Source organism: Helianthus annuus, chromosome 3, assembly GCF_002127325.2.
Source record: "Helianthus annuus cultivar XRQ/B chromosome 3, HanXRQr2.0-SUNRISE, whole genome shotgun sequence".
In the NCBI taxonomy this organism is placed as follows: domain Eukaryota; kingdom Viridiplantae; phylum Streptophyta; class Magnoliopsida; order Asterales; family Asteraceae; genus Helianthus; species Helianthus annuus.
The window spans coordinates 12,549,513-12,621,601 of NC_035435.2; the positions used below are offsets into that span (position 1 = coordinate 12,549,513).

General features: G+C 37.8%; 1 protein-coding gene and 1 long non-coding RNA gene across 2 annotated transcripts; both read left to right on the top strand.

The window, feature by feature from the left end:
* Nucleotides 1-12,621: 12,621 nt before the first annotated feature.
* Nucleotides 12,622-20,578, top strand: LOC110935618 (serine carboxypeptidase-like 7). The gene is made up of 14 exons (XM_022177992.2): nucleotides 12,622-12,780; nucleotides 12,893-13,038; nucleotides 13,523-13,599; nucleotides 15,298-15,420; nucleotides 15,550-15,652; nucleotides 17,855-17,892; nucleotides 17,999-18,100; nucleotides 18,384-18,476; nucleotides 18,555-18,629; nucleotides 19,114-19,185; nucleotides 19,380-19,528; nucleotides 19,843-19,956; nucleotides 20,101-20,155; nucleotides 20,245-20,578. The coding sequence occupies exons 1-14, from the start codon at nucleotides 12,644-12,646 to the stop codon at nucleotides 20,338-20,340; spliced, it is 1,380 nt and encodes a 459-aa protein (XP_022033684.1). The 5' UTR covers nucleotides 12,622-12,643; the 3' UTR covers nucleotides 20,341-20,578.
* A 7,139-nt stretch (nucleotides 20,579-27,717) lies between these two features.
* On the top strand, nucleotides 27,718-39,588 carry LOC118490128. Its single transcript, XR_004888241.1, has 3 exons — nucleotides 27,718-27,776; nucleotides 38,524-38,587; nucleotides 39,128-39,588. It is a non-coding gene; the product is annotated as an uncharacterized LOC118490128 (long non-coding RNA).
* The last annotated feature ends 32,501 nt before the right edge of the window (nucleotides 39,589-72,089 follow it).

Consider the following 72,089-nt stretch of genomic DNA (forward strand, 5'->3'; position numbering starts at 1 on the left):
AATCTATGCTTTAAAATCTTAAAGGCTTCTTCTTGTCTAGATCCCCATTCAAACTTAGCGGCTTTACAGGTTAACTTAGTTAATGGTACAGCTATTTTAGAAAAATCTTTGATAAATCGTCTATAGTATCCAGCTAAGCCTAGAAAACTTCTTATCTCCATAGCTGTTTGTGGAACTTTCCACTTCGTAATTGCGTCTATCTTAGCAGGATCTACATGGATACCTTCATGATTTACCACATGTCCTAAAAATTGTACTTCTTGCAGCCAAAATTCACATTTCGAGAATTTGGCATAAAGCCTTTCTTTTCTTAACAAAGTTAAGAGAACGTGTAAATGCTCACAATGTTCTTTTTGGCTTTTGGAGTAAATAAGTATATCGTCGATGAAAACGATCACAAATTTATCCAAGTATGGTTTACAGATTCGATTCATCATGTCCATGAATGCTGCTGGGGCATTCGTTAATCCAAAGGGCATGACTGTAAACTCATAATGACCATACCTAGTTCTGAAAGCAGTTTTAGGTATGTCTTCTTCTTGTACCTTCAACTGATGATATCCAGATCTTAAATCTATCTTTGAGAAATACCTAGCTCCTTGCAATTGATCAAAAAGATCGTCAATCCTAGGTAGTGGGTATCGATTCTTAATTGTAACCTTATTCAATTCTCTATAATCGATACACATTCTCATCTATCCATCTTTCTTTTTCACAAACAGTACTGGTGCACCCCAAGGGGATGAACTAGGTTGTATGAATCCTTTGCTTAATAATTCATCTAATTGCTTTTTCAATTCTAGCATTTCGGTAGGTGCTAATCTATATGGTGCTTTGGCTATTGGTGCAGTACCTGGAATTAAATGAATTCTAAACTCTACTTCTCTATCAGGTGGTAATCCAGGTAATTCTTCTGGAAAACGTCTGGGTATTCTGACACTACCGGGATGTCCTGAAGTTCCTTATCCTTAGTGTTAATAATTACTGAAATCATGTACATCATTTCCTGCTTTCTCGAATAACTAGCCAATTTCATTACTGAGATGAATTTTAATGGTTTTCGAGGTCTATCTCCAGTAATTAAAATTACTTCTCCTGTAGGTGTTTGAATTTCTACAGCATTTTTGTCACATAGGATTCGTGCATGGTTGGCTATCAACCAATCCATTCCTAATACTACATCGAATCCTGCTAAATTCATTGGTAACAAATTTGCAGAAAACTTATGGCCTAATAATTCTATTTTTCCTTCTTGCCAGATTTTATCTATTTTCACAGAATTTCCTTCTGCGGTTTCTACTGTGAAGATTTGCCTAAGAGTGGTTAACGGTAACTTAAGATCTTGGCAAAATAAAGTATTTATAAAACTTTGGTTCGCACCAGAGTCAAATAATACTTTTGCAAAGACGTTGTGAACTAAGAACGTACCAGCTATCACATCGGGGATGAGTTCGGCCTCTTGAGTGGTCAGCTGGAATGCTCGCGCATTTCTCTTGGTTGTTCCTTCAGCTGGTTTGGCTTGGTTAACTACAGGTTTAGCTAACTTAGGACATTCAAATTGAAAGTGTCCCCTTTCTCTGCAATTATAACAAACTTTTGTTTTCTTCCTGCAGTCTTCTTCCCGATGTCCTTTCATTTTGCAAAAATTGCAAACCATGTTGCATTGTCCATAATGCTTCTTTTTGCAAATTTTGCAGAAAGGAGATGATGAGGATTGCCCGGTTCCTCTTTTCTTGGCATTACCCACACGAAATCCCTGGGTAATCTTTTGAGCTAATTCCTTCTTGCGATCTTCTTCTCTTGTGCGTACCAATTCATCCGTCAGGGTATTAGCTAATTCTACCGCATCGTCAATAGTACGGGGTCTCGCGGCTTTAACGATGTTTCGGATTTCACTAATTAACCCCCAGATGTAACGAGAGATAAGTACCGGTTCTGGCGAAGCCAGTGATGGCACTACCCTTGCGTATTCAAAGAATGTCGAAGTATAGCCTCGACAATCTACTCCTGTCATGCGGTGACTAAGGAATTTGTTTGCCATCTGTTCCTTCTCGTATTCGGGACAGAATTTTCTTTCTACCAAACTCTTAAATTCTCCCCAACCTATGGCATAGGCTATCCTTCTTCCTTTTGCCTGGAGGACCGTGTTCCACCATTCTAATGCTCCTTCTTTGAACAGATTTGATGCATACATCACTTGATCCTCTTTGGCACATTTGCTTATTGCGATTACTGCTTCGGTTTTCTCTAACCAACGCATTGTTGCAGTTGCCCCTTCGTTACCTGCAAATTCTGCGGGTTTGCAGGCAAGAAATTCTTTGTAAGTGCAACCAGACGTTGCAGCTTTCATTCTTTTTGGGAGTGGGGCCTGCTGCGGATCATGATCGTCATGATTGCCGCCTCCATTTATGATGTTACTGCCGTTATCTTCTGGAATACGTTTACTAGGAATTAATTGTGGTTCGGCAGGTTTCTGAACAGCAGCTACAATTTCTGGAATAGCATGAGCTATCCCTTGGGCGATAAAATGCTCGATATCTTGTCGAGTTATATATTGATCTTCTTGTTCTTGCTCAGATTGATTTACTTCATTAATTGGTTCATTGTTAGCGTTTTCCATCTGCTAATTGGTAAAATTATTAGTGTCTAACTTATTAATGACAAAATTCACATAGATAAGCACATAGATTATCACAACATTCAAGTATAACCAAAATTGTCGATTTCTCGACTTTTACTTTGTTAGTATATTGTATATGCATCCATACACACCGTATTTTACAGAGTTTTATTGCCCATTTTACAGAATTTTAAGTTACTATCATACAATACGGCTTTCTGTGGTTTAACTGACGGTTCTAGTAACGATTCTCCCTCTCATCGTACTTCCAAGTTAGATGCTCCCCCATTTCCCTGATCCTATTACCTGTACCTATCAGTTCTTCACCGAACTGACGGAGTTCAGCTAGGTTTTCATTACTCATGGGAGGATTTGGGAGTGGTTCTGGGTCAAATTGTGGAAGGAAGCTATAAGGACTGTTGACTATGTTTTGGAATTGCCAGTCATTGGTCCACCATTCCTCCATTTGGCCTAATGGTCTGGTATGAACTAGTGGGTCTGGAATAGCTGGTCCTAGGTTTAGTGGGAATTGAACTGTAGCCGGGTAAGAAAAGAGATTATCGTTGATAGGCTCTAAAACATCACAATTTTCCAGTAGGCGATCTATTTCGTCTTGGAACGTGAATTCCTCAGATTGTTTAGAGCTTTCGCCAATTTCTATTCCCTTTTGTTTCAGATCTATTCCTATTTCTTTTTCGGGTGGTTTTGGACTTTCTCCAGTTTCTATTTCCTTTCCCTTGCTCATGATCACAGGATTTTCTATTTTAGGGAGTCTCCTAGTGGCAGGTTTCCTACGGCGTACTTTCCTCCACCCTACGTATCTTCTCTTCTTTTTAGGTTTGGCTTTTTCCAGCGGTGGAGCTTTGAATTCCACAGGTTCTTCTATGTCAGCAATGTAACCAGTAAAGTCGTGAGAGACTTCGATAGGCACTGGATATAAGTTGAGATTCTGGAATGCTTTCGACATCTCATTCATGCTGCATAGCATATATGCAAAATGCAATGTTAAAATTTTGGAACAAAGTTTAACAAACAAACACTGAAGTTTTATTGCATATTACTTTTTGTACAGAAATAACTGAAATAAACACACTGGGATTTTATTTATTTACGGGATTGTGATTTCTCTTACTAGACCCAACTTATCGGATATTTAGAGATTAGTATTTTCTACTACAGTAGCTAGCATATAGAGATTTGCCCATTTCTCGTCTATTTTATTTTCCCAAGGTGTACTATTATCCAATTCTTGGACTTCTGGGTTAAACCTAACTCTCTTGGTTCGGGGTTTCTTTTTCTCCTGGCTCTTTTTAAGTATTGAATCCCTTTTCTCTGGGGAAAGAGGATTCTCATAGTTTGATTTGCGGACAAAGATTCCTTCTTCTAGGTTTACTGGGTTTCTAGAAGAAGACGCAATATCTATTTTGTGGTAGATAGCAGACAACTTTTGCTTACCCATACTGTAACTAAGAATAGCCAGTTAATAAAACATATAATCACCGAATAACAATTAGTAAAATTAAGCATTTGGACAAAATACTTAATTTAGGCTTAATTAGTGGCTCGATCAGTGGCTCAATTTAATTATTAGCTCTGATACCACCTTCTGTCGCGGCCCCCGACCCACCCTGGACGGAGTCGGGGCCCGCGATGCAGATCCAGTGGTACCCGTGATATTTAATTTATGCGACAGCGGAAGTCTTTTTACAATAGGATCTTTTCACCGGAAAATGCTCGTTTAATATATTACACAAAGTTTAAGGGATAAATCCCATAATTTACAATAAGTTGATTTCACACAGAAATCTTTATTTTTCAACACACGTTTTATTGGTTTATTTACACTGAGCCACTTCTCTGAGCTTGATAGTGCTTTACTGCACTTTTCCTGGATCACACAGATCACCTGAAACATGTTTGAAAAAGGTTTTGTCAGCGGGGAAATACTGAGTGAATCATTCTGTTTTCTAAAACGACCCGTTAGTTATAATTTGCAGTATTAAGAGCGATTACAATGTTTCTATCAACCAATTATCAAGAATGGGTATTTGTCACTCGATTCATTTCTGTGACTGTGGTCATACCACTATTGGGTCCCGTTGCCCTAATAGTGACGGTGTACTCACACAGAGTAATAATTACTCACATAGAGTAATATTCACTCACATATAGTGATAAAAATAGTAATGTGCACAATACCCCATATACCAGCTGTAATTTGGTGATTACAAAGACTTAATCCCTGTAATTATAACCTTGAAAATAATTTGAGGTATTGTAATACTTACTCACAAACGGTGAGAAAATAATTTAAAAAGGAGAATGACTCACATTGCAGATTAACGAGCAATAGATATAAGCCTACTGATTAGCCTTGATTACACCTAGTTTTAACACAATGCACACACACAGGTTAGTAACTAATACAGCAATTACGTCAATTCACGAGATTAAACCTTCACAACAATTAATCAGTGCAATACTCGATAATTCAATCGGATTCACAACGAATAACAGAGCATAGTCCGAATTCGAACAGCACTCTAATATTCAAGTCGAAATCACGACGAATAATCAAAGTACAAGCTCAATTGAGCAGCACCTAGACTATCGTTGGATAGTTATAATCGATCGGACGTTGAATCGTAATAGCGATCGAGTTATTACCCTGATTGCGGCAGCGTTTCGATAATTGTGTGTGTGTGTGTTGGACTGTTTCTGTGATAACTCGCTCTACGTAACTCGGATTTACGTCGTTCCAAAGACAGAATTCAAGTCCCAACCCCCTCTATTTATACCCGAAATTTGACACCGTCGCGTAGCGCGAGGGGTACCCCCTATAGGCGTCGCGCTACGCGAGTGGTAACCTATGTTCATAGGGTAGCTACGTGTGTAACTAGGCGTGCTGTGTTGACAGTTTTATCAAATTCGATTTTGATTGAAAGTTATGAAGATAATCGTTGGCTAGGGTTTATCCCCCCCTGAGTTTTAGGGGCCCTGTTCCTGATTCTGATTGTTCTGGAAATTTTAGGGTTAGTGCAGAATTACTTGGGTTTCTTAATTAGGGTTTCCTTAATAGCTAATTAGCATCCTAATTATGGATTTTAGTGACAGTTGTTACAGTTACTAGAACAATAATAATAAAAAGGAATCACGCCCGGTTTCGGTAATTGTTAACCTAGGATTTCTACAAGTTTTAGTTTCAACTCAAATGCATTCGGTTAACGGATTTAGAGTACCGTGACTTAGGTGCTACTAGCTATCAATGTCACGAAGAACGGACAAAAAGACACTTTGTAATCAACACAAGTAAATCCTAACAACGACAATGTACAATTACATATCACCGTTTCGCAAAGTCTTAACTTTTAACATCGTTCGACAATTCACGAATTCGTAACAAATGTAATATTATTGTCAAAAGTTTCAAAAACCAAACACAAATTGTCACTAAGATGAAACAAGAACAATTCGAAACACTAGAATTAACAACTACCTACACCGGGGTGAAACCGAGATGATTAGCCGCTCATGGTTGGAGAAGTTGGATCACCGGATGTTTGGAGCTTGAAGAAAATCATCTTGAGCCTTGAGAATGGTGAATGATGATGTTTAGGATGTTGGTGGATGATGATAGTGAGATGGATGATGGATGGAGAATTAGGGTTTAATGGAGGAATTGGGGATGATAGATGGTGATTCTTGATGATGAGACGGGTGTTGAAGGTGAAGAATGTTGAATGGTAGCTGATAATTGGATGGTAGATGGCTCCAAGATCAAGATTCAAAACTCTAAGAAGTGTAACTCCCGAATAATCATGACCCCCATGTTTTTAGATCGTTCAACCACCCAAAGGAACTATTTCACGCGTCGGCAACACTGGGAGGCCGTCGCCAACGGCCTAAAGTCCCGTCGGCGATGCCTCATGTATTTCCTGAAATGGCCGACGGCCAAACTTGCTGTCTACGGACAATTTCAGCGACGGTGCATGTGTCTCCTCTTTCACGTGAATATATGGCCCAATCCAAAAAATCCACAAGTCTCCATAGATGTGCCTCTCGAAACCCCCACAAAGTCTCGTCTGCCTTTTAATGATGATCATGAAGATGTGTTAATAATGGATGTTTGACAATTTTCTTCTCAAAACCTCCTGTGCACGTGAACCCCTATATGGCGGCTGCCTTTTTGTGAGGAGGTGATTGTGTTGTTGACTTTTTATGCTTGTGCCTCTAAGTCTGCCGTGATTATTTGTAGGTGAGGTGATAGATTTTCCTTTTCTAAGACTCATGTGTAAGATGATGACGAGTGATGAGAATTCTTGTTCACCAAAAACCATTGCTGCCGTCAAAGATAATGATGATGTTATTTTTAATTAATGCTCCCATTGAAAGTTGTTCAACATGTGCATCCAAAGTGATGTTGACTAAAAATCCTTTCTTCAATTGTATTTGTCGGCTACCCATGTGCATGTATATGTTTAGGATTTTAAACCCTTTTCAATTCTTGATAACCACCTCCATGCAAAGTCCACTATTAATGATGATAATATTTTCTTTTTATAAGATCCATGTGATGCTTGATAGTAATTAACGTTGATGTCATGCCAACGTTGATGTTGTCCTTTGTTTTGTCTCAAGATTCACATGTAGAAGTCTCCAAATAAGTCACCGTGAGCCCTGCTTATACTCTCATCCGTAATTACATAGACTTCAATATTTTGCGCTTCTTGCACGTTTAAGCTATTTCTTGGACCCGACCATCTACCGAATGATATCTTTCGCATTGTTCGTCATCCCCGGTAGTTCTGTTTCATCACCACGCACTCTATCTTCACCGAATTAGGTGATTTACCTGTACAACCCACGAACACTCGTAGTTAACATATTCAAGGTATATAGTCATGTAAAGCAAGCTAAACCACGTAGAATCAACACTTAAACACCCATGTTTCACACTCTCCATCAGCATCAAAAAGCATCTGGATCTCGGCGAATTTCTGCAAAAAAGACAAGGTAAAGTTCAGGATCTCAAATGGGCAGGATAACCAATCAGGATTGAGGATCCTTGCGTCGGAGAAGTATTCTTCGAACTGGTGGCGGATGAGGGGTAGGCCTTCCAGATTATCAGCCTCGGTGGCCTTCCTTTTCTTTCCTCCCTTACCCTTGGAGGTAGTGGGCTTAGGCATTGGAACGCTGGGGCTAGCAGCAGTTTTCTTCTTCCTAGAACGGGCAGTGACGGTGTCAAGATCACTGATGCTGAAGCCGGTGGCCGACCTTGAAGATTTTCCAGCGCCTAACAATCCAAAACAACAGATAAGTATTCTTGTTTTATTTTCATTTAAACGTCTAATTATATACAAACTTGGATACTTACTTGACATTGTGACTGAGCCGGAGGATACTTCTTGAGAATCCTTTGTGTTTGCTTGAAATGATCTTACTGCAGGATCAAGATTCCAGAAAATAGCGATCCTCTCTTTTGTTGCAGGTGATGGAATGATATGAGAGACAGAGATAGCTGCATATATAAAAAAAAATAAAGGATCAGTTATCCTCACAGGAACAGGGTTATCCTATGATCCTTCTATAAGGATCCTCTATCCTACCATGGGTGGCCCACTTTCTTGGGAGATCCTTCCCATCCAGGATAGAATCTCTCCTAACGAAGAAAAAATGCTTCTTCTAGCTGGTGTCATTCTTGGTGGTCTTGAGGATTGGGTGTGCATCACCGGGTTTATGTTTGAATAAGAAGCGGTGTGAACCATGGCTCACAAGGTTATACAATTTAGCCAGTTCCGACATCCCTAACTCTATACCTTCCTACTCAATGATTCTCTCTAAGGTATATAAAACCCTCCACATCATTGGCATGGCCTGAATGTAGCACATGCCGGTGAGAGAAAAGAAGGATTCAGTGAAGGCATGGAAAGGATAGGAGTATCCTATCAGGAATGGAGTGGCCGGAAAAGCAACCCAGGTTTCAGAAACAAAATCACTTTGATGGTAGGGTCAAAGGGCTTGAAGACAGTGTTCGCCGGAAAACAATGGCGAATCCGGTCGGTCTCCGGATTGGTAAAACTGTAGAGTTCCTTCGGAGTACTTTTGATAATCCCTTGGCTTTTCAAAGGACTATCTTTCTGGTGATCCTTGGCGGGGGACGATCGTAATTTCATTTTAATCTAAAGATTTTGAAGAAGAACAGAGTAAGAAGATGAAGGGAAAAAGGAGAAGAAAGATACCTGATTGATCTTTGAATGAGGATTTAAAGGAAGTAACGCACGAATTTAAATGCCTATCGATTCTTATCTCTAACCTATTTATAATGATGATTCTGCAGGATTGTCACTTCAATGACGTAAGACCAGCAACGGCTAGTTCGATCCAAATAACTATATATCCGTTAGTCAGTTGGAGATAAGATAAAAAATACAACTCCTTAAATTACATTTTACTCCTTATATTTTGGGGGCAATTGTTAGGGGAGGATTTTCCAATCCTAAGGATCCCGGATCCTTAAGTACTGCCAGGATCACGGATCCTCAATTCTGTTTGAATTAAGGATCCTCAGTAGACATTGCAGGATCAGGATTCAGGATCCTTGTTGTTATCCTTATACTAACGGTTGCCTTCATTATGTTTAAGTTTTTTTGCAGGAGTATACGCCTTGGAATTGGTTTTGCCGATATTTTTAGGGAATATGCCCTCAATATTCCGCACGTGCATGGCTTTGTGAACGTTATGGAGATCGTGGGAAGCTTGCACATTTAGCAGATAGTTAGTTGTTTTATTTATTTCTAATTTTAAAAGGGGATAATAAGCTTGAGTTAGAACACTTGGCCACTTTTAGCAAACACACACTCTCGAAACAGCTCTCAATAGCTCTCAACAGCTCATTTGGCGATTTCATACACATTACACTTTAGTGATCCTTGTAACAAGCTTGTTATCATCCCTAGTTGTAACAATCTTTTGTTTAATCTTAGTTGGTGATAGGTAGTTTCCATCACCCGAGGTTTTTTATGCCGGAGATCAACTCTTGATCAAGGGTTTTTTGCTCGTATAAATCCTTGTGTCAATTGTTCATTTCATTTGCAAGTTATTCATACATTTGGTCAAGCATCATTCCTCACAACAAAGATTTGGTTGCATTATCCTAGCCTAATTTTTGACCAAAACATGTACCTTAACTTATTTCATGAGGCATGGATAATGGTTCACCTTGGGTTTTAGCTATCATCATCAACAGATCTTATATAAGTTTATAACCCAGCAGCTAAAAAGCTCTCGAAAGGATAGTATTCGATGTTCGATCGAGAAGATTCTGAATCATGAAAGTCATCTCCACCCGATCCCCTCGTTGCCGCCTATTTCTCCGGTACTGGACCTCCGTCCAGAGGAGATCGCCACCACACTCTCTCTCACTCATTATTTTCCCAGAATTACAACTTAATTAAACATACCTTTCATGGACATGAACATTTAGGTTAATAATAAAGAGCATGACTCGAAACACGATAATATCACTATACAAAAGTAATTAGTTTTAAAATTGTTAGCATAACCATTTAATGAAACATAACGTTTATAAGTTAAGAGTAACAAGTTAACATATTTAATAAAAGAATCATATTTCTATTAGTTAAGATTAAATTGGTCGATGACTCAATTCCTTTAAAATTAAGATTACAAAATAAAATTTCTTTTCTCTAGGCACGTGTTGAACATCAATTACCAATCAAACATGATGACCTGCGCCCGCATGTTATCGTTCCTTACAAAAAAAAGGAATCATACCTAACCCTGTTGGTAGTTGAGTATTTAACTTTTAACCTAAAGTGTCCACTACCAATAAGGCTAAAAAATCAAAATAGTTGTTAAATTTTACATTTTACATATATTATATGTCAAGTTTTATAAGTATTATATAATATAATATAATATCACTTATCCTTTTTTAATAACTCTAAACAACTCAAGTATCACTATTGTTTGGAAACTTGGTTATTAATTAGTGACCCTTTTTTTCACAATTACCTTTGATCGACTTTGTGTTAAATAAAAAAAAAATCATTAAAGAGTAACCTAATTTTACATCAATTTCAGTTTTACTAAAAATAACATACTTACAACAAACTTAGAATAGTTTTAACATATAGAAAAAAAAATTGGCACTATAAAGTAGTGTTGTCTAAATCATTCTTCGCTCTCTCATTAAATACTCGAAAATGCTGGTTCGATTTCTTCTTGATTATAAATTAGGCGAGCGGCTTGGTTATAAATGAGCCCATCGGCTCGGTTGGTTTGTAAACGAGCTAAGCACGAGAAAATGCCTGCTTGGCTTGATTCGGCTCGAAGATTTCTTAATTTATTATTTATACACACACAAACACACAACACATATATATACAATCGTATTTATACAACTATATTGAATTTACCTATTGTATGCAAGTCTAGTCAAAAAATTAACACTAAATTTAATAGTAAAACCCTTAATCGTTAAGAGACAGTCTCTCATTAATTGTCAATCGTCTATCGTCTCCCGCTATCACACTAAGCAACAGTGCAAATATTGTTCTCTACAGCCTGATCAACTCACTGGCCTCAACCTAAGCCTCATCCTCGGATAGTCAGACCTTATTCGTGCCTCAACAACGGAAACATCTAAGGATTCATCTCAAATTTTTGGTTGTACAAATCACTCTCCGCTCGCTCGATGCTCGCTTAAAAAAGTGTGCGCTAGGTTGTCGGCTCAGTTATAAACAAGCCAACCGGCACGGTTCGATTTTGTAAGCAAGCCTAACACGAGCAATGGTCCGCTCGGCTCGTAAACAACCCTATTATAAATTTACATTAAAACGTTAACAAAAACGAAATAACTATTAGTTAAAATATTTCTTTAAGATAGTATGATTTCTGCATGCCCACATTTATTACATCTTTATCTTCAATAAGACCCAAAATGGCTGTTGGTAGCATCAAGATATTTCTTCGATTTTCTATGTTATGATTTAAAGGTTTTGGCTTCTGGTCTGTAACGTACAAACCTCCCAAGGACGAACCTATACGGTTATACCGATCACTAATTCACTACACAAATAAGAGTTAATTATCCCGTTGTTTGGCAAAAACAACAGGTTAACAAATTTGGTGTTTGTGGTTTTCCATTTGTAATATGTTCGTCTTAACACTAACTATAATTAAAATTTTGTTAAACTCATACAAAATGCCCTTTTTTACTCTTTTAGTTATCACAATTCACATAAATCGTTCTTATCCTTTAGTTTTATATCATGTCTTTGAACTGTGAAGTAAGTTAATTTGGGTATAACAAAACAAATGCAAATTGCATTTAAACAAAGTATTATAATCAGGCTGGGTATAACTAAACAAATGCAAGTTGTAATTAAACCAAATATTATAATCATGATATAGATTTAAAATAAGGGTGCTCCTTTGATGTACCTACCACAAACGCATATCATGTGTTAAACCATTTAACCCAATTTTAAATTTCTTATACATGTGAAGGAGATATGAATGAATTAACGTGTTTAATATTTTAGTGTTAGTTTGACAAGTAGATAAATACGTGTTAAAACTAATATTATGTAACTAATCATGTAATATTTAAATCAAAGTGAGAATACATCATAAAAGTATATCTTCAGAAAAACGGAAAAAATTATAAAAGTTTTTTTTTAAACTTAAATCCGTTAACAACTCAACTCATTTTTTATACGGGTCAACCTAAACATGAACTATTTATAAAACGAGTCGTGTTAGTCGACTAAAAAGCCTATTCTTTCCATGTCTGTAAAGAATCACCGCCTATAATATACTTGATACTTCTTTGTGAACTGTGAAGTAAAGTTTGGTCATAACAAAACAAAATCATACTGTATTACTCAATATTTTAACAAGAAATTTTAATTTAATCATTCTTTGAACTACCTACCACAAACACATAGAATATATAAGGACTTCCACTGCATCCCAGAAAGTCAAAAGTTGCCCTAAATCATGGAGACCAATCACAAAACATACACTTCACTTTGTATTCTATTTGTGTTTTTGTTATCTTCTTTTTCAGATGCCAACTCCATAGTTAAGAATCTCCCTGGTTTTGATGGTGATCTTCCTTTCACTCTAGAAACCGGGTATGTTAATATGTTATGTTTTGTGTTTTACTTTGTTTTTTTGATTGTTTTATAATAATTAATATTAATATAAGTATAAAAGTATAACAAGTTGTTGTTTTGGTGTTGAAAGATATGTTGGAGTTGGAGCAAATGAAGAAATTCAGTTGTTTTACTATTTTGTTGAGTCTCAAAGAGATCCTTTGCATGATCCTCTTCTTCTTTATCTCACTGGTGGCCCTGGCACTTCTGGACTCTATCCTTTCCTCTATCAAATTGGTATATCTAATTTCCTAACAGTTTTAAGGGTGTTTTTTTTTTTTTTTTTTACAAACAAGGCAACCATATTAATCATGGTGTGTGGGTGTAGGGTTAATAAGTATATTGTAGAATCTAACATGTTTAAACATAATAGCAAAAGCTCATTTGTCGACTTATTTAAGGGTGCTGCTAAATGTATCGCCTTCTCTCATATACTTACGGGTAGGATCCGCTTGGGGGCTTACACTTTTTCTCTCACAAGGAGAGGTATAACCAGTAAGTAATGAGGGGGTGGGGTGAAATTAGATGAACCCTAATTTAATAATTTTCTTTTTGAAATTATAGTTTTTTAACTTTATTATTCGTTTAATTAATTACTATATATACAAAAGTGATAAATATAGATTTTTTATAGCAATCTAAATTTGTGAGAGAAGAGGGTGCATTTAGTCAGTCCTATATACGCAGATGAACGAAACCATTTTGACATTATATTTTGCAGGTCCGCTAAGTATAAATTTCGATAATTCAACATGGGAGAAGCTCGCTTTGGAGATAAATCCCAATTCATGGGCAAAGGTTTATATTTTTAATATGTTTTTTATAAACAATTCCTTTTTTTGTTACATAAAGTGCTAGTATAATTATATACATGTTTATTTTATAGGGTGGAGATATAATAGGAAGTTTATTTGGCTAGGAAGGCTAGAAGTGATCTTGACCATCCATTTACTTAATCAAGGGCTAAGATTAAATCAGGGAAATTGAAAGTAAAAAAAGAGGCGCGTGACTTTTTTCAGGGGCAATCTAGTCAATCCAAGCCAATAGTTTCTCTCTCCTCCAATTCCCCCCATTTTTTAAACGTTAATAACTCTTTCATACGACATTATTTTTTTATAAAAATTGCACCAAAAAAACGAGTGTTTTTTTATCTTTAAAACGAGTATACTATTGCTATATTTTGAAAAAAAAAATTTAAAACCCAGTTGCGTAAAACGCAATAGAAAAAACCCCAGTATCGTAAAACGCAATGAAAAAAAAACCCTAAAAAATGACATTTTTCTAAAACGCAATGCACAAAAAACACAAAGAAATGACTTTTTTGTAAAACGCAATGGCCAGAAAACACATAAAAATGTGTTTTACCTAAAACGCAATGCACCAAAAACACAAAAAAATGACTTATTTGTAAAACGCAATGGCCAGAATACTCTTAAAATGTCTGTTTTCTAAAACGCAATGGACTGAAAACACATAAAAAAGTGTTTTACCTAAAACGCAATGCACCAAAAACACAAAGAAATGTCTTATATGTAAAACGCAATGGCCAGAAAACACTTAAAAATGACTCATTCTAAAACGCAATGGACTGAAAACACCTAAAAAATGTGTTTTACCTAAAACACAATGACTAAAAACACTTAAAAATGTGTTTTTTTCTAAAACGCAATAGCTGTCTGTCACTGTGAACTGTCTGTCACTGTGAACTGTCTTATTTCTAAAACGCAATGGACACATAAAACTGTCTGTCACTGTGAACTGTCTGAATTGTCTACGAATTACTGTCTTCGAAATGAGCCAATTTATGGAAATTTAATTTTTCTGATGCGTTTTTAGTACAGCAATTTAATAGAAAAAAAAAATTTCACCCCAGCCAGGGGCTCTGCCCCTTGGACCCCGCCAGGGGCTGCCGCCCCTGGGACCCCGCTACCGGGGGCTGCCGCCCCCGGACCCCCGCAAAGATCGTAAAACGCAATGACTAAATAAAAAACCCAGATCATGAAAATGAAATTAAAGAATTTCTTACATGGATCGAAGCCGATTTCTTCATCAATTGACGGAATTTGAATGATAGAAACACTTATCAACGCTCGAATCGAACGAATCGAGTGATTATCTCCAAAATCACCGGAAAAAACGAGATTTTTTTATGAAATTAAACTGGGTTTTCTTCAAAAAAAAAGCTGAAGAACACGATGATCGGGTTCTGAATCATTGATTTGTGATGAAAATCGCACTATAATGTAGTGATTATTGAGATATAAAGTGAAGAAATAGTTGAAGATGGTGGATTTTGAAAATGATGGGTTTTTGAATTTACTGGGTTTTGAAAAAGGAAGAAGAAAGAGTTGGATTGACTAAAATACCCTTTCTCTTTATTTTAAAATTTGCCACATGTCATAATCCTATGGCTTCCTATCCTTCCTAGAGAAAATTAACTTCCTATTTGATCTTTACCCTTATTTTATATTGACAAATAATTCTGAAATTTTGTAGACGGCTAATGTATTATATGTTGATTTACCGGCTGGTACGGGATTTTCATATGCTACAACATACAACGCATCGAAGAGTAGTGATTCTATTTTAGCTAAACATAGCTATAAATTTTTGATTAAGGTATAACGCTTTTATTTCTCACTCAATACATACTTTTATTTGTGTTTGATTTAATCGACGGTTAATAATTATATAAACTTTGATCTGTATTTTTGATTAATTGATGGTTATAATAATATTTTAATGCAGTGGCTAGAGGATCACCCAAGGTTCCTCAATAATCCTTTGTATGTAACTGGTATATCATACATGGGCATACTCGTACCAGTTGTTACTCTAGAGGTATACAAAGGTAATAATGCAATATTTTTTAATTAATATTTCGATGTCTTACGCGTTTTATGTATTATTATTGAAAAACATATATTATTATACACTGCACATGAGATCTCAGAAATATTATAAACTACAGAAATGAATCGTCATATATTAGTTTTTTAATCTAAGCCCACCTGGTATCACGTTCATCTCATTAATTCTATGCATAGTTTAATGTCATTAATTCTTTGCATAGTTTAAGAATCATGCTCAATTTTATATGCTAAAAATGGGTCCCACGTCTCTCAAATCACGATTCAAATTGACTGTGCAAGTTGTACACCACCGTAGATGTTTATGGAGTTCTGAGTATATTCTAATTAGTTCGGTACTCTAACATTTGAGGTGTTAACGGTGACATAACATGTTAATTTGAATCGTAAATCGCTCTCTCTTTATGTTAAGGGGCATGGGTTGTGTGTTAACATATTAATCTGATGTTAAAAGACTGAATTAATTATTGTTTTATTTTTTTTTAACCAAAAAACCACTAGAAATAGAGTTAGATAAAGTTAATAGGGTTAAACCATTTTCTTGAAGTGGTGGAGTTAAGATAAGTATACCCAAAGGCCTTAAATTAATAATTGATTTTTTGATTTAAAAAAAATAATGAAGTTAAATTTCTTTTACAGGTTCACCCTTACTTTAATTATAAATGATTTTTTGATAGTAATGTGTTGCCTAAAGAAAATCCTAACTAGTATAAGATTTTATTTGTCCTGACAAGTTGGTCTAGGGCTTAGTTAATTGATTTCTCTCTTTAATGTTTTAAGTTTAACTCCTACTAGCATTACTTTAAAGGACATTGGTGGCAATAATGAAGTTTAGAACTAGGCCTCTCTAGAGGTCGTCAGTTCGAAATCGAGCCGAACTGGGTTTTACCGCAGTGGGCCTTCGGGGGCCGGGTTTTACCTGGAATTGATGGCTCGGGTGTGCATCCAACTCTGACCACTATGGAGGAGGGATGCATTTGCTCGTGTGAGGGCATCTCAAGATGTTTATCCGGTGATTTAGTTGGCCGTTCAAAAAAAGTATAAGATTTTATTTAACTTTCTAAGCGTTTACCTAAAAATTAGAGGTTTTTTTTTTTTCCCATAATGGTGTTGGTGGAAAAGTAATTACGAAAGTGATGTTCTTGAAAATATATTTACCAATCTAGTGTTTTTAAAGGTTTATTTATTTCACTCCTAACTCGATTGGATAGACCCAATTCATTAAATATTAATCAGGGTATTTGATCTCTCATGTAACTTAATTTTCTTAAGAATCTTACAAAAATAACTATTTTTTTATAAAACTTATTTTAAAAAAAATAATAGTATTTTAAAAATTAAAAAATCAGTATTTAATAAAAAACCTACTATGTGTTGTTCTAAAAACTTTAGTTATAATCTCATGATTATATATTTAAAAAACTGAATATTCCTGTAATTTGGCTTATGTTTTTTTATATAAATAACACAATATAGTAACTTATTTAGTTCATATTACTTTTAATCACCCATTCTATTAACTTATTTTTCTCTCTAAGGTTTGGGTTAGGTGACATGCATTCCCTCCATTAGTAAAATATAAGAGACTTACATTAAACCAATGAATATAGAAAGCTTTTTCTTATATTATGTTTTAAATCAGTATAAAAAGATATCAAATAATTATAAGGTCCATTATCAAAAGTGTCGACCATATCTTCAACTAATGGAGCTAGTTTTAAAATAACAAACCATATTGTATTATTAATTATTAATTATTTATATAAAAAACATAAACAGAAGAAATTATGACAATGATCGTATATAAATTTGAGCTATTTTTCAGTTTTTCTTCTTATTAAGTACTTAATTATGAATTTACGAGGGTGGACTTACTGTCATTCGGATCAAACATAGTTTTTTTTTAATTAACTACATATTTTAAGATTTTTAAAATAGGTTTTTCTCAAAGTAGGTGTTACAAAAGATAGCTTTTATTTAAAGTTCTAAAAAGACAAGTTAGGTGAGAGTCTCAATATCATGATTTAATCAAATCAATAATTATTTAAAGAATTGAATTTATCCGACTAACAATATTACATATATTATTATATTATATGATACGACTTACAGTACACGCTAGACAAATATGGAACATAAACAAATCTCTATCCGATTATGAATTTATTTCTCTAATTGTGTAGGCAATGAACGTGGAGATCAACCTCAACTGAATATTAAAGTAATCATCTTAACTCTTCAAGCCTTATAACACCATTGTAAACTTATTTAGCTAAAAAAGATTTTACGTGACAATATGGAACACCAAACTGACTCATAGTTTCCAGGGAAGTATGATTGTTAGCCCTCTCACTGATAAATTCAATGACTTCAATTCAAGATTTGAGTTTGCTCACAGACTTGCACTTATATCGGATGATATCTACGAGGTAATAGAATTTATATCGAATAAATTATGAGTGTAATCTTTTTAGTATATTTATATAAAAATCCATCTTTATAGTTATACATATGTGAATGATCGAGTTTAATGTATATAGTTTATGTTTATATTTCATCATAAACTTCCTTAAATGTGAAGAGAAGACCACATATACATAAGTATTCTCATCATATAAAACAAAATATTTTATATCACCATCATAATATATTTATTTTACAATCTAACATATATATATTTTGCAATCTTATTGGTTTGGTATTATATTTCAGTCAGCAAAAAAAGCTTGTAATGGTAACTATATTGATGTATACACCGATCCAAAAAACAGTGCATGTGCAAGTAGCCTTCAACGCGTAGATGAGGTACACACAACTTATTAAGTCAAACTTTTTTTACAAGGTTTTATGTGTCGCATCTTAAATTTAAATTCTCAATTTCAGTGCACGAGCAGAATTAATGCAGGAAATATTTTAGACCCATTCTGTGATGATGTCAATCCGGACCCAACTTGTCGGGTAAGTTTTCTTTCTCGAATTTGTTAAGCACAACACTTAGATCATACTTAGATCATGTGTAGTGTTAATGCTACTACCCTTGGGTGTTTTGCATCAAATGGTATTGGCAGCCCAGTCAGTAATGAGGCATTATGGGGCGTTTTCTAAAATGGGTGTAGTGAAGATGTGAGCATTGTGGGACATTATGTTTGTAATAAAATTAAATAAAAAAATCAAAAAATCTTATTGGTTTTACAAAAGGAAGATGAAGGTGATTGGAACAAAGGAATGAAGCTGGGCATGAAAAAAAGCACGCCAAAAGCATTTTGGGCAAAAAAAAAGCCCCTGGGGGTGGTGTGCGGACGTGGTGGGGCGTTTTTTTAGGCAAAAAACGCTCAAATAGTGCCCCACTATAGATGGTCTTATTAGCTAAAATGATTCTTTTATAAACCACATATTCTATTTAAGAATAATAAGTAAAAAGAATTTATTATATATTTTTCAGGAGGCTGCTGCAATATATTTAGAGTATTTTGGAAATGATAAAGAAGTTCAGAAAGCTCTCCATGTTCGTGAGGTATGTTGTTTATACACTCTTCAACTCTACCCGTAAATTACATCTTTGTTTACGAACAAGGGACATGAACACCTACCATTTGGAACGGCAAAGTCTTATCCAACTTTTAGATACTGCTAGACCCAAAATTACTACGTACTTTGAGTATTGTTTAACTCTTATAATTTTGTTTATATTTTCTATTGTTTGTGCAGGGAACGGTCGAAACGTTTGAAAAAACTAATGAGACGATCCATTATGTCTTAGGGAAAAATGACACGGAGTGTTACTCATATGACATCTTTAGCAGCCTCGTCTATCATAAAATGCTTTTTTCAAGAAAATGTCAAGTTTTGATCCTTAGGTATTATATATGATAATATCAGAGCATTCGCAATGAATTCCTTATCCATATCCATATATGTCCACTAATAACAATATTTTTTCTCTCATATTTTCAATTATATAATATTTTCTCATATATTTTCTCTCTACTTTAATCACAACCACTCAAAAAACACTAACAACCATTCCTTATAATATAACTAAACTTCCTTACATATTTCTAAGGTTTTCATTGTGAATGCTCTTAGTACTGTACTTTTAACACAAAAAATTAAAACACGACTAAAGATGATTACTCATATTTTACTTTCTCCAAAAATTTCGACTTGACAGCGGTGATCATGATTTTACTTTCCCATACGTTGGAGCCGAAGAATGGATACAATCTCTTAATCTTCCGGTTGAAAGCCCATGGAAGCCATGGTTTGTTAATAATCAAGTTGCTGGGTGAGTTAAAGATGGTCCTTTGTTATAGTTATTTTTAGTTTGAATTCCATTTCATTGTTATAGTTATTTTTAGTTTTTGTAGTTCAAAAGTCTTTTGTTAGTTTCTTCATAGTTCATGAGAGTGTTATATTTCTTCTTTTGTAGATATCGGATGAAGTATGCGAAGAACGAATACTCGCTAACATATGGAACTGTTAAGGTATGCAACTGTTAATAATATTCAAACTTTATTTCATCTTTAATCTCAATTCAAATTTGTTAACGTATGCAATTGTTATGTGTATATAGGGGGCGGGTCATTCAATTCCATTGTACAAGCCAGAAGAAGCTTGGATTATTTTAGATGGGTGGCTTTCTTCTCATTCTTATTCAAGCGACATCTAAGCATGAAAAATATATCATTAATGTCATCGACAAACTAAGTGATTTTTCATGTGAAAAAAATATATTTTTTTACATGTCAAAGTTGTGATAATTGCCAATTGAGATATTGAAGATAGGTTATAGTTGGAAGAGATATTGTATGATTTCAAATTCATGTCATGTATTTTTTATGGACATTTTATTAAGTAGCTAGGAGCACCAGTTTAATAAAGATAAGTGAAATATGTTGTTTGGGTTATATGCTTTGGTCCGATTATGCTTCATTTTATCAAATAAAAATTGCATTCACTTTCTTTTCATTAAATACAAGTATTTTTTTTTACGGCAAAAACTTATATATATATATAACTCAGCAAAAAGCTAAAGCTGAAAGATATAACCAAAATGAAACAAAACAGAAAAACAAACCAAGAAAGACGATTGCAAAAAATGTCAACAATATCAAAGTCGGATCATTTCTCCCAAGAGGGAGCTGACATCTTTGATCTGTGGCGCACCCAAACATAAGTGTCTTCCTAGATCATTTCCATTGACTTTCAGACTGGGATGAACGCGTTTTCAAATGTCTTGGCGTTACGGGCCAACCAAATTCTCCAAGTGGCCGCAATGGTAATCAAATGAACAATCTTTCTCCATCTACTCGAGCCCAGGCTAGAAGCAATTAAATTCACATCCAACCCCCAAATATTATGTGATTATGGGTTTTTATTTTATGAAAAAATGTTACTATTCACCTGTAAATTTAGGGGTATATTGTTCACTCTTTATATTTTTTAATATATTTTGTAACTGGAAGAGAGAGAAAATGTAATGATAAATGTATTAAAAAGTATTATTTAATTGAAAATAAGAGAGAAAAGATACTGATTTTTAGTGTAGTATAGGGTAAAGAGGGGGGGGGGGGGGGGTGTTTGTTTTTATAAAAAATATCTGTGCAGATTCTTTTATCTGCGCCGCACAGACCACGCGCAGTCATTGTCATCTGTAGACTGTTTGTTTTTCCGAAGACGTGTCATTAAAAAAACTTCTGCGTAAGCTCTTCTTGGTGCAGACTTGGCTCAGTCACTTTTAAGATCTTATAAAGTTTGCTTAGGGTTAAACACCACCACCCACCACCACCGTCCATGTCCACCACCCACCACCACCGCCCACCATCACCGTCCGTCCACCATCACCACCCATCGTCCACGTTGACGTCCACCACCACCCACCGTCCACGTCCACCACCCGCCACCACCACCGTTCACCGCCAGTTTATTTTAGAAGTCTACATACGTTAAAAACAAATAACCTTTTTCTTGCAGAGTGTGGAGGGTTGATCCACCTCTTATTTTACAAATGTCACCAGATGTGGTTCGCAGACTGAGACATTTTACCTCTTAAAAACAAACTACACCTAAGTGGTAGTTCATTGGTAAAAGTAAAGTCTTTAAATACCTGAAGTTAAGAGGGGGATGTATTGGGTTTAAGTCACACAAACGACGAAATTAAAATAAATTTGTCGTTCAAAAAAATAAATCAAGACAAATAAGATTTGACAAAACATGTTAGCATAAACATTTATTGTTGTGAAAATTCATGGCAAGGATAGTTCTCCATTTCATGAAAAAATTGAAAAACTTTATGGAGAAAACATTTAGTTTAGTTGAGATTTTATTTTAAAAGTAAACTTCCTTAACGAAAACGTCGACCCAAGTCGGGCCGACAAAAAACTACAAGCAAGAAAATTACATATTTACAAAGGAGCACCACTCACTCCAATCTATCCCTTTGAACTTCGATCTAGAGGAAAACCAAAGATAACCCAAAGCCTTAATCTCACTAACTATACCTTCTATTCTAACAGGAGAATTCGAAAATTTGGTATTATTCCTGGCTCGCCATAAACTCCAACAAACTATCATAATAATGCCTTGAACTGCTTTCTTCTTCTTGTCCGATACTTTGAGATCTTTACGAAAGGTGAGGAGATCTTTGAGGGAAAAAGCAATGATATTAGGTATTTTACACCAAGAGCTAATACCGTTCCATACCGTCGAAGCTATGTAACAAGCAACGAAAACATGATCGGCTGATTCGTCTTCCGAGTTACACAGAGGGCACGAAGAATCACCGATGCCGACATTCCTTTTCTTTAAAGCTTCCGCTGTGGGCACTCTATCCATCTCCATCCTCCATGCATGTATGTTTATTTTCACGGGGATCCAATTGCACCAATCTAAAACAAAGCAATTTTAGTGCATAACCTCCTATTTCAACATATTTTTTGACAGCTTTGACAGAAAACTTTCCATCCGAATCCGAGCTCCAGCTCCATCGGTCCAACTCGGAGGTAACCTGAATGTCGTTAATGTGGTTAACAACTGCTCGAGGGCAGACTGCAGTCCAGCTTCGGCCACATCAGATTTCCAGCACCAATTGAAAACGACCTCGCTTCCTTGTTTCTTTATCCTCTCGGCCACATAGCACTTCTTTTCGGCTTCCAACCTAAAAAGATCAGGGAACACAGTTTTAAGGGGCTCGTTGTAGAGCCAAGAATCGAGCCAGAAAGCTATGTATTCACCGTCTCCAAACCGAACCTTTCAGGTACTTCCTAAGAGGATTTCCACCAGCCTTTGTATTAATAAAGTTTTTTTCCTATGTTATTCCATACCCCGTTTAGCGATTTTTTTGAAAGGAATACACTCCCAACCCACCCTACTCGAATGTAAAGCCTCAATAACTTTCTTCCAAAGACAGCTCTTATCCGTTTTATACCTCCATCCCCATTTATCGAAAAGAGACGTGTTAACAACTTGTAATTTAGTTAAGCCCAGACCTCCGCTTTTTTTAGAACGAGAAACCTTATCCCATGCGATCCAATGTAATTTTCTTTCTTCCACAGAGCCACCCCACAAGAATTTTTTAATCATAGATTCAAGATCATTTATTACTTTCTTAGGCGCTTTATAGAGAGAAAAATAGTAGGACGGAAGACTTTCCAGCAATGATTTGATTAAAACCACCCTCCCCCCGATAGAAAGAAGATGCGACTTCCAATTCGCGAGCCGACCACGGAAAATATCAAAAACCGGCTGCCAATTGCTAACCCTATTCATGTTGGCTCCTCCTTTAAGACCGAGATACTTGAAGGGTTGAGATGATTGTTAAATCTAACCCTACATTAATAATACAAGAACACATTCAACAAATTATAAAGAACAATGAAATTTTTAGTCAATACCTTTGATGCAATAGGCGAAATGAGCTGATTATTAGTATATTAAATTAAAATTCACATAGTTGTAATAAGAGAATAAGAGTAGATGATACAATTTATTAATAACTTTTGGTACTTTCGTTAAAGATATTAATAAAACTAAACTTAATATGGATAATATTATATGAATAGAGATGGCATAACGTCATGAACCACCGAAACATTTGAGGCATTGAATAACATCGTGATCCATCGAAACAACAGACGTATGGAATAACATCAACCATTGAAACATCAGATGTCATGTAGGCGATGACACCTGAGTCGGGAAACCACGTCTCAGTCGTGTGATAAATACCATATAAGTCAGCCAAAAGCCTGATATGGTCTGGTTAGGGCTGTAAACGAACCGAACGTTCAGCGAACAGTTCGTGAACCGTTCGGCGGGAAGTTCGTTTATGTTCGTTTGTTTAATAAATGAACGAACACGAACAAGAAATTTCGTTCGATTAGTTAAATGAACGAACATGAACAAAGGTCTCGTTCGTTCAATTGTGTTCGTGAACGTTCGGTAATGTGTTCGTGAACATACGTTCATGTTCGTTTGTTTACATTGTTCATGAGTTTTTTTGTACTTTTACTATTTTATCTAAAATTTTTATATTTTTAACTTTTATTTATTTTATCATCCTAAAAATTTAAATAGAAAACCCGATTCCCTTCGTGCTTATGCATCGGTCCTCTATTTTTTCTCAATATTCACATTGACGAACACTATCATCCTCCGTTCTACTATTATTGCTTCAAGTTCCAGTATTCATTCATCCGCCATCCACCTGCTAGACTATGTCGCTTTCATCGATTTATTTGTGTTCTGTTCGTGAACCGTTCGTGACACGTTCATTTTCTTAATTAACGAACACGAACATAAAATCCCGTTCGGTAAGTGTTCATGAACGTTCGTAAACAAATTTATTTCCTTAACGAACGAACATAAACAAGGGCTTGTTCGTGTTCGTTCGGTTCGTTTACAGCCCTAGGTCTGGTCAGCGGCCCAATATGTAAAATAATGACTATAGGCTTTTAAGCCTGACCCAAGTATACCATCACTTAGCCTATTGATCCAGAGCAAGTGTACGTAGACCAATGAAGGAGCTGACCAAGTGTAGACCTAAAGAAGGAATACCCAATCGAAAATTAGGAGAATAAAGGTCTAAACCATGCACAGACCCAAAGTTTAGGCCCAAAGAGAAAGGCCGAGTTGAGAATTAGGATAATTAAGATCAAACTAGTATTACGTGTGTCCGCAAAAGCTGTTAATAAAAAGTAGACCTAAAAAAGTTGAATCATTTACACACATTACGGCGTGTTAATTCGCAAAAACTAGACTGAAATGTAAGACATGAAAAAATGATAACTGACTTGACTTAGGACCCACGCGTTGTACCGAACTGCTAAACCAGGAAAATAGACGTAAAAAGTTGAACCACAAACACACATTGCAACGTGTTAACTCGTAAAGTTTCTACTAAAACATAAAATATTCTTGTAAATTTAAAATCAAATAAAATATAATAGTTATATGGTTATTATTATTACTAGTTAGAACAACCGTTGCCGCGAACTTTTTTTGTTATTTAGTCTGCGTTTATATGTGTTTGAAATCACTACGAGCGCGTTGCACACAAAATCGCTGACAATAATAAAAATAAAATGTATAAAAAACACTAAAAAATAACCGAAAGAAAATCAACTAAAAAAGTTGTATGGTAATGATGTTGTTCGGTAGAAGCCCGTAGTCAGAGATGAGAAAATAGTAATGGGTACCGGTACCGAATTTCCTGAACCAAAATATTTTTTGTACCAATTCAGTACTGACTTTTGGCGTTCCTAGTACCGGTTCGCAACCGGTTTTTACCTTCATATACCGATATCGTAACCGGTATTTTCGGTACCAATAACGATTCGGTATCAGTTGACACCGAGCTCATCCCTACCCCTGAAACTAAAAAAAAGTTGTACGATACCGTTGGTGTTCGTACGGTACCCGTGATCAGGGATGAGCAAATGGTACTGGGTAACAGTACCAAATTTCTCGAACTAAAAGATTATCAAACTCAATCCGGTACCAACTTTTGGCGTTGTATGTACCAGGCTGGTGCTGGTTTGTACCTTCATGTACCGATAACGAACCGGTATTTTACCGATAACGAACCGTTATTTTTGATACAAGTACCGGTTAACACCAAACTTATCAGACTTAAAAAGTAAAGGGGATAACAATTATTATAATACATAGATAATAAAACTATTAAAAAAAGCTGTATATAATATTTTATTATATTACAATTTGTTTAATATTCATTTCATTCCTAAATTAATACATAGGAGAATAGGAGAATTAATACATAGGAGAATTAGTTTACTAAAGTAGGAAGTGAGGGACCTTCAATATAATTATACACATATGGTTCACATAGGACCTAACCAAGAGTTTGATTATTAGTGCTTCACTAAAGCAATATAAAGTCGTAAAAAATTGGTTAGTAAAAGGTAGAGACTAATGAATTTTGCAAATTAATGGTGGGTTAATCTTATCTATAATCTATATCTATAAATTTAGGGTTTGTGGTATTGCTCTTCCTTTTTGATGATCATAGAATCGAGTTAGATTTAGAGTATTTTGATTGTTTAATTTATATGATGGGGAAGACTATTTGTTTGCTGCTTTTTCATATTTTGATAAAGATGGCAGTGGCTATATCACCATTGATGAACTCCAATAAAAGAAACCAATCAGAATAATGTATGTTTTTTCACTACCAGTATATAATTTACATGATTTAGTATTCATTTTGAGTTAAAACATTGAGACTTTTGACATTCTGTGTTGAAATTTTTTGTAATGTTGACTTGCAGGATGGTCGTATAGATTATAACTAAATATGTAGCAATGATGCATGATGGAACACTGATATGTACCCACTTGGTTTGATAGATAACCCGTTAAAGTGGGTCAAACTCCTAATAAAATAGATGGAAACTAGAAGAATATTTAGAGAGAAACTTAAGACTTAATTCATTTCATTCATAATCTAATTGATAGCAATTACAATACTTAAATAGAAATGAGATGTAACTGACTACTAAATTCTAGCTAACCACTACTAAAAGTTAGGAAATAAAACAGGAAACATGGGCCACGTGGTTGACCACATAGTTTATTAAAAACACAACTAATAGAAATAACCAATTGATAAGCTTGCATGGGATTAGTATGGTGGACACGTAACAATCCACCCAACTCGAACTCGCCTTGTCCTCAAGGCGAAACTTCAGATAGACCACGGTGGTCGCCACTCGACTCGTACGGTAGCATTCGGAGCCGTTTCGATATAACGCCACGGGGGGCGCCACTCGAGTTTTTTGACCACCCCTTTGATTGATGCCATTTGTTTCGTTGTTGGCGGTGAACTCACAACCTTCTTCAACCTAGAAGAAACCATTGATGTCTTAATCAGAATTTGAGTAGGTGTTGGTTTGGATGACGGCTTGGTCACAGTGGCTTTTTGCGGCGACAGAACTAGTGTTGGAGCCAATGGGGTTGGTATAGGTTTTAGGGTTGGTTTTGGAGTGGCAGTTGTAGGCGGTGTAGCGGCAGCGGGTGACGAGGTTGGTGGTACGTTGACGAAAACGGGTCGTGGTATAGAAAAAATGGGTGCGGTTGCCCATCTTCGAGACTCCTCTTTTAGAAGATTGATTATCTCAAAAAGAGTCGACTCAATCCGATTCATTGAAGCCTTCCATTCACGAGCGTCCATAGGAGTGGATCAAGACTGCTCTGATACCACTGATATGTACCCACTTGGTTTGATAGATAACCCGTTAAAGTGGGTCAAACTCCTAATAAAATAGATGGAAACTAGAAGAATATTTAGAGAGAAACTTAAGACTTAATTCATTTCATTCATAATCTAATTGATAGCAATTACAATACTTAAATAGAAATGAGATGTAGCTGACTACTAAATTCTAGCTAACCACTACTAAAAGTTAGGAAATAAAACAGGAAACATGGGCCACGTGGTTGACCACATAGTTTATTAAAAACACAACTAATAGAAATAACCAATTGATAAGCTTGCATGGGATTAGTATGGTGGACACGTAACAAACACACGCAACAATGACAAAGAAGCAATTGAAGGATGATTTTAGTGTCGGGTTAAGGGAGCAGGTTTGTTGATATTATTATTTGTTTCAATATAAATGTCACTGATTGCATCCTAACAAGTTTTTTTTTTTATTTTTTTTTTTATTTTTTGAATAGCCAACGGAACTTCATTCAAACCAAAAAACCAGGTCCAAAACAAGCACAAATCCAGCCAGTAGTTGGAAAACAAACAAGAGAAAAAAAAACGAACAAACAGAACAGTAGAAATCAAACTATGTTACACATTTAAATTAAAATCCCACCATTCTTGTCTCGATATCCCATTATGTTTTGACTTTATCTTCACACCTTGAAACGAGACCTCCTTTATCTCTTCCACGACTGTTTGTACCACACTTTGACGTCCCGAAAAAACCCGTTCGTTTCTGGTCTTCCATAGTATCCACATCGTTTGTATTGCGACTGCATGAATTATTTTTCTTATGTTCCGACTTCTTTGGATTTCAAAAAACTCTGATAGAAGCTCCGCTAAGTTCCATTCCGAGATCACGGCCGGGATTTTCATCCAACTCGTGACTATCTCCCGTACTCTTTTAGCAAAATTACATTTTAGGAGTATATGGACTGCCGTTTCGTCCTCCACACCACATGTTTTGCAAATGACTTTCGGCATGACTATTCCTCTATTTCTAAGTGCCACCATCGAAGGAATCTTCTCGTCCACCGCTCTCCAAACAAATGCAACGCTTTTACCCGTAACCCAATTGTTCCAGCTGAAGTTATTTGGAGAAGAGTTTAAATCTAGATTTTGGCTCAGTGTGGATTTGACATTTTTTACACTAAAAACTTGATGTTCGAAATTCTTCCTGTACCATAAGTCACCTGAATGTGTTAAGTGCAGATTTTGCAACCGATCCTTCAAGCGTTCCATTTCCTCTTTTTCTTCACTGCTTGATGGTGCCCTCGTCCAGCTCCAGTCCCAAACTCGCCCACCATTAATTATTTTATAATTATCCATGACCACAGCCTTTTTCTTGGAGGATAATTGATATAAATTTGGATATTGCATTCTTAACGGATCGTTACCTAACCAAGTGTCAACCCAAAATAGAGTTTTCTCGCCTTTCCCGACTTTGCTTCTCAAATTCTTTTCTATACTAATATTGCTTTTCAAGAATTCCTTGTCAATGTCTCCAATCCTTTTCCATACTCCTGGTAAGGATTTTTTACACAGTATCGATTCTATTTTTCTTTGATTCGTATGGATCGATTCTATAACCTTCACCCATAAGCTATCCGTCTCCATCTTTAATCTCCACCTCCATTTCAATAGAAGGGCCAAGTTCGTATCTCTAATGTTGTCGATACCAAGACCGCCGAAATCCTTTGATGCTACCACTTTCTCCCATTTCACCCACCTTAATTTGTTGTTAGAATTGCATCCCCCCTTGTCTAAGCCCTCTTTTATAATGGAATTCACTAGTGGGTGAACCATTTACCAAAATTGATCCCCTACTAGTGAATAGAATACCCATTACCCAGTTTCTCCATTTTGGCGGGAAGCCCATGTAAGTAAGTATAGAAATTAAGAATTTCCAGTTTAGTGTGTCGTACGCTTTCTCAATGTCTGCCTTAAACACAAACAAATTTTTTCCTGGTCTTTTTGCCCATCCCACCACTTCATTTATTATCAACGGCCCATCAATGATATTTCTTTTTGACATAAAACCGACTGCACATTTGACACTACACTCTTGATTACACTCTTCATTCTATTAGCTAGAACCTTAGAGATTATTTTGTTCACCACCCCCACATGCGATATGGGTCTAAAATCAGAAAGAGTAATAGGATCGTGTACCTTCGGAATGAGTGCGATGAAAGATGAACTACACGTATGATGTATCGTTCCATGCGTAAAGAACTGGCTCATTAGCTCCATTATTAGACCTTTTAGGTCCTCCCAATATGATTTTATCAATTTAAATGTGATACCGTCCGGTCCCGGGGATTTCCCTACACCACCATCCCATACAGTAGTTTTAACTTCCTCCACTGAAAATGGTTTGATCAGATCTTCCGCTTGACCCTGATTAAGCTTCTTGAAACCATCAACACCAATTCTAGGTCTAGAAGACTCCGGTTCTTTGAACTTAGTTTGAAAAGCTAGCAAAATTTGGTTTTTTATTTCACCTGGATCTGTCACCCACACCCCATCTCCCAAACCCACCCATTTTATTCTTGATTTCTTGCTATATGATTGTTGACGATTGCGTGGAAGAAACTAGTGTTCTCATCTCCCAAACCCACCCATTTTATTCTTGATTTCTGTTGCAAATCTGCAGCCATTTTATCTTACCAATCTTTTATCTTTCTTTTACAATCATTCCATAACCCCAATTCTGTTTCTGATAATCGCCTTATTTCCGCTTGCTCATCCAACATTCTCAACCTGTTTTGTGCTTCGACCAGCTCTTTTTCTTCTTCTTCTTCTCTTTTATTTTTACGCCACGTTTTCAATTCATCTCTGACTGTCCTTAGTTTCACTGCCAACACCTCATCCTTAAACTTAGAGTCGCATCTTTTACTTAAACCTTTTTTATCACCTCATCGAAGCCATCGAGAGAAAACCAACTGTTAAATAATCTGAAAGGCGGCGGACCGAAGCTATTATTGACCGTAGTAAGAACTAACGGACTATGATCAGAGATCTCTCTGTCAAGGGCTAAAAGAGAAGCGTTTGGCCATCTACTCATAAAATCCCCACATACCGATACCCGATCTAATTTGCTAAGGTTCGTGCCATCGCCAGATAAAAATGTGTATTTCATACCCCCCATGTTATATTCTTGGAAACCCCCACTACTAATAAAGCTATTAAATCTCATGGCACCGTATGCATCAAAATGGGAGTTAAATCTTTCCTCGGGACATCTTACTTCATTAAAATCCCCGAGCATAATCCAAAGGCCACTAATCAAGTTTTTAGCTGATAATAATTCCTCCCACATCCTTACCCTGTTGGCTTTAATTGTAGAACCATAAATATTAACTATAACCAAATCCACATTTTCACCAATTATCCGACCCCTTATTAGATAAAATTTTGATTTTTTATCTCAAATTCTCGCTTAAAAATACCTAGGTTCCAAATCGACAGTAACCCTCCTGATCTACCCTCCGCATCTACCTTTGAATATTCAAAAGCCGTAGAATCCCAAAATTTCCTGATCTTATTTAGGGGAAGGTCCCTAAACTGTGTTTCCTGAATAGCAAAAAAAGATAAATTGTATTTTACCAGCAATTCTCTGACTTTCGCGGCCTTTCCTACACCTCCTGCTCCCTTTATATTCATAGAACCAAAATTCATTGTGTTGTGGCATCCACCAAGTCTTCTGCTATTGTCGCTCTTAGAAGTGTGTCATGGTTCTCCAGATCGATTCCAATTACTTTCCCTATAACGATTGTTGCTGCAACTTCATTCTCCACTTCATTGTTCAAAGATTCTCCAAATTTTTCTCCACTTGATGATTCAGCTGGTATAGCTTCCTCTTGGATAACTTCCGTATTCACCTCTTCCTCCCATTCCGACTCAAATTCATCCTCGAGACCCCCCTCATTGATTTCGAAATTGTTTATTTCTTCCTCTATAATTCTTATTTTCCCCTTATTCCTTCTTCTTTTTGCTTTACCTCTTTTAAATAAAGTTTTCTTTCTAGGCCTAGATCTAGAATCATCTGAGAGATCTAAGTTCAAATCAGGTAATCTTCCTTTACCCAAAACAGGCTGAGGTTTTAAGCAACTGGATCGGGCCTCAGCAAGATTTTGTCTCTTTCTTTTCTTATAGGTTGATGTTTTAGGCCCAAAAGAAAATTCCAAATTCGGTCCATTAAGAAAGCTCTCCCCATTTAAGTTATGGGACCCATCCAGCTTTGACGGCATGTTTATTACGGGTGACTCCTCGGTCCCAACCTTTGACTGTATATTTAATATGTCTTCCTTCGGCTTTTCAGATTCCGCCTGAAAATTTCCGGTTTGTTTTTTCTTCGGTACCGGAGTAAACTTCACCTCACTACCTCCTTTGGTCTCCATTTCTTTCGTCTGCTTGTTTTCATATGAGTTAATTACTGGATCTGGATCCACTTGAGCTGGAAATGACACTTTCTCTTTAGCCACCTCGTTAATGAACTCCGGCACCCATAAGTGATGAATTTCCGAAACCCACACTGTGTATAACATATGTTTCCAATTGATAGTAATTTTCTCGTTAATCTCGTTCCATAGTTTACAATTACTCCGACTGTGTCATCATTAAAGCAAAGATCCTTCTCATCCACTTCTGACTTCTTAACAATTCTTCCAAATTTTTCTCCAATGCAGTTAAATACTCCGTCAATCCAAAGCTGTAATGGAACTCCTCTTATCCTCAGCCATGCTATTCTTTCAAAGGGGATGTCTTCACCGTTCCATAACTTAACACTAATTAACCACTTATTCCATACTTCTCTGTCCTCATCCAGGGTTATCTTCAACTTATCATTCGAATCAAAGATTACTAGTAGCTTCATACCTCCCAGATATCTAACCTGTGAATCTTTATAAAGACAAATCTCTCTTCATCATACTAACTTCCCTTAGATCTTCAATACTCCTCAAGTCACCTATAACTGATTTACCACTCCAAAGCTTTAGGGGGATAGATTCATTTGCAAATTTGAGACAAATTTCATCCGTTTCCTGTTTTGACTTCCCTGCTGCAACATCAGCCCACGAAACACCCTGCCTTGTATATCCGTTGTTTGGTGCCACTGGTATATTATTTCCTGCATTTGTCAGACCCTCTTGTTTTCTTACCCATCTCTTTTCTTGTGTCCAGGGGCGGATCCAGGGGTGTTTTGGGGGTTCCCGGGAACCCCCTCGGTTTGGAAAAAATGGAAAAAATTAGTGGAAACCTTGTATGATTTAGAAAAAAATAGTGAGAATCTACCAAAAGGAACCTGATGGAAAACATTTCTGGATCCGCCACTGCTTGTGTCCTTGAGCTTTTCCCAATCTTCACAAATCTAGCAACATTTGCTCTGATCTTCCAGCCATAAAAGGTCATTTGGTTTAGAGCTTTCGTCATCTTCTCGACATCCTTTATCTTGATAAATCTCAGAAAGCCAAAACGGTTACCCCTCTTATCTAGTTTTCTTGCTATGTAGGCGTCCACGATATGCCCGTAATTCATGCATTCTGAAAGATATGGTATAATTCCTTGATCCTTTCTCATTCATGATCATACATATATACCGAATACAAGTCCCAATAATATGGGAAGATAATAATTACAAATCACATCCTAAAATACATTTTCTAGGTCTATTCTATTACACCCCCGCAGTCGAAGCGAGAGGTGGCCGAATGTTGAGACTGGACCGGAAATCATCAAATAAGACCTTCGGTAGACCTTTGGTGAAAATGTCAGCGACCTGAAAACGCGTTGGTGTGTGTAATATGCGGACCTTGCCTCGTTGCACCTGTTCACGAACAAAGTGGATATCAAGCTCAATGTGCTTTGTACGTTGATGTTGAACCGGATTGCCAGAGAGATAAATGGCACTGATATTGTCACAATAAACGAGAGAGGCGGTCCGTAGCGGATGTCGAAGCTCAAGGAGGAGATTTCTCAGCCAACAAATTTCAGCAACCACATTGGCAACGGCTCTGTATTCAGCTTCGGCACTGGAGCGAGAAACAGTGGACTGCCTTTTTGACGACCAGGAAAGAAGATTCGGACCCATGTAGACACAATAACCAGAAGTGGAACGTCTCGTGTCTGGACAACCTGCCCAATCAGCATCTGTATAAGCTCGAAGAGAAACAAGACTACAAGGAGACAGTGTGAGACCGTAGGAGGAAGTGCCTTGAAGATAACGTATGACACGTTTGAGGGCGTTCCAATCATCAATAGTGGGGGCATGCATGTGTACACAGATTTGTTGCACGGCATAAGAGATATCTGGTCGTGTAAAAGTGAGGTACTGGAGAGCCCCAGCCAAGCTACGGTATAACGTCGGATTGTCAAAAGTAGGACTAGACGTGGTGCTTAACTTGGGTTTAGTATCAACTGGTGTGGCGACCGAGTTACAGGATTGCATACCGGCTCTAGCAATAATATCTCTGGCGTATGTCTGTTGTGATAAGAACATGTTGTTGGCGGAGCGAGTGACCTGAACGCCCAAGAAATAACTAAGCGGACCAAGATCTTTCATAGCAAACTCGGATGCAAGTGAGCCCATTAGTTTCGTGCGTAAAATGTCCGAAGACGTCGTCAAAATGATGTCGTCAACATAAATCAATAGATACGCTGTATCACCCCCGTGATGATATGTAAACAGAGAATTATCACACTTACTTTGCAGAAAACCAATAGAAACCACAAAATCCGTAAACCGTTGGTACCATGCTCTGGGAGCTTGTTTGAGACCATAGAGCGATTTTCTAAGACGACAAACGTGATCTGGAAAGTCTCTGTGTCGGAACCCCATCGGCTGGTACATATAAACTGTCTCATTTAGATTCCCATGAAGAAACGCATTAGTGACATCCAACTGATTAATCGACCAAGATTGAGACAAAGCAAGTGATAATACTGTGCGAATAGTTGCGGGTTTGACGACTGGGCTAAAAGTCTCACCGCAATCCACACCAACCTCCTGTGTACGACCATCACATACTAAACGTGCTTTGTATCGCTCCAATGTTCCATCCGACCTGTATTTGTGTCGAAACAACCACATACTACGTATAACATGCATGTTTGCCTGTCTCGGAACTAGTTCCCATGTATTATTTTTAATTAAAGCATTAAATTCGTGTGTCATGGCGTTAAACCAGTCCGGGTTGGAGAGGGCGTCTTTAGGGTTGTTGGGTATAGGAGAGATGGAGGTACTGTGAAGGTTGAATACTTGTTTAGGTTTAGTAATACCCGACATAGCACGTGTGCGCATAGTTCGAGTAGGTGGCGGGGGCACAGGAGCGGTGGTAGTAGGTGTAAGGGATGGGCTGGTATGGGAGGGTTGAGTGGGCTCGGGTTGGTCGGAGTGGGTGTGAGGATTGGGCTCGGTTGGGGTGGGGTGAGATGTAGGTTGGGCTGGGTTCGAATTGGGCAGTGGGCTAGTATGGGGTGAGGGGTTGAAAGGCTGATGTTGGGCTGGGAGAAGAGGATTGTGGGCTGAGGTGGGAGTGGGGTGGGCAGGTGACACGGGAATGGTTTGGGCCGTGGGGGTTGTGGATGGTGGAAAACGAAAAGATGGTCTCATCAAATAGCACATGTCGGTTAATGGTGATTTTGTGAGTGGAAAGATCTAGGCATTTGTAGCCGCGATGGTTTGGAGGGTAACCAAGAAAGACACACGGGGTGGAGCGGTATTCAAGTTTGTGTATGGTTGTGTGGGGAATGAGAGGGTAGCAAATGCACCCGAATACACGTAGGTGATCATATGCGGGATGGATATGATAAAGGCGATGGGTAGGCGTTTGAAAGTGGTGGACTTTAGAGGGTATAATGTTTAAAAGATAGGTTGCAACTTCAAGGGCATGGGACCAATATGTGTTAGGCATAGAGGATTGGGCCAAGAGGGTTCGCATAATATTGTTTATAGAGCGTATTTTACGTTCAGCTTTCCCGTTTTGGGAGGAAGTATGGGGACAAGAAAACCGAAAGTGCATGCCATTATTTTTGCAAAATGTTTGAAATTGAGAGTTGACATACTCACGACCATTATCACATTGAAGTTGTTTTATGTTGCGGTTAAATTGAGTTTTAACGAAGTTGGTAAAAATGTTGAACATGGTGAAAACATCAGATTTATTTGCTATGGGGTAAGTCCACAGAAAATTGGTGTAATCGTCTAAAAATAAGACATAGTAACGGTGTCCCCCATTGCTAAGAATGGGAGAAGTCCAAACATCACTGTGAATAAGATCAAATGGCATTAAAGTATGTGTGAACGAAGTAGCAAATGGTAGACGAATGTGTTTCCCAAAAATACAAGAAGGACAAAGTTTAGAGTTATTTTTAGGAGAACTACATTTTATTGAAGATGAAGATTTTAAAGTCTGTAAAACAGCGGGCCCTGGGTGACCGAGCCGTTGATGCCAGATGTCTTGGGAAATAGCAGCAAATGTAGAAGCAGCAGAAAGGTGGGTGATGTTGGACGGGCTGAGAGTGTAGAGATCCCCCGAGCTATTGCACCGTAGGATAGGTTTCTTGGTCCGAAGGTCCTTCACAGTAAAACCATAAGGGTCAAATTCAACAGATAATTGGTTATCAGTGGTAAAACGTCTTACGGAAATTAAGTTTTTGACAAGGTTAGGTGCATAAAGGACGTTTTTAAGCTTAAAGGGCGGGAAGGGTGGTGGTAAGGTTATGTCGCCCTGCCCCAAGACCGGAATGGTTTTGCCATTACCAACAATAATGTTACGAATAATGCTTTTAAAAATAGATGAGAACATAGTTGGTTGAGGAGACATAGTACCTGAGGCCCCGGTGTCCATGGTCCAGGAGGAGTCATTGTGTTGGAGTGCTAAGTTGTATAGGGCCTGAGCAATATCCGTGGGTGAGTACCCGGTGTTGTAAGAGTGAGCCGAGTTGCTGTTGCCGCTGCCCGAAGCTGAAGGTCTCGGGCCTAGAATACCTTGGGCCGGGTTTGGGGATTGGGCCGATGGGTAGGGACAAGGTGGTATAGTGGGCCATTGATTCCAGGAAGCTTGTGGGCCGGCCCAAGGGGGTGCTTGCCATGGATTCCCATTGTAGTAATTTTCATTACTGTTGAACCGACCTCGACCGTAGGAGCCGCGACCTCGGCGACCCCGGCCTCGTCCGCGTCCCCGGCTGTTGTAGTTATCACTACGCCGATCGGAGTTGTCACTCCGGGACCGATCCCGGCTGTTATCACGACGAGTTGAGGTGTCCGGTGTGGTGGTGAGGGCGGTACCCGCAGCTTGTGCCGAGACCTTTGCTTGTGCCGTTTTGCGTTCCTCTACCTGACACAGACGAGAACGGGTATTGTAGAAATCCGGGAGGGGAACGGTTTGCTGGAGAATGAGAGCAATGTTCTCGTATTGGTCGTTGAGGCCGGTGAGGATTTGCATGACCAGTTGCTTTTCGGTTGTAGTGGAGCCAAGACTGGTGAGTTGGTCGAACATGAGTTTCATAGCTTGGCAATAGTCGGACATGCTAGAAAACTGATCGAGACGGGTATTGGCAAATTTGTTTTGAAGGTCAATGGTGCGGGACTCCTGGTTGTCAAGAAAAAGGTTTTGAAGGGTGGTCCATGCACTGTAAGCGGTGTTATCATTCTTCATGATGGTATGTAAAAGATCCTGAGTGATGGTACCGTATATCCATTGTAAAACAATGGCATCTATACGTTCCCATGACTCGGAATAGGTAGGTTTAGGTGAAGAGGGGGCGGCTTGTTTATCGGTGGAGGTAGAGGTGTCGGTTTTCTTGGGTTGAAGATGATCATAACAATCATAAGCTTTGCAGTGGTTTTTGAATAATTCGGCCCAGGTATTATAATGGTTGGTTTGTTGATCAAGAACTAAGGGGACCGAGTTCTTGATGTTATTGACGGTGATAGCAGGATGAATAGATGGAGAAGACATGAGGATCGGTGAAGAACAGGACGATCGGCAAAGAACAGGACGATCGGCAAAGAGAGAGGGGGGGGGGGCGGCGCTAGGGTAACCTAGACTCTTGATACCATGAAAGATATGGTATAATTCCTTGATCCTTTCTCATTCATGATCATACATATATACCGAATACAAGTCCCAATAATATGGGAAGATAATAATTACAAATCACATCCTAAAATACATTTTCTAGGTCTATTCTATTACATTCCATCCACAATTCACCATCCGAGATGTGTGGATGAATATTAGAGACGTAGAATGTAGTTGCCTTTTCTCTGTTTAAATCCTCATTATTGTTTTTATTATTGTCAGCCGAATTGCCCGAGCTTTCAATCTCACCCTCCTCTCGTTCCATATTAGAAATCACATGTTTTTAAAAGGTTAATGGAATTCGTATCGAACAAGCAGGACTATACACGATAGCCGCGGTCAATAACAGATCCACTAAGCAATCAAAACCAGGATTTAAAATAGGAACACACTCTTTATCACAGTTGGAAACCGAACAGACAGCGAATGAATTGAAACAGAAAAGAAAGATTAGAAGGAAAGGTAAAGAATCAGAAACACGAAAATTTGTGAAAACAAGAAGACCTCCCACTACTAATCCACGTTAATTTTCATCGTCGAGCCGACTGCCGGAAAAACGAACGGGGGGCGAATGGATGAAGCAGAAAAGAAGATTAGCATGAAAGATAGACTCGACTCACAGAATATAATGTGTTAATAGATTAAACCTCGCTCTCTAATCCCCTTTAATCTTCATCGTCGAGCCGGCTGAACGGGATTTTTTACTCTCACCGGAGATTATCTTTCACTCGCCGGAAATCGCCTTTCTCTCTCCTGCGGCCGACAAGTATATGCATCCTAACAAGTAGATGTACATAGTTCACATTCATATTAGGGGGGGGGGGGGGGCTCATGAGTTTTATAAAATGTTTCATAAGATTTGTCATTATTAACCATGGGTGTACAGAGTTCAGTCAAGTAATCAAGATGATGTAAAAACCTATGAGAAAAAAAAACAACCAATAATAAAGAAACTCAAAACTACATTTAAGAACCGTGAAAGCTTATATGCCATGGGTACGTCTATTTGACCTCATCCTTTTAACAATTGAAGTACCATGACGGTGGAAAATAGATAAGTTTTACTTCAAATGGGACAATGGAACATGAAAGATAAGGTAATATGCATTCATGCTTATATTAGTAGTTGGCAAACAATTGCAATTTACTTATCATATCGTACTATATTGTTTCTTAGAAAGTGATAAATGAAAGTGTAATTAATTCTTATTTTAGCCGGGTTGGTTGGATTAGCCGTATAAGTCAAAACGGTTAGGTTTGGCAGTTTGGACCGACTTCTTTCTTATTTTTCTTCATAATTGTGAGTTTGTATTAAGATGTCCAAAATGATAAGGATAGTACTTTGTAAATAAGTTATATACATAATTATAATTGCATGTTTTAAAATGAACATAAAAATATAAAGGTTAAGCAACTGATTCGGTTTACGTGGTTGGTTTTGAGTTCCAGCCCATCAGCCAATCGTAAACCTGGTTGTCCAAACTGTAAATCATGGACCGACCGTATGAATCTCAAACCAGTTGCTGGACTTGTGGTTTGGATAGTTTGGTCAGTTTCGATTGTTTATGAACACCCCTGATAAATAAAATTCTTGATTATATGTAATTGGTATCTTATGGGTGTCTTCATTTTGACAGGAACCTTCACTTTGTATATGCTACTGTGTGCTGCTACGGTCTCGTGTGTGTTCATTTTGGTGCCAGAAACAAAGGGAAAAACATTGGAGGAGGTACACTTTTCCCTAAGATAAAATGCTCTGCTGCTGCTGCTTCATCCTTGTGTTCTATTAGATGTTTAAATAGCCTTTCTTTTATTCTTTTGTGGTGCTGGTAGGAGTTGTAATCTTTTTGGAATTTATGATAATTGTATGGGAATGCAATAAACTTTAGAAGTACCATAAGAATATCATGTAATAATCTTATAAGATAAGAAACTAGACTAGAGAACTAATGTTATAATGTAAGTGCAGCAGAGATACATAAACAACTTAAACGACAAATTTGAAGAGAGAAAACACTTTGGTTTCTATCTGATATACTCTTGAATGTACGTTAAGAACCATCAAGTATATGATTCTAAAGTAAAAGCACTAGGTTAAGTAACCCTTTCTTGATAGAGACCACTTGAATAGTATCATGTGGTGCATTGGCCTCTTTTGTTGGCCAATCAGTTAGACCATGTGTTATGTAGTGTGAGGTGTTTTGTAGTGTGAGGGTGATAGTGAAAGGCATGCCATGTAGGCGCATGTGCCACCAAGACATGATCAGGGGTGCCCCTCTCCCTACCAATATGTAATGGAGTGATCACACTCACCCTCCATCAAATTTATTCAATTACGAGCGTGAGGGTACCCCGCCTGCCCCGTTCTCGACCATTCACTTGGGTGTGGTTTTTGTAAACGATATGAATATATAGGTAGTCTTTATTTTGATGTTGTTTAGGAACTACCACTATGAATATTTGTGGCTGTATCGTATTAAAATACCTTTTGCAATATTTTTAGGTCGTCTTTGTATGTGCTTAACATCATTTACAAAACATGTTGTCGTTACCTAAACTTGTTATGAACTACAAATGAGTTAATGTTATCCATGACCTTTTTTGAGTATTGTCATGGGTTTGGATTGATTGATTTATTTATTTATTTTTAATTTCAATTTTCATGGATTTGAAGACTTTTTGTGATCTTAAAATTCAAGAACCGAAACCCCCTGCGAAGCACGGGGTGTTCTACTAGGGTCGATGCAAATATCAACTACATACATAACACGGGTCGATCCATCCTCAAGTAAGTAAATAGGGTGAATTTGTTGTCTCAATATTTACAAGGATCGTCATTGTGGTTGTTAGTTAAATAACTTATGGATCGTCATTATGGTTGTTAGTTAAATAACTTTTGGGTTGTGTATCTGTTTTAGCTTACCACCTGATTTCCTGATGCGTAGGAGTTCAATATTTCGATTACACTATTAAATGGATAAACTTTTTATATAACTAAATTGGATATATGAAAAACCTCCCATGAAATCTTCATTTCACTACCCAGCTGGGTGTCGGGTGCGAATTATGTACCTGCTGCATATTGTCGACTCCGCGGCAATGATTTGTGGGATCAGTCTTAAGTCAAAATTGCAACCCAATAATTGTAATAATTATGGGTCAAATGCACCGAATCATCCTCCTCAATGACACCGTAATCTCCTAAATTAAACTACTGTATTTCTCTTTAAATATCAAGTTGTTATTCAAATTAATTAGAAATTCATATGAATAAGAAAAAACTCAGCCTTTGTTCACTCACAAAATCTTCTACTATGCTTGTTAAGATGGTATCATAGCAGAGTTTTTGATTTTAGGATCAAGACGACACCCAATGTCCCAATATCTTTAAAAGAACGTATTAAAAATGTAAAAATACCCCTAAACTTAATGGAATAGCAAACGCGGCTCACACTATGATGGGGAACGGAATAGATCATGGACATTTGATTGTGGAGCCACCGACACCATGAATTACGATCAATCCGATCTTGTCTTATTATGTAAACCAAGAACATCCCACATACAAATGGCAAATGGTGGAAAATGGATGTGAAGAAAGAGGGAACTATTGAGATTTCACCAACACTAAAACTCTCTAATTGTCTCTATGTTCCCACTCTATCACACAAACTCTTATCAATAAGCAATGTGACAAAAGAATTAAATTGTTCGGTTCTTATGTATCCTACATTTTGTATCTTGTAGGACGGGAGTGATTATTGGGCGTGGCTCTAAAATACAAGGGTTATATAACACGGATGAGGCGACTCAAAATGGTATTGTGATGCTAGCTCGTGGAACAGTATAATAGGAAGCATGGTTATGGCATAGAAGATTGAGGCATCAAACTACGGGTTAGTTACATATTTTAGTTCCCAAACTTTTTCCATCTAATAGTACGTCACATTGTGAAATATGTGTGTTAGCTAAGAGTCACATAAAAACCTTTTAACCAAACAACACGAGAGTTGATTTTGCCATTTTCGTTAATTCATTCTAATATGTGGGGTCCCGCTCCAGTTAGTTATTGGATGACAACGTTTTCGATACTTTGTGATTTTTGTTGATGATTGTACTCAAATGACTTGGATTTATTTCTTAAAAAATAAACTAAGGTCCTTGATAAAACAAACACAGTTTTAAAGTAATATACAAATTCTTCGATTTGACAATGGAGAGGAGTTTGTTAATACCCATATGAACCAATTTTTCCAAACCAAAAGGATAATTCATCAAACCACATGTCCACATACTCCATATCAAAATGGAGTAGCTGAACATAAGAATCATATTTTTTTTAAAAGCCATGCACTCTTCTAATTTAATCCCGAGTTCCCAAAGTTTTTTGGCTTGAAGCTCTTGCTGCAACCACATATCTGTAACACCCCTAAAAATATTAAACTATATATGTGTGTAAACATGTATAAGTAATCTTATTGATATTAAATTTAGTGAAAATAAAACTAGGGTATTTAACTTAGTTAAATATCTATGATAAATGATAAATAAATAAGGGAATTTAACCTTAATTATAAACTTTACAACTAGAGGGACCAGATTTGACAAAATTGAAACTTGTTTTAAAACAAGTTTTATAATTGCAAACACACACTTGAGGTGTGTTTATCCTGGTCGACCAAAAACACAGAAGAAACAGAGCTCTTCATCTCAAACCCTAAATTACTCAAATCCTTTCAAAAATCAAAGAAAAAATCGATTAGGAATCAATCCCAAGCTAAAATCATGATCACCAACCTTAGAGGATCAAAAAGTATGCTTAATTTTGATCTTTGGTGAAACCTTGAATTGTTATGAATTCTCATGAATGAAATTCTTGAAAGATTAATTGATATTATGGCTAAACTAACATGAATACAAGTCTAGGAACGAGCCCTAGATAAGAATTTGGTGATTTTGAATCATAATCACTTGAATTAATGAATTATCATATGTGTAGTATATGGGTTATGTGAATAGAATGAAGAACACTTGAATTTTAAGAATGATTAGTGTTACTTGAATGTTTGGAATTAAGTTTAAGTGTGGTTATAGTATTCTTGAACATATGAATTGAAATACTATGCTTTAACATGGTTAAAGTCATTAATCATGAACATGATAGTGTTAGGATACTAATTACGCACACGAGATGTTTGATAAAATGCTTGAATGAACTTGAAATAAGTGAGAATTATGAAAGAATCACTTATTTGACTAGTTGAAAGCATTGGATGTTGAATATAGAAATATGAATTCTAAACGATATGTCCAAATTGGATTTTATAGGCAATTTGGGTGGATCGTCTAGTAATCAAGGAGGATCAAATAACCGTTCGAAAGGAAAGCTTTAAAAGGTTCGTGGCTATACGCTTCGTAAATTTTGTTATTATGTTATGTTCGATTATATTGAGTGATAGAAGTATCATTGTGAAGTTCGGTTGATATAATACGGTGGATTCCGTAAGATCAAACCGGATAAAGTAATTGAGAAAATTACTTGTCTTTAGAAAGTGAAAGTGATGGATTTCACTATAAATAACAAACGGGTCAAATTGATTCGAGTAACTAATGTTTGGTGACATAAAGTGATGGATGTCGTTAATAAAACCAAACGGGTTAAAACAACCAAAGTAATGAAACTTTGGTGAATTAAGGCGATGGATTTCGCTAAGAAAGTTAATTGGGTCAATAGTGTGGCACCTGAGGAAAATCTGCAACAATCTTGATCTATCACTTCACTCCTCTGTGCTTACTTTGCTAAATTTCGGGACGAAATTTCTTTCAAGTTGGGGATGATGTGACAACCCGAACTTTACGGTTAGTGTCTTTCAATCTTGTGACTCCGATTCCTCACTAGGATTACTTCCTCGCATATTATTATTTTAATGAATCCGTTAATCGCTCAGGATGTTGTTAAACATAAATGGTTATTGATTGTGCGGTGGGTTTCATTGTATCACATGACTAGTGTTGGGCCGCCTAGACTATAACTGTTCTTAAACCGCATTGGGCCGGTTAATAGTGTTGTGTTTTGGGCCGGTTATTAGCATGATTGGGCCGTTTAAGACTATGAAACATATATTTGGCCCAATCTCCTTCTATTATGTCTACGTAACATCTAGGGGAGCACATAACCTATTCCTTTGCATAACCCTATTTCTTCCCCATAAAGATATCTCATCGGCAGTGGATAAACCCCCCTTCTCTCTCGTAACCTCCTGTTCTAGCCGTAAACTTTCAATTGGTATGTTTCCTTCATCCGATAGTTATAGAAGTGATTATATTGTTTATGTTTGAACCGTGAATAAGTGTTGTGTGTTAGACTATCAAACATGATCATAGGGATGGTTGTAAATTGTTTAATCTTGATTACATGTGTGCTGATTGACGAAAGGTGTGTATACATGATATATGGATAACTGGTGATTAATGTATTAGGGTTATCTTTGGGTTCGATGGGTATTATTCTTGTTGATTAGTTATGACTGATTGTGTGCAACTTGTTAATGTCTCGTAGGTGCATTATTACATATTTAGTTCGGATCACAAAGAAACATGGCTGCATTCGTTATAATATACCTAAGTTGGATGTAACCTGTTTGTGTCTTGATGTTGATTAGTGTTTATTAATGAACTAGGGATAGTATGAGATGAATGATTGGGTTGATGATAATGATGATATATGACAGTGTGTGTGACCCTAAACTGATATTATAATAATAAAGATCCGACACACACTTTTGACTACGCAATCCTTATTGGGCCACAACACTAGACATCAATTAATATCATTTATCAGTATGGCCGACAAGCATATTTAAATGTTCTAAATCTTATTGGACCGAGTAGAATGATAAAGTCACATGGGCTATCAAACTTTTGAGAGACCACGTGATATTAAGGCCCAATAGCAGAAGATTAATCTGCCATTAGTGTGAGTGGTCCAATAAGAACAGATGATGTAGTTGTTCGGTCCATTGATAGCTATTAGATATTGAATGGTTAATGGAACTGGATATGCATATGTGTTAAGCCCTTGTCATCGATAATGGGTATGTGATATGCATCCTTGTGTGGGGTAGTTTCTGTAAACACAAAACAATATTATAATATGGTAAAAAGGAATGCTTAGGATTTTTGCAAATCATGGAAACCACTACTAAATCTGTATCAAAGGTGAAACGGGTGGGCCTAGGGTGCAGCTGGGCCGTGAACTCGAGTTCAGCCGTGCAAGTTGCGGGCTGGTTTTGTTTAGGCCAGGATGTTGTGATCGGCCGCTGGGCTGCTATGGGCCGGTGTCAAGTGGGCCGCACCTAAATTTGAATAACGTAACGAACAGTCAAGTGTTGTTAGTCGGTCATGGTTGTGAATTAGAAACGCACGATGTTCGGATTGTGAAGTAGGTAATGGACTTTGTAATATATGATTTAATAAACAAACATACACTGGCCGATTGATCACATGTTAGTTAATAAGTTGGATTATAAACTAGTGGGTGTCATTGGACTACTTGTATGAGTTGGGCCAGATAACATATTGGATAGTTCTAATGTTGTGTGTTAGCTATTTGGGCTGCATATCATGTACTAGTGTCTGGCCCACTCAACTAAAACAATGCCTAACTGGGGCCGGGAGTAATTGGGCCACATGTTGAGTTGGTTAACCGACATGAACTTGAGGAAATCATGGGTCACAATGAAGTCCAGATAAGTATAGTGGGCCGTATGTGCTAAGTGGTTATGAAATGGTTTAACTGCTATGATTTGAGTTACATGAATGTATTATACGAACAATTACGGTTTATTATGTGAACATGAATATGTGAATTAACTGTACGCGTAACGTGTGGGTTATGTGCAACTGAGATTAATTGTTGTCTGTAATCGTGATAGGACGCCTGTGATTAACTATTAAGCAGTTAACTAAATCTTACCGAGCAAACCAAAGTTGAGTTCACTACTTTGAGTATGCGTCCCGATGGTTGGGACAGTCAGTGGGTATCCCGGGGAGGGATAAATCTTTTGGGTAAAACTGGGATGTCGGATAATATTCTCACTCTCTATCTTTTAAGTCCCATCTTTTGCTATCGTGGGTGGTAGCGGGGTATTAGTTGGTAGCGCTACTTAGGTTTGGCACCCTCACCCCGTTCCTGAGAGAGGGCGGGTGTGAACTAATGACCCAGTCGGGCCCAGTGCTTTGATAGGAGCATTGGGGAACGGGCAAAACATACATCAGGAGCCGTCTTGTTTAGTATCCAGATATTATCAACATTGCTTTCGTATTTGTTAAACAAACTGGATTAAATACTTGGTAACTAACGTTTTATTAAAACTGTGAACTCGCCAGCTTTGTCTAATACACTTGTTGCATGCTCGCAGGTCGTTAGGTATTCTGGGTTGAGGAACTTGCTGTCTGAGGAAGCTGGAGTGGTCATGGGTCGACTGAAGAGATTCATGAGATGTTCTTGATATTATAACTTGGCTTATTGATACTGTTTGACTTTAGTTTTCTATTTTGCTTCCGCTGAACTTATTGGGATTTACTAAATTTATTATTGGTATAATTCTTTAATAATTGGTATTTGTTTACAAAATTATCATGAGTTCAATATGATTGGTGGCTCGTTATTGGTTTGTCACACGCCTAGCAGGGACACTCCCTAGGTGGTATTTTCGGGGTGTGACAAATAGGATGTCTTAATGTAAACCAGAAAGGTTACATGAATAAAGACGTCGAGTTGATACCGGATTTTGAAGTAATGAATTTTGAAGTAATGAATACTATAGTCGTTAGTTGAGGAAGGTTACGTTGAAAATAGGTCATAAACTCAGGATTGAGTATGACTAAAATTTTGCATAAAAATTTAATATATAATTGGTGTTAACTTTGTTTAACTAGTTAGAGTTAAACGGGTCAAATAAACTTATCCATATAAATAAGGGCACATAAAATGCATGAATAACGGCCCGTCGTTTTGGATATGTTATATGGGTTAGTCGTATAAAACTTTTGAAGGTTAATATCAAGTTAGTGTGATTAAAACACAAGCGGGTCAAAATAACTTGGAAAATTTTTATAAGCCGATGGCTTAAACTTAAGAAAATTGTTCATGTGAATGTTGGATTTTAATTCTATGTTATAGAGGATCGAATTACAATCACGTAGAAAGAAACGGGACCTAATTCGGATCAATAACGGACAAGTTATGTCCATTTTTGTAAATATTATCATAGCTGGGAAAATGCAGAATTGTAAACAAAATCCACTGGAAATTTGTGTCCCCCGCGCCATGTGACGGCGACACTTAACACTCTCGCGACACGCGAGAGCAGCTCGCGGCCCGTGAAGGGCTTTGCTTCATCGGTCGCGCCCCGCGACAGCAGCCCAGATCTGCAATTGTGTTAAATTGATGTGTTTTGACCTTTTAAACTTGTTCAATCACATTATAAACTCGTATAACCAATGTTTTGATGAATTTTGGTCATAGGTAAAGGAACGGACTTGTGGATGATGATCAAGCCTTGTTAGAGAACCGAACACGCGCTAAAAAGGAGCTTCCGCAAATGAAAAACTATTACTTTTGTCACAAAACACTTTGGTGTTTTGTTATCAAACTTTGTAAATATGGTTTGAATGTTAAGAGAGTTAAGTATGGTTTGTTTTAACAACAATATTTTTGAAACGTTAGTAAACTTCGTGTGAAGGTTTTAACTTTATATAAATCGTCGTTTAGTCAATGCTTTTCGTTAATGGTATGTTAAATGCATTCCATACTATATAAATTATTAAATAAAGATAAGAGTCTTACAATATCTAATTAACTAACTCCCAAACAAAATCCTTAACCTAAAAACCCTTTTACAAGTCCTAGCAGAATATACCAAAAATCCTTCCACTTTGACCGTTGAACCATGAATCTTTGGATGCACAACCTTTGTCCACATACCCAAACCTAATTGAACAAAAATTGATCCATGTGTGGAAAAACGTTTATTCGTTGGGTATGGAGTTCATCAGAAAGGTTATAGGTGCTATAATCCACAGATACGTCACATGTTTACGACTCTTTTGAATGCATTGGTCAAGGGAAAAAGAATGTCTTGACACACTAAGTTGGTTAAAGTATGTCTCATAAGTCCCGATCTCAGAACAAAACAACAACCACAGTACCCAGGACGAGTCACTCCAAAATCCCACACAGTCTGAGGACCTGATTATAAGTGCCATTGAAAAAACTCCTCCCAACCTAATGTCCGAGGTAAGTAATATTCACTCTTCTCAATTTGAGGATTCTTTTGAACATACCGACTCTTCAAATCATGAAAGAACATATCAGAGTGACTCTTTACAGGAACATAGGGGGGGGGCACACAAAAATCTACACCCAAACGATATGTGTTACCACCAAGAAGCAATAATGGTGTCCTAACAAAACGATATTCTCCATAATATGAACCTCGTACATCTAAGTATCCTATGGCTAATATAACCAAAGTTAGCTTATCAGACGAAGCCAAAGAATTTGTTTCATCCATATATTATGAGGATACTCCTAAAACATTTGAACAAGCCTTGAAATTAAAGATTTGGGAGCATGCGATGAAAATTGAAATTGATGCATTGATAAACAATGATACTTTGGTGTTGGTGCATATTCTGTGACAACAACTTAGATTTGGTCTTTGGATATCTTGTAATTAGTTAAACGATAAACGGTTAGCGGGTTTAGCTTTGTACTAGTGAATTAATAGTGTTTGGGCTAAACAAAACCCACATTGGGTGATGGGGGGTGAATTGGGCTTACACCAATTCGTAGCTCAAGAGTGTTTGACCTAGCCCAACTTGTAAACCTTGTGTTATATAAACAAGGTTAGGCTTTAGGGTTTAGGTTAATCAGCCAAAACAGTTTGTGTGAGAATTTCGTGAGAGCTATTAGGGCTTGGACGAATTTGAAGGTTGTTAGGGTTTTGATTGATTGTAATTCGTGAGATTGATAATCAATAGAAAACCCAGTTTGAAAGTGAATTGATGTTTCTGTTCCTACACGTTTTCTGCTTATTCTGATCAAGAGGATTCCGCACTCTTGATTAGATTGACAATTCTGTGAAGATCCACAAGACTCAAGGGGAACTACAATTGGTATTAGAGCATTAGGCTCTTGAAGGCTCGGTTCAGAATTGTGCTTGGCAGAAGAACAGGAAGATTTTCGAAATTTTGAAACCTGAAAATTAGGGCTTTGAAATTTCTTGTGTTTTGATAATTTTCAGCGATTTTGTTGGTGTTTGATCAGTTTGTTTGGTTGATTTTACCGATTTGCAGGTTTTCAGGACAATTTCTGGTTGATAGGTTGAAGAATTTTGGCTAGAAAGGCTTGAAGATTCAAAGATTATCTTCGTGTTCTTCACGGTTTTCATTCTGTTCTTCGCTGTTTTTCGTAAATTACTAATTATTTTGCTGTTTCAATTCTATAGGAAGGTGTTGGTAGAATCTGGAAAATCTCAAAAATTTGAAAAAGATTGAATTTCCATATTCTGGGTGGCGAAATTAACAAATTTGCAGACTGGATCTGCGAATTTAACTGACATGCGAACTTGTTGGCGAAATTAAATCCAAAGGCGACTTTGGTAACCGTATAACTTTCCACTACGAAATTATTACGATTTTTGGCGAATTTACTGGTTGTCGTAATAGCGAAATTGACCCAGCATAATAACCAGCGAATTTAAAATAACCAGCGAAATTGAACAATATACTGACCAGCGAAATTAATCTGACTGCCCAGCGAAATTAGTAGAGTATTTAACAAGTGGTGGAATTTTTGTTGGCAAGCGTCGATAAAATTTCAGTGTTTAGCAAATAGAAATTGATCCGTAGCTCGTTTGACAGAACCGTCTGCACCTTTGAATTCCTTGATTTTTTAGGAAAAAAATGCCGAATTCGGTTTTTAACATTATATATCATTGGATTCGTCTTTTCGAGATGATTCTAAGGGTGTAATTTGGTAACCACTGTTTTCAGAGATATTTTGTACGGTTTTACCAGTCTGTTGCGTTAAAATGTCGAACATGACAAATTTGAATGCACCTAAGATGATGAAGGTGGAGAATTATCTTACATGGAAGGACAACTTCCAATCATTCATTAAATCTCAGGATGCACGCATGTGGATCTGTATTGTAGATGGGTACACAAACCCAACACACGATTATGAGGGCAGACCACGTAGAACAGACTATGTGAAGATGCAAGAGGCTGATAAGAAAATGTATGAAGTTGAAAAGAGAGCCTTGGCTGCAATAAAGACATCCTTACCTGATAGCATCAAGCATATCTTCAAGAAGTACACAAATTCAAAGGATATGTAGGATGCATTAGAAAAGAGGTATCAAGGAAATGAAGATGTCAAAAGGAATAAAGCTGCGAGCTCTACATCACAAGAAGGTTCAAATGATTGTAGTGTTCATCTGGAAGATAATAAGAATGCCACTCAGGCATTCATGGCAGAGATAGTGCAACTTCATGAGGCTGAAACTACTGTGAGTGAGGCTGAAACTACTGTGAGTGATGCTGAATCTCAAGTAGAGAAAGAGAGTGAAGCTGAACAGGTTATTGATGATCAAACTACAGAAGTTCATGAGAAAGAGGTACAATCTAATTTTGTGTGTTTGAGGTGTCGTGAATTACAGGGTGAGGTTGAAAGGTTGTCAACACAAAACCAAAGTCTGGTGAGCGAGATGTCTAGCATAAAAGAGTCAAACTTTTTTGCTAAAAGAAATGAATCTCTATACTTGAAGAAGATAAAAGGTTATGAAAGTGAAATCGAAGCTTTAACATACAAATTAAACGAAAAACTTCAAGTAATAGACTTGCTCACGAAATGATGGCTGAGAAAACAAAAGAGATTTCTGAAAAATCCAAAGAGTTGTCAGATGCACAACTCAAAATTGTTGAACTTGAACAGAAATTAAGCCAATTCAGAGATTCGTCTTTTGTTATGAAACACATGATGGGTGGATTAAAGAAGAGTAATGACAAGACCATTGTGGGCTTCCAGGGCTTTAATGAAGTTCCACCTCCTCTTAGTCATGACTATTCTTTCCTGCCTGATGAAGATGAGCTAACAGACTTTATGTCAATTGCACCAAGTAGTTTCGAATCCACATCAAGTCAAGGTGAGGGGTCTGAGAGTGATGATGCTAAGAAGAACAATAACAGGGAACCTTTGAAAAAGAAAAATTCACCTCCGAAGAGCAAAAATCAAACTTTTGTTAAAAAGATTAATTTTTTTCAAGGTGGTGATATGAAAACCGAAACAACTGTTATCGAAAGTGAATCAAATGTAGAGTTTGCTAAAATAAAAACAAAGAACTATCTGAATCCAAGCAGACTGAATCAAATTCTTCGAAGGCATCATCACCATCTGATAAGGGATCTACCTCAGAGACTCCAGCTAAGAAGTCTTTGAAAAGGAGATCATGATTCAGGTGTCACATAAAGGGACATGTAGCTAGTTGTTGTCCTAACAAAAATAGTGAAGCACAAATTAGTGACAAACAAAGAGGGAAATCACTAGAGAAGAAAGGTAATAGTGAGGAGAAAGGCTCAAATTCTCTAAAGAAATCTGCTCCTAAGCAACCACAGAATGTTGCTGTTGGTGTAGATAAGGCTGAAAATGGAACTCCACAAGTTCCACGTTTTCAAAGCAATCAACCAAGATTTCAGCCTAGATCTCCACCAGGCAGATATGAGAGACCTAGAAGCAGTTCACCAAGAATGAACAATTATAATTCTAATAATTTCAGAAGTCAAAGTCAATATCAAAATCGATACCAAAATAATGGTGGTCGAACTTTTTATAACAATGGCTTTAGAAATTACAACAATAATGCTTCTTGGAATCAAAATTCAAGGTTTCAAAATCAAAATTTCCAAAGGTTAAATAGTCCAAATGTATATAGGAACCATTAGGATCATAGACCTTATGGAAATCAAATTCCATCAACAGGTCTGAGATCCAAGACTCCAATTAGGAGTAATGGATATTGGATGGATGTTCCAGTGGTTGGTGAATTTGGACGACCCAAGACCATTAAGGCTTGGGTCCCCCAATCTAACTAATTTCTTAAGTTAGTGTGTGCAGGAGCTGCTAAGGAGGATTATCAACTTATGTTGATAGTGGCTGCTTCAGGCACATGACGGGGGATGTGAGATTGTTGATATATATAAATTAAATGATTTAAATTGAAGTTCAAAGCGTTAAGTCGACACAGAAGATAACCTGGCAGATCTTTATACTAAAGCTTTTGACAGGGCTCGCTTTGAACATTTAGTCGAACTCAACGGGATGAGGAATCCTGAACAACTGGTTTTTCATAAGAATTTTTGTAAATAATTTACTGCTTTTCTTAAAAATAAAAAATACAAAAAAAATTGAAAAATCAAAAACATAAAAAAATTAGAAAATCAAAAATGAGTTATCACTGTGTGAAAAAGGAGAAATGATTGTACATCAGCAAGTTAGACTGTCACACTAAAATTGAACCTAAATTGCTTAAGTGTGATAGCAGCTTCATTATATGATGTACCAGTAGGTAAAAAGCATGAAATAATCAACTTACCAATGTGATATAAACCTAAATGAACTGAATATGAGTGGGGAACACATCAGTGGTGTATGGTTTAATGATCTTAATTCTTGCGTTGATAGATTGCCGAAATCTGAGGTTTTGGGTCTTTATACTGTTATTTCTTCTGGGGATATCAGGGGTGTCCTTCTGCTGCATCCAGATACATGCTGACCTAGACACACCCAGGATATCTTAAAAGAGCTAAAAATGCCAAAACCCTGAAAATGAAGAAGCTCTCATAGAGAGTCATTCAAAAAGTGCAAAAAGCATAAATCGTACCAAAAAAATGGTATTTGTCTTAGCCCTCGATAAGATATTTTGGTCTCTTTGTTGTACGGAAGTACTGACCTGTTCACCAGTTATCTATCGTTGAAAAATAAAATGGATGAATTCAGTATACTCACCTACTACGATGAATCTTTGTGCATACCTTGATCGCGGGGGTATATCCTGATGTGGGACACGCTAATATTTCAGTAAATAATATTACCTTAACGTATTGATGTGCACAAAATGCAACATATAAATTACATCAATTGTGGCATAAAACTAACCCTTTTCTAGTACTAATGTTGGAAAAAATATGTTTTTCTCTTCCTTTTGTATTTTCAGGATTAAATGAGCTCAAATGAACAAAAGAAGCAAAAAGGCAGCTAAATCTAACATAAATACAAGAAAAGGAACAAACGTGGCATGCCCGATCCCCCGACAGCACCTTCCCAAGCAAAAGCAAGAAGGCAGCAAGCTGAACACGCCCCGTGCTCAGTGAGCACGTGGCCGTGCCCAAGTGCCAGCAGAAAAGACAAACTCATAGAAGCTTCTACTACTCACCACGGGGTCGTGCCCAGCGGACACGGGGGCGTGGTCAAACCTCCTGCAGGCGCATTTATTGTAATTGCGAATTACAATTAATGAAGAGAGAGACGGAGTTGGACACGGGGCCGTGCCCGAGCTGCTGTTCAGCCTATAAATAGGAGTGCTTGGAGCTCTTGCAACTCATCACTTGGCACACCACCTCTCTCACACTTCACCCACCAACCACCACCACCACCATAACACCATCATCCACCACCATCATCCATTGTCCATCGTAGAGTGTGTGAGTCGTCTCGGGATCCAAGATTGATCGTAAGAGTTCTTGACAATCAAAGGCCATGTTTGCCTAAGTCTCTTACATCACTTGGTGAAGACAAGTGTCCAGTGTAATACTTTTTATTTTTAATCTTTAGCACTTTTTAATTGGTTTTGTATTAATGACTTTAATTACTAGTTTCTTATGTTGAAGGTGATTCTTCCTTATCGTTTGTCCGTGGTGTCTTGGCATTATTTTACTGTCTATATAAAATAAAAGATTTTCACCATTCATATCTCCACTGTCTATATGGAGGTATGTTGGCTACCTGGTCGGGGGTTAAGGGAACGGTTTGGTAAGAGTCTTGACATTGTTCAGTGTATAGATCCTGCAAAGGACCTGGTTCAAATTTAGTAGGACCTCCTTCAATACCCAAAGGTATTGAATGGCGGGGGTCCAAACTCTTTGACCCCCTCATAAGTTAAACTACTATTAAAACTTTAACCCGGCTACTTAGGACTGTATCCCTGCTGACTCAGACTACTTAGCCGAGGGTAACGTCGCCTTCAAAAGAGAGGCCTACCACATTATGCATTAATAACTTAATTAATTATCTTTCAATAATCCGACCCTTTAGGATTGTATCCTTGCTGACTCAAACTACTGGGTTGAGGGTAACGTCGCCTTCAAAAGAGGGGCCTACTACAATAACTAAGATAATCTCTTAACAAGTGCAAAAGTGCGAAAATAATCAAAGGTTACACTATACACGAGTCGGATCCAAGTGATTCATCTTGTCTATCCGTTTTTATTTTTATTTTATTTTTCAGCATTTTAGTTAGTTTTATTTTCTTAGTTTAAAACCTTTTTTCTAACATTTTTGATTTGATTAGGCGTTGAGGATAAACCGGTACTAAAAGCTCTTGTGTCCTTGGACGACCTCGGTATCTTACCAACACTATACTACGTCCACGATGGGTGCACTTGCCCATATGTGTGTTTAGTGTTAGTAAATATCGTGTTTTATAAATTTAAAACTTGGCTAAAAAGTGTAAAAATGGCTTAAAATATATACCTAATATATATAACACTTCACACGCATCAAGTTTTTGGCGCCGTTGCCGGGGACACAAGGATTTTAAGAAAGCTTAAAATCGACGGCCTAATCAGTTTTTCAAAACTTTTTTCAAAACGCGCGCACATTTTTCTGCATTTTAGTTTAGTTTGCATTTACAGTAGGTTGAACACGGGCCGTGTCCACTGAACACGGGGCCGTGCTGCATATTTTTCATTAAACAGCCAGATACAGAGTCTGAACACGGGGTCGTGTCCACTGAACACGCCCCCGTGCTCAACGAGACCAGTAACTTTTATTAAAACGCCCAGATACAGACCCTGAACACGGGGCCGTGTCCACTGAACACGGGGCCGTGTCCAACCTCTGTTTCCGTCTTCATTTTCTGTTTTCTGGTCCCGAGACTCAGTTCTGGTCTGTTGAGTGATCCCTATGGATCAATACTCAGGAGGCTACAACTACACCTATGAGGAGGATGATTACATGGGAGACTATTGCACTAATTGTGGTAACCCGCACTCGGTACAATATTGTAACTTATTTCAACCATTCACTTCATACAACTATTATGAGGAGCCCAGGTACGAGCCATCGACTTCATACACATCTTATGAAGACCAAAGGTATGAACCCTCTCCCTCATACTCATATTTTGATGAACCAAGGTATGAACCCTCATACTCATACTTTGAGGAGTCAAGATATGAGCCACCACCTTCCTACACTTATTATGAGGAACCATGGCGTGAACAATCCACCTATATGATACTATGAAGAACAAAATTACGACCCTTATCCATCATATACTTACAATGAAGAACAATGGTATGAACCATCTACTTCATATGGGTACTTCGAGGAACCAAGGATCGAACAACCGGATTCAAGCTTTGAGGATCCCAATCCTTTCTCTATCACCGAAGTGACCGATAGGATATTAGAACACATTAAAACTATCGAATGTTGCATAAAAGAATCTCGCGCAAGGGAAGAGGAGTCCCGCGCAAGAGAAGAATTAAATGAAGAAACGATAGTTAAAGAATTAAAAATGGAAGAACAAATAAGTGAAAAACCGACACATGAGCTAAACAACGAAAAGGGTGAGGACGATAGCGTTAAAATTCAAGAAGAGTCTAATTTTGAAGAAATTAATCTCTTGTCACCTTCTTTTGAAAATCATTGTTTAGTACCCACTCATGCTAAGTTTTTAAAGGAGTTAAACACTAGCACTAAAATTGAAAAAATGGTAAGTGTTAAGTTAACTAATGATCAAATGTCGCTAATAAAAGAAGACCCTTTTGAAATAAACATCACACCGGTTCCATGTTTTTTTTATCAAAATTCATTTATTAGTAACGTCACCATTGATAAAGATCTTTGTGTTAACATAATGCCTAATTACATTTTCGAAAAATTAAGTATTAGTGATTTTACTCCACTTCAAATACCCATTTTTCTATCTAATCGGAGAATAATAAAATCAATCGGTGTAGTTGAGGACGTCTTGGTTCAAACAAATCAAATGGTTATTCCAACCGACTTTGTCATCCTCGATGACGCTCCTCTAGTGTTGGGAAGACCTTTTGTAAAAACTCATGAAGCTTTGAAGAACCGGAAGTTTAATAATCTACCTCTTCAATTAGGGGCATTCAAAAGGACCATAGATCTTGAGCATTCAATGAAATATCCTTTTGGCAACAATGACCCCCTAATTGAAGATGAAGATGAGCCACCCGATATAAGTGAAAAGATTGACCACTTTGTTGAAGAAGAGGTCGCCATAGAACAAACCTTTAAAGTTCTTGATCTAGATGAGCCCCAAAATAAGGAGTCTCCTAAAGACCCACCTCTTGAGCTCAACGAACTTCCAAAAGGTTTGGAATATGCTTTTCTAGACAAAGATGGTAAATCACCTGTAATTATTTCGTCAAAATTAAATAATATAGAAAAAGAAAAATTAATTAGACTTTTGAGAAAACATAAAAATGCGATCGCTTGGAATCTTGTAGATATTAAAGGAATAAGTCCTTCCATGTGCACGCACAAAATTTTAATGAATGATGACTACAAAACGGTAATTCAACCACAATGTAGAGTAAATCCCAATGTGCAAGAAGTGGTTAAAAATGAGGTCATCAAACTCCTTGACGCTGGACTTATCTACCCTATCTCGGATAGTCCATGGGTAAGTCCAGTCCAAGTAGTCCCAAAGAAGGGAGGTATGACGGTAATAACTAATGAAAAGAATGAATTAATACCAACGAGAACCGTCACAGGATGGAGAGTATGTATAGACTATAGGCGATTAAATGAAGCAACAAGGAAAGACCACTTTCCTTTGCCCTTCATTGATCAAATGCTAGAACGACTATCCAGTCATAAATTTTACTGTTTCTTGGATGGTTTTTCAGGATACTTTCAAATTCCAATAGCACCTGAAGACCAAGAAAAGACAACTTTCACATGCCCCTACGGAACTTTTGCTTATCGACGCATGCCATTTGGTCTATGTAATGCCCCTGCAACATTCCAACGTTGCATGGTGGCCATCTTCCATGACATGATAGAAAAAACAATGGAAGTCTTCATGGACGACTTTCTATCTTTGGAGATTCATACGACCAATGCCTCGATAACCTCGAACGAATGTTATCCCGATGTGAGGAAACTAACCTCGCCCTTAACTGGGAAAAATGCCATTTCTTTGTAACAGAGGGAATAGTACTCGGTTATAAGATCTCGAGCGGAGGAATGGAAGTTGATCGAGCAAAAATAGACACAATTTCTCGATTACCTCCACCCTCCTCCGTTAGAGCAATCAGAAGTTTCTTAGGGCACGCTGGATTTTATAGACGATTTATCAAAGACTTTTCAAAAATTTCAAGACCTCTAACAAAATTACTTGAAAAAGATGCGTCTTTCATCTTTGACAAGGATTGCAATCAAGCATTTCTAACCCTCAAGGAAATGCTAGTCAATACACCTATCATGATAGCGCCCGATTAGAAATTACCTTTCGAAATCATGTGTGATGCAAGTGACTTTGCCGTTGGAGCAGTCTTGGGACAAAGAAAAGAAAAGCATTTCCACCCGATTTATTATGCTAGTAAAACACTTAATGATGCACAAGAGAATTACACAACCACTGAAAAAGAATTAGTAGCTGTGGTATTTGCTTTTGTCAAATTTCGTTCTTACCTTATTCTTTCTAAAACTATAGTCTATACAGATCATGCAGCCATCCGATACCTCTTCAAGAAATAAGACGCAAAACCCCGTTTGATCAGGTGGATTCTACTCCTCCAAGAATTTGATATTGAAATCAAAGACAAAAGAGGGGCAGAAAACACAGCAACAGATCATCTTTCGCGCCTAGAAGACCCAGCATTGGAGGCAACCAGGGACGAGCAAATCAACGAAAAATTTCCAACAGAATCCCTGGAAATGGCGGAATGTAGACAAGAACCATGGTATGCCGACTATGCTAACTACTTAGCTAGCGGTATAGTCACCAAAGGATAGCCACATCACCAAAGAAAGAAATTCTTTGTTGATGTAAAGCATTACTTTTAGGAAGACCCTTATCTTTTCAAAATGTGTGCCGACCAACTCATCCGAAGGTGCGTACATGGCAGCGAAGCACGAAAAATTCTCTGCCATTCTCATGAAGGTCCATATGGAGGACATCATGGCGCCGCTAGTACCGCATGAAAGGTATTTGATTCAGGATTTTATTGGCCGACCATTTACAAAGATGCGCAAAGTCTTATCAAGACATGTGATGCTTGCCAAAGATCAGGTAATCTTTCTTCCAAAAACGAAATGCCACAAAATGGCATTCTCGTTTGTGAAATTTTTGATGTGTGGGGACTCTTTTTCATGGGACCTTTCCCACCGTCAAAAGGAAACAAATATATACTTGTGACAGTCGATTACTTGTCTAAATGGGCCGAGGCCGAGGCACTTCCAACAAATGATGGAAGAGTAGTGGTTAGATTTCTGAAAAAATTATTCTCTCGTTTTGGAACACCTAAAGCATTAATAAGTGATAGAGGTACCCATTTTTGCAACCATCAACTCGAAAAAAATCTTAACAAGATATGGGGTCTATCACCAGGTCTCAACAGCATATCACCCTCAAACAAACGGACAAGCCGAAGTGACTAATAGAGGTTTAAAACGAATACTTGGAAAAACGGTAGGTTTAAATAAAAAGGAATGGGCCGATAAATTAGATGATGCTTTATAGGCTTTTCGAACCGCTTATAAAACCACTATAGGCACAACCCCATATAAGCTCGTCTATGGAAAAAGTTGTCATTTGCCAGTAGAAATAGCTCACAAAGCCTACTGGGCAATAAAAAATGTGAACTTAGATTTAGAAATTGCAGGTAAAAATCGATTTTGTCAAATAAATGAATTAGACGAACTAAGGAATTATGCATACTCTAACTCGAAATTTATAAGGAAAGAATGAAAAATTTACACGACAGATACATTAAACCTAATGAATTTCGAGTGGGAGATCTGGTTCTATTGTTTAATTCATGACTTCGATTATTTCCGGGTAAACTAAAATCTAGGTGGTCAGGACCATTTTCCATCACCCACATTTTTCCTCACGGTGCAGTAGAAATTAAATCTCGGAATGGAATTCCATTCAAAGTTAATGGCCAACGGCTAAAACTCTATCAAGGGTCCATTGAGGATGAAGAAGAAGAGATCTCGCTTCAAACGGTCGACGAATAAATGCATCCACATCATACCTGGTATGCTATGAACAAGTGGGTAAACATCCAATTCGGTATGTCTTTTAACCAAGTTTTTGGGAAAACAGGGCACTCACACGAGCACTAAAAAAATTTCAAAAACTTTGCTCGGCACGGGGCCGTGTCCGCTGGACACGGGGCCGTGTCCGCGCAACTATCGGGATAAAACTCTCTTTTCATATCAGTTACATCATTCCACACGCCCCGTTTTCCCGGAAAACACTCTGGTCCAGGCGATTTTCCGCAGATTTTTGACGTCCCCTCTTATTCTAACAACATTAAGGTATGATTTTATCATCATTAGTAGTTAGATTAGTTACTTGCATGTAGTTAAAACATCAAAAATTTGGGGAAAAATCTAGGGTTCTTGAAGTTCATCCGGATCAAACCTCAAATTTTTGCAATAATTTGTTAGTATTAGTCTAGATTAGTGTAATGGGAAGTAAATACACTTGTATTGTTGATAGATTTGCCCGATTTCTCATGAAAGCCTCAAACCCTTGTTTTTAAACAAAAAAAAGATGAAATTGAAAGGGTAAAAGGTTTGTTTTGGGAAAAAACGCCACTTGGGGTTTCATTTTCGGGGGAAACCGCGCCTACTTGGCCAAAAAATTTCAGATTTTCGGGACCGGGACAAAAAAAATGCAATTTTTGAGTAACAGACACCTGGACACGGGGTCGTGCCCACTGAGCACGGGGCCGTGTCCAGCTAACTGTTTGCAGTTTCTTCCGAAAATCTCATTGTTTCATGCTAACTTTTGGTGTATTCTTTCAGATGTCGAAGAAGTTCACGAGATTCAACGCAAATGAGCTCGATGCTAGGGCTAGATATGACATACTTCAAACAAGACCCGAAGAATACCCAAGGCAAGCATGTACGGATCTATTGATCATGGTGAACCAACTTGACCGGTTCAACAACCTCGTTACCGGACCACTAAGGGTTGCCCTAACCACTCGACTTCGATCGGTACACGAGTGCACTATGGAGTTCTACAGTACCTTCAATTTCAATTCAAGGTGTGACCCTTTTGACAATGAGGGTGTTGCATTTTGGTGTGGTGGAACTAGGTACTCGATCTCTATGGCGCAATTCGGGGCAATAGTGGGGCTGTATACGGAGGATTCAGGAAGTGAAGAAAACACTGGAGGAATGCGAGAGTTGGATGAGAATGAATGCCAAGCCGCATGGGCTCAGACTGGGGAAGGATTCTACAATCTGAGCAGCACTAAGAGTACTAAGCTGAGGGATCCGCTTTATCGCTACATTCATAGGCTCCTCACTTACTCTCTTAGTCAAAGACATGACAGCAGCGGCGTTGTTGGGTTAAGAGATTTGGTATTCCTTCACTGCATTCATAACCGAAGACCCCTCGATGTTCCATTCCTCCTACTCCGGAAGATGCATCTGAACCGGCTTGCTCATGCACCAACCCCTATTTTCTTCGGGGGATGGGTGTACCGCCTCTTCAAGCACTTCACGCGCATACCTAGGTCTTTTGAAAGGAGCCCATGGTCGGGACGGGTTGATATACACATTTGTCGCTCCATGAACCTAATCTATGAGGCGGAAGAGGGGTCGGTAAGCTTTCAACGGATGCAGGGCCATGCATGGAACCCACAGGAGGTGCTAGTCCTTCACGCTCCACCTCCCCACTACAGGGCCCATCCTCCTCACAAGGGGGTGGTTTTCCTAATTTTCAAAGTTTACACGATCTTTTGCAGGAAAACCTTATGTGTACCAGGAACACCTACGACCTCGCCAACAACACATACCACCGGGTCGGAGCCATTGAAAGAAACATTTTCGACATCCAAGATGACATCGGAAGCATCCGGGAGTATATGGCGGGGCATGGGGAAGGAGGTGATGACAATGATGAAGACATGGACTAGGCGGGTGGAGTAGGAGTAGGAGTAGGAGCGGCTGGTTGGTGATCCCACAGGTTAAAATCCCTTTCTATCGAACAACTTGCGGCCTGCGTGCCGAAGTGTTGAACAATTTACTTTCCCTAACTTCTTTTTATTTTTCTGCTTTAGTTTTTTTTACTTTATGGTTTGGATATTTGAACTTGGTAATCTAGGATGTTTGGTATTATTTGGTGTGGTATTTATTGATAAAACAGGTGCATACGAGGCTTAGAGTACTAAACACCAGTACTACTAAAGCCAGAGCAGGAAAACCGGAGATAGAAACCTGTTTTTCAATTCTGCAGAGAGTCCACACGGGGCCGTGTCCGGCCGACACGCCCTCGTGCCCAGCCCACAGACCTGATGGTTATTTAAAATTCTGCAGATTTTTGCCAGACACGGGGTCGTGTCCAGCCAGCACGTCCCCGTGTCCACCTTCTGTAAGTTTTCGTTACTGGCACCTGAACACGGGGTCGTGTCCAACAAGCACGGGGCCGTGTCCAGGATGCCAGTAACATAAAATTTTGCTTTTAACACCATTTTACACATTCAATCAACCTAAAAATTTATTTTTGGGACACATTGAGGACAATGTGTAATTTAAGTGTGGGGGGATGCTAAAACCTTGAATCTCGCAAGTCCTAATTAACAAGCCTTACACAAAACTCTATTGGAACCGCTAATTACCCCAAATTTTTTCAAAAATTTATTTTCTTTTTGCTTCTCTAGGTTTAAGTTGGGAATTATAAGATCTAAAAAGGTTATATTTTTACAAATTTACAACCGACAGCGTCGTGATAAAAAAAAAGAACCAACATAAGAAAATTATGAAACGGCATGACAAGCTTAGTTAAAATTTGATTATGTGTACTTGATCACATAAAAACCCACTCCACAAAAAGTGAGTTTTGAGCCTTTATTGAGCATACAAATATATATATCTTTATACTAAATGCTCATTTTTCGTTTCTTGTGTGAATAGCCGCTTGGTTCTTACGACTCTAGAACTTGCCACGACGATATATTCCCGGTCCTTACCAACTTAAACCCAACTAAGTAAATGATGGAGGCATTAGGACTAACCCTTTTTCTTTCAACACCATTATTTTTATTTTTTTACCACCTACCCAAAATCCCCCTAGTTAACCCCTTTGAGCCTAAACCTTTTCATTTCTTAACCCTTTTAACCTTTTACCCACCAAAACCCTTTTTCATTTTAAACCCTTTATTTTAGTAACAAAGCTCGGTTTTCTTATGACATTCTTCCTTAAAAAAAATGATGATGAAGTTGGAAATAAACAAACAAAGCTCATTGGAACAAAGGCTTGTATGAATAAATGCTTCATTAAAATAAAAAGTCACAAAAACAAAATGTTTTACGAAAACCGACGCTTTTTACGCCTTTCGCCCTTTCTACTAACCACTAACCCAACCACCCACCTTTAGCCCAAGCCTAACCCTTCACCCAAAAAGTCATCTTGATATTAACAAAGGTATATAGTTAAAAAGGAGGAGGATTGATTGCTTGGCAAGCTTATGGTAGAAATAAGTTCCAATGCCGCTCTTGAGTGATTCACTAAAAATACACCTTCGGTCGAGTGTTGAGTGATCCCCCGTGAGGTATGTGAACTTGTATATAAATGGAATTTTAAAAAAGGCATGTTATGCCCTAATAAGTAATTTATCTTATGAAAAGTTTTTAATAAATCATGACGAATAGGATTGTAAATAAACAAAAATAAAACCTAAATAATCTTGTAAATCCCGACACTCTATGACAAGCCCAAAAACCTTATCTTCTACCCATTCCATTTGGGAGTGAAAAAGCCATATTATAAAAAGTTTTGCTTGAGGACAAGCAAAGATTCAAGTGTGGGGATATTTGATGTGCACAAAATGCAACATATAAATTACATCAATTGTGGCACAAAACTAACCCTTTTTTAGTACTAATGTTGGAAAAAGTATGCTTTTCTCTTCCTTTTGTATTTTCAGGATTAAATGAGCTCAAATGAACAAAAGAAGTAAAAAAGGCAGCTAAATCTAACATAAATACAAGAAAAGGAACAAACATGGCATGCCCGATCCCCCGACAGCACCTTCCCCAGTAAAAGCAAGAAGGCAGCAAACTGAACACGCCCCGTGCTCAGTGAGCACGGGGCCGTGCCCAAGTGCCAGCAGAAAAGACAAACTCATAGAAGCTTCTACTGCTCACCACGGGGCCGTGCCCAGCGGACACGGGGGCGTGGTCAAACCTCCTGCAGGCGCATTTTTTGTAATTGCGAATTACAATTAATGAAGAGAGAGACGGAGTTGGACACGGGGCGGTGCCCAATGGACACGGGGCCATGCCCGAGCTGTTGTTCAGCCTATAAATAGGAGTGCTTGGAGCTCTTGCAACTCATCCCTTGGCACACCACCTCTCTCACACTTCACCCACCACCCACCACCACCATAACACCAACATCCACCATCATCGTCCATTGTAGAGTGTGTGAGTCGTCTCGGGATCCAAGGTTGATCGTAAGAGTTCTTGACAATCAAAGGCCATGTTTGCCTAAGTCTCTTACATCACTTGGTGAAGACAAGTGTCTAGTGTAATACTTTTTATTTTTAATCTTTTGCACTTTTTAATTGGTTTTGTATTAATGACTTTAATTACTAGTTTCTTATGTTGAAGGTGATTCTTCCTTATCGTTTGTCCGTGGTGTCTTGGCATTATTTTATTGTCTATACAAAATAAAAGATTTTCACCATTCATATCTCCACGGTCTATATGGAGGTGTGTTGGCTACCTGGTTGGGGGTTGAGGGAACGGTTTGGTAAGAGTCTTGCCATTATTCAGTGTATAGATCCTGCAAAGGACCTGGGTCAAATTTAGTAGGACCTCCTTCAATACCCAAAGGTATTGAATGGCGGGGGTCCAAACTCTTTGACCCCCTCATAAGTTAAACTACTATTAAAACATTAACCCGGCTACTTAGGACTGTATCCCTGCTGACTCAGACTACTTAGCCGAGGGTAACGTCGCCTTCAAAAGAGAGGCCTACCACATTATGCATTAATAACTTAATTAATTATCTTTCAATAATCCGACCCTTTAGGATTGTATCCTTGCTGACTCAAACTACTGGGTTGAGGGTAACGTCGCCTTCAAAAGAGGGGCCTACTACAATAACTAAGATAATCTCTTAAACAAGTGCAAAAGTGCGAAAATAATCAAAGGTTACACTATACACGAGTCGGATCCAAGTGATTCATCTTGTCTATCCGTTTTTATTTTTATTTTATTTTTCAGCATTTTAGTTAGTTTTATTTTCTTAGTTTAAAACCATTTTTCTAACATTTTTGATTTTATTAGACGTTGAGGATAAACCGATACTAAAAGCTCTTGTGTCCTTGGACGACCTCGGTATCTTACCAACACTATACTACGTCCACGATGGGTGCACTTGCCCATATGTGTGTTTAGTGTTAGTAAATATCGTGTTTTATAAATTTAAAACTTGGCTAAAAAGTGTAAAAAGGGCTTAAAATATATACCTAATATATATAACACTTCACACGCACCAGTATCATACGGTAATGGAACTTGAAATGTTCATGCATTTTGTTTAAATGGACAGACATACTGGTAATCGTCTTGGATAGCTTTTCACCAAAAAATTAAACCAAGAATTAACTAATTGTGTGAAACAGTTTTGATTGTGCTGATATGATCTTCTTACCAGTGATTCTCACAAAAATAGAGTGTTTATTGCTTTTGTATTTACTTGCTTTCAGAAAATATAAAAATCCAAAAATAGTGTCTTTTCTGTTTAAAATTCTTAATGTACGGAAAACTGTTATTCTTGGAGGAATTGTTACTGATAGGGGGAGACGGTGTTACAAAGTGAGTTCAAAATTTTTAAATCATGCAGGTTCTTGTGTGTTGAACAAAAAGTTGTGCATAAGTTGAAAATGCTTAATCTGTGATACAGTTTAACTATCTCTTGAAAAATAATAATTTATTTAACTTTGTTGAAAAATTCTTATGGTTTCTCGAGATGTTTGTTTTATATTATACAGATTGAAGCGGTATGTTGCTGAGAAGTGTGAAGATGAGAATTTGATTGGATGCATGGTAGAACCTCCTTTCTACATTGCAAACAAGATTGAAGAGTTTGAAGATTGCTGTGCAAATGCTAAACTGGAGTTTACTCAAACGCTAACGTTTTGAAGATTTGGTGATTGGATGCATCAGCTTAGGGGGAGTCTGTTGCTGACGGAAGCTATTGAAGCTGAAGCTATCCAAAGACCAAAGACAGTGCAAGACTACATGAAGATTGCAAGAAGACTGAAGACAAAGTTTTTGTGAAGCTATTGTCAAGGGGGAGTTTGTTGGTGCATATTCTGTGACAACAGCTTAGATTTGGTCTTTGGATATCTTGTAATTAGTTAAATGATAAACGATTAGCGGGTTTAGCTTTGTATTAGTGAATTAATAGAGTTTGGGCTAAACAAAACCCACATTGGGTGATGGGGGGCGAATTGGGCTTACCCCAATTCGCAGCCCAAGAGTGTTTGACCTAGCCCAACTTGTAAACCTTGTGTTATATAAACAACGTTAGGCTTTAGGGTTTAGGTTAATCAGCCAAAACAGTTTGTGTGAGAATTTCGTGAGAGCTATTAGGGCTTGGACAAATTTGAAGGTTGTTAGATTTTGATTGATTGTAATTCGTGAGATTGATAATCAATAGAAAACCCAGTTTGAAAGTGAATTGTTGTTTCTGTTCCTACATGTTTTCTGCTTATTCTGATCAAGAGGATTCCGCACTCTTGATTAGATTGACAATTCTATGAAGATCCATAAGACTCAAGGGGACCTACATTGGGAAATATGTATCGTCCATCAGAAAGAAACCAGTAGGATGTCGTTGGGTCTTCATTGTAAAATATAAACCAGATGGTACAGTGGAAAGATATAAGGCCTTGTTAAAGGGTACACTCAGACGTATTGGATTTGTTATTCAGAAACTTTCTCTGTGGTTGACAAAATTAAAACAATTAGAGTTCTATTCTCGATAGTTGCAAATAAAGGATTTCCCCTTCATTAGCTGAGGTGAAAAACGCTTTTCTACATGGAGAACTTAAAGAGGAAGTCTATATGGAACCCCCTACTCGGATTCACAAGTAAATGTAAAGACGGAGAAGTTTTTCATTTGAAGAAATCATTGAATGGGTTGAAACAATCTCCCCGAGCCTGGTTCGGTAGATTCACCCTAGTCATGAAACAATATGATTTTAAACAAAGCAATTAAGATCTTACTATGTTCCTCAAGCGAAGGAACAATCTCATAACCTACTTAATTATCTATGCTGATGATATGATCATTAAAGGAAACGATGAGGAAGAAATGGCAAAAATAAAGGAAAATCTGTCCACGGAGTTTGAAATGAAAACCTTGGATTAACATAAGTACTTTCTCGTAATAGAAGTACTGAGGTCAAAACAAGGGATTTTCATTTGCCAGGACAATTAGGTTGTTGATTTGTTGGTAAAAGTAGGGATGATTGGTTGCAAACCAGCAGCTACTCCTATGATTGCAAATCAATAGCTAATATGGAAGAAGGAGCAGGGTTAGCAGACAAAGGGAAGTATCAAAGGATGGAAGGAAAACTGATATATCTATCTCACTCACATCCAGATATAGCATATGTTGTGGGAGTGGTAAGCCAGTTCATGCATCAACCCCAAGTTGCCCTTATGGAGGCGGTTTTGAGAATTATTAAATATCTTAAAGGAACAACCGGTCATGAGGTTCTATTTAAGGAAAATAAGCATTTAAAAACTTAAGTATATACCAATGTAGATTGGGCAGGAGCTAAAGGATATCGTAGATCAACATCAGGCTACTTCAATCTTATGGGTGGAAATTTGGCCACATCGAGAAGTAAAAAGTAAATGTGGGTCGCTCTTTCCAGCGCTGAAGCTGAGTTTAGAGAGATGGCACCAGGGTTGGCAAACCTCTTATGGACATGAAAACTCTTAGTTGAAGTCAGGCTCCTTCCAAAATGTGACAATAAAGCCACTATTCAAATATTAGAGAATCTGGTGCAACATGATCAAATGAAGCATGTCGAAGTGGATAGGCACTTCATTAAAGAAAAACTTGAAGCAGTGATCATTGAGCTACCATTTGTTCGATCAAAGGACCGCCTTGCTGACATTGTAAAAAAGGCTATCAATGAAAAGATCTCGAGTAACTGTTTAGGCAATTTGAATTTTGGGGATCCCACTCTTCGACTAGAGGGGTGTTAAATAATAAAGAAATGATTTGTGGCATCACTAATTAGTCAAAATAGCAACCCAATAATTATAATAATTATGGGCCACTCTTTAATGACAACACAATCTCCTAATCTAAACCTCCGTATATCTCTTTAAATATCGGGTTGTTATTCAATGTAATTAGGAAATTCATATGAATAAAAAAACCACAGCCTTTGTTTAGAGAATTGATATTCGCTAATTTACACATATTTTAGTCCCCTATTTTATCCCCATTTTATGCGTTTTCGGCCATAAGACCGTCATTCGGATACTTAATCATGTATACTTTTGTATACAGGCCTAAAACAGCATGCCAAACAAGATGATAGTGAAAACGAGGACTTTCCGGATGAAACGACAAAGCTGCGAACATTCTGTGAAATTTCTGACCTGGGCGTTTGGCACGGTCGTGCAATGAGTGGAACGACCGTGCGGTTCCGACAACATAACCAAGCCCGGCGCTGAACGACGGTGCGACTCGAGGTGCAAGCCTTTCTCGGAGTGGAACGACCGTGCGACATGCGGCACCCCGTGCAAACTCGATGACCAAGCCAACCCCAGGAAGGCACTGCCAGTTCAAGAGTCTGTGCCACCCTAACCCAGAGATGCACGACCGTGCCTCCAACAGAACGACCGTGCGTGATCGAAGACCAGTCAACTCTGCTGATGTCACAAAAGTATGGTGCAACATAATGTAAGAGTGAACGGTCGTGCACTTTATTGGCATGACCGTGTGATCGCAAAATGTTATAAAAAAACAGACAGTAGCATTCTGTTCGTAACTCTGGATATATTGGAAGCGATTCTGACGATTTTCAGGCTCCGGAGGCTTCTGCTTTCACCCGGATTCAAGCCACATTGTGCCGATAAGCTTCGTTATCTTCCAGATTCTTAATCTAGTGCTTGTTTATGGTTTGGTTTTCTAATCGTTCCAGAATTTTGTTAATCTTTCAAGCATTTAGATTAATATTTATGTATTATTGTAGCCTTTGCGCAAAAACACAACAATCCCTTGCTTGATTATAGCCATTAGTATGTTAATCTTTGTTTGTAATGAGATTTGGAAGTATTTTCTATGTTAATCTTGGATGATTAGTTTGCAACCTTGTTATTGATATTGATTTCTTGATTATAAGTAATTGTGTTGGATGATTGGTACTTGGTTAGTTGAGATAGTTGAAAAATGAAGCTTAATTAATCATGTATTAGTAAACTTTAAACTTGGTTAACTAGTTTAGCTTGGTTAAAATGTGGGCACCATGATACTAGAAATGGTTAGTGGTTTAATAAAATGTAATTATTGTTAATCAAGAAAGCTTGCCGTCACGTAAGGACCTTAACGGGTTAAATGGTGTTGTTATGAATTCTTGCCATGATTTGTTAGCTTAGTTAGTAGTTTAGGCCAAAATTGCTATCTTGGTGAATTTATGTGCAAGATTTGTAAAATGAACTCGGTTGTTATTTAATCTAGTTTATGCTTGTCTCGGTAGTTGCATTGTGTTTATCGGTGTCGCTTTCCTTGATTAAGTGCGGTTAGAAAACTCCTAACGGATGACTAACTTATTTTTAAGAGATTTTCATAGACATTTATCAATTGCGCGTTAAAGAACAATTTTAGGAGGTTAAAGTGTGTTTATCGTTTTAGCTTTCCGAATGATTGTCATGTTAGGATTCCCGAAAGGGATACTAATTGTCTTAAAATGGAAAATTGACCGAATGTTTCTAGTGCCAAAACCGACTTAGTTAATATACTTTGGTTGTGTATTAAGCAAGGCTATTTATCTATTTTCTACTATGTTTTAAAAGTAATTGTTTATGCTTACATTAGTTTATTAAAAATCAAACAACTTATGTTTTTACCGGTGATTTAGTGACAATGGTCTAGTATTATTTCTCCGCCCATTTCCTTGGATCGATACTTGGTTCTTACCGATACTTTACTACATATATAACGGGGTACACTTGCCTCTTTCGTGTGTGTTTTGATGTAAAAGTAATAATCACTTTTATAAATTTAAAACCAAATCGTGTGTAATTTCATTGTAAAAACATGTGTAGTCGCGCACACGTCAAGTTTTTGGCGCCGCTGCCAGGGAGGTGGCGAGTTTTAGGAACGACCCGAGTCATTGTTTTATCGGTGTATATACTTGTTAGTATTTTTGAATATTTTCTTGATTATTTATTTGTTTATTTATTTGTTTATTTATTTGTTAATATTTCTTGATTTTAATTCATTTTATTCGTTTTAGAGATTATTTTGTACACTTGTGAATTTTTATTCCATTTATTTGTTCGAATCCGGATTTATTTATTCATTTATTCGTTGAGTTTTGGGCTCTTAAAAATCATTTTTACGCTAGCCAATTCGATTATTTTCATTGCTTTAATTTTTATAAAATTTCGGGCCCATTTTCGGATTTTTATAAATTTTTCAGCCCATTTAAAATAATATTCTGTTTCTTTTCAGCAAAAAAAAAACAACATTATTATATTGATAAAATATTCACTGTGTCAAATTTTCGTTTGCAGGTTGATGTCCTCAACTCCCGCGCCCGCTGTTGCTGAGCCGGCTGACGAACCAGCGCATAATCTTAGGAGAAGTAAGAGGCTGCGAGAAAGGTTACGTGTCACTGCACAACGAATTGCAAACGCCATTGACGAGCCAGTGATACTTTCTGAAGACGAAAGCTCAGGGTACGAAGAAAGAGGCATCATGGCGGATGATGAGCGACCTTTGAATGAGATGAATCAGCCCGAAAGGGCAGGCCTGGAGCCGAGTATCCTTCAGCCTACTATAGACGCATCTACTTTTGAAATTAGATCTAGTATTATTAACATGGTGCAGAATTCAGTACAGTTTGACGGGCGTGGGCATGAGAATCCCGGGAGGCATATCGCTGCTTTTCTCGCTATTTGTTCGGCATTTAGGATTACAGATGTTTCGGAGGATGCAATTCGGTTGAGGTTGTTTCCTTTCTCGTTGCGTGACAAAGCTAGAGCTTGGCTTTTGTCACTTCCAGCCGGGTCCATCAGGACCTGGAATCAGTTGGCGGAGCAGTTTATGTAGAAATATTTTCCATCTGAGAAAACAAACAAGCTACGGAACTGGATTGTTTCCTTTCGCCAGGACGAGGGAGAGTCATTGCACGCGGCCTGGGAGAGATTTATAGATCTGTTGATTGATGTTCCACATCATGGCTTCTCCAAGAGACAGCTGGTTTTGACGTTCTATCAGGGGCTCAATTACCATACATAGGAGCAATTAGACGTGAACGCAGGAGGCGATCTAGGAACTAAGACGCCGACTGAAGCGTATGATATCATAGAAAAAGCTGCGTTGAAATCCAGCTCGCGTCAGGAAGGAGATAGAGGTCGGGCAGCATCATCATCATCATCTCGCGCAGGAGCACACGCGGTGGATGACTACACGACCATTACTGCACAAATCTCAGCTCCTGCAGCGAAATTCGATAAGTCCCAGGTGATTGCACAAGCTGGTTCGGGATGTGACCAGTGTGGTGTGTCACATGAGCCTGGTGCATGTTTTCAGGGAGTCGTGTATGAGGGCCACGAAGAAGTGGATTTTGTGGGTAATCAGGTAAGGCCACAAAACAATCCCTACAGCAACACATATAATCCTGGTTGGAGAAATCACCCAAATTTTGGGTGGCGAGCGAATACAAGTAATCAAAACCCATTGGGGTTCACTCAGCGCCACAGCAGGGTCAGGGTCAGCAGTTCCAGCAATACAACCAACCTTACCAGCAGCGTCCATATTCGTATCAGAATCAGGGCACTGGGAGTAGCTCCCAGCAGCAGGCCCCTCAGTCTAGTTCCAAGCTGGAGGATATGATGGCTCAGCTTCTTACTAGCTCCTCGAGTGCGAATTAGTTGGCTGAAAAATGCTACCAACAGAGCGAGGATCGTTTTCTTTCCCATGAAGGAGAAATGAGGAGTCACAAAGCCTCGATTCAGAATATCGAGAATCAGGTTGGTCAGCTGGCGCAGATGATGTCTAAAAGGCCCCCAGGTGGTCTTCCGGGTAATACAGAACCAAACCCGGGCGGGCATGTGAATGCAATCATGATCAGGAGTGGAAAGACTACAGGACCCGTCATATCGGACTCATCACCGATCACTGAAGCGGTCCCGACTGACACACCGGACGAGGTGCAAGCCAGGCTGCGCCCAGCAAGTACAGCACAAGTCCAGGAGCCGGTCAAAGATTACACTCCTCCAGTACCTTATCCAGGCAGGCTGAAGAAGCAGAAGAACGAAGAGCAATATGGTAAGTTCCTTGAGTTGTTTAAGCAACTACACATTAATATACCGTTTGTTGAAGCCTTGGCCCAGATGCCAAAGTATGCGAAATTCCTAAAAGATATCCTCTCGAATAAACAGAAGCTCGAGGATATATTGTTGGTGCATAATGTCTAAAGCCTGCGTCTTAGTCGTACTAGATTAATGTATAGGGTCTGGATAGGTTGATTTTGTATAGTTCAGGGGTTAAATATGAAAATATGTGTTTTGAATATAACAGGTTCGCTTATGTGAACATGTGCCACAAAAGCGAACCTGCATTGAAGGAGATCCGCTTTTGTGGCATGTCACATAAGCGGACCAGAAAGTCTATATATACCCCTGTTGTGTCTTTCACTTGTAACAGTTCACGTCATCGGAGGTCGAAGTGCTGTCCGTACATTTGGTGAAATACAAGTGTGAAAGAGTGTTTAAAGTGTATCTCGTCTGTTTCTACTCACTTCTACCATTGTTTTGCTTTGTATCATGTC

Bases quoted from the DNA above. Each gene is read 5' to 3' on its own strand.
- LOC110935618 (XM_022177992.2), top strand. From the start codon at position 12,644: ATGGAGACCAATCACAAAACATACACTTCACTTTGTATTCTATTTGTG. The intron at 12,781-12,892 runs GTATGTTAATAT...TGGTGTTGAAAG, and splicing joins CCTTTCACTCTAGAAACCGG to ATATGTTGGAGTTGGAGCAA. The intron at 19,186-19,379 runs GTATGTTGTTTA...TTGTTTGTGCAG, and splicing joins AAGCTCTCCATGTTCGTGAG to GGAACGGTCGAAACGTTTGA.